At 50.4% G+C, this 60,068-nt stretch overlaps 1 protein-coding gene across 3 annotated transcripts; it reads right to left on the reverse strand.

Moving 5' to 3' along the window:
- Positions 1–14,108: 14,108 nt before the first annotated feature.
- Positions 14,109–44,158, reverse strand: EIF4E2 (eukaryotic translation initiation factor 4E family member 2). Of its 3 annotated transcripts, XM_029061868.1 has the most exons (8): positions 44,082–44,158; positions 36,846–36,960; positions 35,659–35,793; positions 30,062–30,166; positions 29,247–29,399; positions 29,009–29,145; positions 19,958–20,038; positions 14,109–14,154 (listed from the first exon to the last, which is right to left on the reverse strand). In XM_029061868.1, exons 1-7 carry the CDS (start codon positions 44,099–44,101, stop codon positions 19,993–19,995), a joined length of 711 nt encoding a protein of 236 aa, XP_028917701.1. In that variant the 5' UTR covers positions 44,102–44,158; the 3' UTR covers positions 14,109–14,154; positions 19,958–19,992. The 3 variants fall into 3 exon arrangements, with proteins under 3 accessions (XP_028917701.1, XP_028917702.1, XP_028917700.1); XM_029061869.1 differs by lacking the exon at positions 19,958–20,038; XM_029061867.2 differs by lacking the exons at positions 14,109–14,154; positions 19,958–20,038 and adding an exon at positions 26,747–27,015.
- Positions 44,159–60,068: the final 15,910 nt, after the last annotated feature.

Consider the following 60,068-nt stretch of genomic DNA (forward strand, 5'->3'; position numbering starts at 1 on the left):
CGAGCGTACGGTCTTGCGGGGGAGACGGACATCAGTAGAGATGAATAAGTCATTTCAGCCGGCGCAGGAGGGAATATAATAATGTTGGTCTGTGTTAAGCGCTTACTAGGTGCAGGGCACTGTTCTAAGTGCTGGGGTAGATACAGGGATCAGGTTGTCCCTCGTGTGGCTCACAGTTGATCCCCATTTTACAGATGAGGTAACTGAGGCCCAGAGAAGTGAAGTGACTCGCCCACAGTCACACAGCTGCCAAGTGGCAGAGCCGGGAGTCGAACTCATGACCTCTGACTCCGAAGCCCAGCCTCTTTCCACTGAGCCACGCCACTAGATGGTAGTGGCACAGTGGGGTCTCCCACCTGGGCAGAGCACTACTTTTTGGGTGCCTCTCTGAGGCGGCCCACTCTTCGTTCGGGGTTCTGTTGGCCACGGCTCAATCATTCATCGCCCCCTTTCGGGACCGTTGGCTCCGGAGCTCCCTGGGTCACCCCGCCGACGTGGTTTCGTCATTAGTCACTCAATCATATTTGTTGAGCGCTTACTACGTGCAAAGCACTGAACTAAGCATTTAGGAGGGTACAACGTAACCAACACATTGTCTCCCCACGACGGGCTTAGTGGACAGAGCTCGGGCCTGGGAGTCAGAAGGACCTGGGCTCTAATCTCAGCTCTGCCACGCGTCTGTTGCGTGACCCTGGGCAAGTCACTTCACTTCTCTGGGCCTCAGTTCCCTCATCTGGAAAATGGAGATTGAGACTGTGAGCCCCACGCGGGGACCACCTGATAACCTTGTATCTATCCCAGTGCTTACAACGGCGCTTGGCACGGAAGCAGCGTGGCTCAGTGGAAAGAGCCTGGGCTTGGGAGTCGGAGGTCATGGGTTCGAATCCCCACTCCGCCACTTGTCAGCTGTGTGACTTTGGGCAAGTCACTTCACTTCTCTGTGCCAGAGTTCCCTCATCTGTCAAATGGGGATGAAGACCGTGAGCCTCACGTGGGACAACCTGATGACCCTGTATCTCCCCCAGCGCTTAGAACGGTGCTCGGCACATAGTAAGCGCTTAACAAATACCAACATTATTATTATTATTACTACCTAGTAAGCGATTAACAAATACCATCATTATGATACCAATTAGACGGGCAACAAGACTGTGGCCCGGGCACTGAGCTAGGAGTTAAAATGGAAGGAGTCAGCTGGTGTATCTCTTCCCTAAGCCTTTTAATCCAAAGGAAGAGTTTATTTTTTTAATGGTACTTCAGTCCTTTATTCATTCAATCGTATTTAGTGAGCGCTTACTGTGGGCAGAGCACTGTGATAGTAATAATGTTGGTATTTGTTAAGCGCTTCCTATGTGCCAAGCACTGTCCTAAGCGCTGGGGTAGATACAGGGTCATCAGGTTATCCCACGTGAGGCTCACGGTTAATCCCCATTTTACAGAGGAGGTAACTGAGGCCCAGAGAAGTGAAGTGGCTTGCCCACAGTCACACAGCTGACAAGGGGCAGAGCCGGGAGTCGAACCCATGACCTCTTTCCACTGAGCCACGCTGCTTCCCCATGTGCAAAGCACCGTTCTAAGCGCTGGGGGGCATACAAGGTGATCAGGTTGTCCCACGTGGGGCTCACAGTCTTCATTTCACCCCCATTTTACAGAGGAGGGAACTGAGGCCCAGAAAAGTGAAGCCGCTTGCCCAAAGTCACCCGGCTGACAAGCGGCGGAGCGGGAATTAGAACCCATGACCTCTGACTCCCAAGCCCTGGCTCTTTCCACTGAGCCACGCTGCTTACTGAATACGTATACCGATTAGTTTGTACTGAGCCGCCGCCCAGGAAAACCGCGACTGGCAAGGCCAGGATCCACCTTATCGGCAACTGCCGCCCGGAAACGACGAGACCCGAATTATCAGCAACCTTAGCAACAACCGATCACCGGATGCAGCCCACAGTCTTGAAAACCAACACCGGCGCCGGCCGAAGGCTTCTTCAGCCCCTCGGGATGACCCGAAGCCGATAATGAAGGAGCTCGGTGTATAATGAGGGCGTAATTTGTACATTCCAAGCGCTCTGCATATAGTAAGCGCTCGATAAATACTATTGAATGAATGAATAATAGAGACAACGACAAACAGGGGCGAAGCGGCCCGTGATATGCCAGTCCCGCGCACCCACAAATGGGACTTGAGGGGAAGGATCGGACTAGAGGGAGGGATGTGGTGCTGCGGCCCCCAGGGAGGCGGGACCGGAGGGAAATAGAAGGATGAGCTCATCCTCACTTCTTCGTCTTTGGCCACCAAACGGCCACTGACCTTTTGGTGCAGGAAAATAAATGAAAGGCTAGCCTAACCCGACTCGCTTCTTGGGATATTTTCCAACAATATCGTTATATTGTATTCATTCATTCAATAGTATTTATTGAGCGCTTACTATGAGCAGAGCACTGTACGAAGCGCTTGGAATGGACAATTTGGCTAACAGATGGAGACGATCCCTGCCCAGTGACGGGCTCGCAGTCTAATCAGGGGAGACAGACAAAAACAAGACAACATAATCACGATAAATAGAATCAAGGAGAAGCATTGTATTCTCCAGGCGCTTAGGACTGTGCTCTGCACCCAGTAAGCGCTCAATAAATACTACTGACTGACTGACTGACAACACACAGTTTGTCAACTGGGGTGGCTGCAGACGGGAGCAGTTAGGTGAAGAGGGGTTGGCTGGTAGCCGGGCTCCGTACCCTCCCTCCATTCATTCATTCGGTTGTATTTATTGAGCGCTTACTCTGTGCAGAGCACTGTACTAAGCACTTGGAAAGTACAATTCGGCAACAGATAGAGACAATCCCTCCCCAACGACGGGCTCGCCGTCTAGAAGACGGGCTCACAGTCCACTTCCTCAGGTTTGTGGAAGTCAAAGAGCTTTCTGTTCTGCTTGTTTTATTCCCTTCCCCAATTTCCCAAGAGCTAGGGAAGCGCTTAGGGAAGCTGCATGGCCTAGTGGACGGCGAATGGGCCTAGGAGTCAGAAGGACCTGGGTTCTAATCCCGGCTCCTCCACTTGTCTGCAGCGTGCCCTCGGGGAAGTCACGTCGCTTCTCTGGGCCGCAGTTCCTTCACCCGTAAAATGGGGATCAAGACGGTGAGCCCCATGTGGGACAGAGACTCCGTCCAACCCGATTAGCTTGTATCTACCCCAGCGCTTAGAACAGAGAGGAAGCACTTCACAAACGCCATCACCATCGCTAAGTACAGCGCTCTGCGGTAAGCGCTCAAGAAATACCACTCGTTCATTCAATCGTATTTATTGAGCGCTTACTGTGTGCCGAGCACTGTACTAAGCGCTTGGAAAGCGCAATTCGGTGACAGATAGAGACAATCCCGACCCAACGATGGGCTCCCAGTCTAGAAGGGGGAGACAGACGACAAAACAAAAAGACGGGCATCAATAGCGTCAAAATCCGCTGATGGAATGATTGATCGATTACTCATTCATTCATTCAATAGTATTTATTGAACGCTTACTATGTGCAGAGCACTGTACTAAGAGCTTGGAATGGACAAATCGGCAACAGATAGAGACGGTCCCTGCCCCGTGACGGGCTTACGGTCTAATCGGGGGAGACGGGCAGACGAGACCAATGGCAATGAATAGAGTCAAGGGGAAGAACATCTCATAAAAATTGCCCATGGGTCATTATCCCAGGAAGCTCCGCCTGTACCGGCTGGGCGTTTAGCACCTTCGCTGCCAGTTAAGTCGAGGCCCAAAGCGCAGCTGTGGCCAGAGCTACAACTGACCAGGGCCTCTCTTCGGGCGGGCCTAAGATGGCTGGCACCGCCCCTGCCCCATCCTGCCAGAGCAGCCCTGTTCCGCCTTAGCTCCCGCAGCCTGGACTCCACCCCCACCCTCGAAGCCTCCCCAAAATGCCTCGTTGTTTCTAGATGATTAGACTGTGGGCCCGTCAGTGGGCGGGGATGGTCTCTATCTGTTGCCGAATTGTCCATTCCGAGCGCTTAGTCCAGTGCCCTGCACACAGTAAGCGCTCAATAAATACGACTGAATGAATGAATCTCTCATCCCATTTGGTAGTTACCCAGCCTTCCGTGGAAGGGGCACGGGCGAGCACGCTTCCAGAATTCACAGAGGGAGAGAGAAAGCAGAGAGAGAGAAGGCAGAAAGAGAGAGAGCAGAGAGATGGAGAGAGTTGTTTTTTATACTTGAACAACAGTCCACTAACACCATTGACTCTAATGCAGTTTTGGGTTGTTGTTTTTTAGTATTTGTGAAGCACTTGAAACACGCTAGGCATTGTACTAAGCGCTGAGGTAGGTAAAAGCTACTCGGATTAGACACGGTCCATGTCCCCACATAGGGCTCACAGTCTTCATCCCCATTTTACAGATGAGGGAACTGAGGCTCAGAGAAGTGAAGTGATGCTATTTATTGCTATTGTTCTCGTCTGTCCGTCTCCCCCGATTAGACCGTAAGCCCGTCAGAGGGCAGGGACTGGCTCTATCTGTTACCGATTTGTCCATTCCAAGCGCTTAGTACAGTGCTCTGCACATAGTAAGCGCTCAATGAATACTATTGAATGAATGAATGAAGTGACTCGCCCAGGATCTCATAGCAGACGAGAGGTGAAACCCAGATCCTCCGGACTCCCGGACCCACGTTCTATCCATTAGGCCGCGTTGCGGTTCTGATTTTAAAATACACAGGTTTTGGGCTCGTGAGTATGATGCCTTAGGGAATACTGTAGTTTTGAATGTTGTGCTCAAGAGACGCCTACAGTAAGAAGTTTAAGCAATCAAACAATAGTATTTACTGAGCACTTAGTCTGTGCAGAGCACTGTACTCAAGGCCACCTGGCAAGGGAGCGGCGCCATCTGCTTGAAAGAGCCCAGGCCTGGGAGTCAGAAGACTTGGGTTCTAATACTGAATCTGCCACGTGTCCGCCGTGTGACCTCGGGCAAGTCATTTCACTTCTCGGTGCCTCAATTCCCTCATCTGTAAAATGGGGATTAAGACTGGGAGTCCCACGTGGGACACAGACCGTGTCCAACCTGATTAGCTCGTATCTAACCCCAGCGCCTAGTACGGTGCCTGGCACATAGTAAGTGCTTAACAAGTGCCATAATAAAAAAAAAAAAGCTGGTTCTGGAATAACCCCTCCCCCTTCTCCACTGCAGCTCACCCAGAGTCACCGAAGGGACTTGAGAGCGTCGTCATCTAACAGTCCTGTGGTCCAGACCAGGCCTGATCCCGAGGGAATGGAGAACCGGGGAAAGTCACTGGGCAAATGAATTGGCGATTGAGAATCTGGACTTTTAGAACGGTGGGAAATTCACTTTCTAAAAAAAAAAGACGGTATTTGTTTAGCACTATGTGTCGAACACTGTTCGAAGCTGCTGTCGTGTCCGACCCATAGCCACCCCACGGACACATCTCTCAGCGCTTAGAACGGTGCTTGGCATTTAGTAAGAGCTTAACAAATACCATCATCATCATCATCTCTCCCAGAACGCCCCACCTCCATCTGCAGTCGCTCCAGTAGTGGATCCATAGAGTTTTCCTGGTCAAAATCCGGAAGCGGTTGACCACCGCCTCCTTCCGCGCGGTAAACTCGAGTCTCCGCCCTCGACTCTCTCCCGTGCCGCCGCTGCCCAGCACGGGGGAGTTTTGACTCGTAGCAGACGGCCTCCCGCTCGCCAGCCACTGCCCAAGGTAGGAACGGAACGGACGGGCCTCTGCCTGACTCTCCCTCCCGTAGCCGAGACTGGTAGAGGACTGGAGACTCTCCAGGGGCCACCCCGAGAGGTTTCTAAGCCCTGGGGTAGACATTAATTAGATGGGAGATGATCCCTTTCCCACATGGGACTCACAGTCAAAGTAGGATGAGAACAGGAGAACTGAGGCCCCGAGAAGTGAAGTGACTTCTCCAAGGTCACACAGTAAGTAATCGGCAGAGCCGGGATTAGATCCCAGGTCCTCTGACGCCCAGGCTCCTTCCACTAGGCCGCGGTGCTTCTCGAAGGCCACGCTGCTACGAACTTCACCTCTAATTTCACTTCTAAACGAAAGCTCCACGGTCCCGGAGGGCCGACGGTAGGGTTAGCCCGAACAGTTCTATCGGAATTCTGAACAGAGACGGAAAATTATCGAAATCTGAGTCATCAGAAAAGGTTCCAAATATCCCTCGGCTCGTAATCTTTTAACACCGTGGGATTTCCCCAAATCCAGGCTCAACAGAAAGTGGAATCAGCAAAACTGAAAAAGAATAGAGGAGACATGCGTGCCCCCCTTCTTTTCCTGTCTGATTTCCACTCCTGGGCACAAGCTGTGCAATTTTTTAATCTTGCGACAGGTTCCCCGCTCGCATGTCTGAAGCGGATCTGGTCTGGTCAAACCTGATACGGGTACTAGTCCCGAGAAGCAGCGCGGCTCAGTGGCAAGAGCCCGGGCTTGGGAGTCAGAGGTCGTGGGTTCTAATCCCGGCTCCGCCGCTTGTCAGCTGTGTGACCTTGGGCAGGTCACTTCACTTCTCTAGGCCTCGGTTACCTCATCTGTAAAATGAGGATGAAGACGGTGAGCCCCACGTGGGACAACCTGATCACCTTGTATCTACCCCGCCATTTAGAACAGTGCTTGGCACATAGTAAGTGCTTAACGAATAGCAACATTATTATTATAACTAGTTTAAACTGCTCTGGGCCAGGCCAGCTCCCTGGGGATCTTGCCTCATCCTGGAGAGCCCAACGGCCAGCAATCAATCTATCAATCAGTGGTATTTATTTATTCATGCAATTGTATTTATTGAGCACTTACCCTGAGGGTGGTACTAAGCACTTAGGAGAGGATGATACAACAGTAAACAGACACACTCCCTGCCCACAATGAATTTTCAGTCTAGAGGAGGCAGAGCACTGTACTAAGCGCTTGGGAGAGCACACAAAAACAGAATTAACAGACGCTCCCTCCCCATAATGAGCTTACGGTCCTGAGGGGGAGAAGGACGTACATGCAATTTATGATACATAATTTAAAGAAATGTACTTAAGGCCACCTGCAAGGAAGCTAAGTCTATCTCGCCTCTCCGCTTTTCCGTCCCCCCCCATCCCACTTCTTATTTTCACTTCCTCTCCCGAAACGATTTTCATTCCTCCGAATTTTCCTCCATCCTCTCTGCTCTGCTCCCTTCTGCCGTTCGGTCGGCCCTCCGTGCTCCAATTGCCCCAGGACGAAGCGGCAGAGGGTTGGTTGAGCTCCGGCGGGGGGGAGAAGGGAAGAGAGGGAGGGAGGCGGCGGCGGCGGGGGGTGGGATGATGGAGGCGTTAAGAACGGGGACCGACTCACCTTCTGCTCTCCCACCGGCAATGCCCATTGTTCCCCTCCAGCCTTCGGTCCAAATACCATCATTATTAGTATTAATATTATTATTATCTGTAATAACCCTAGGTCAGGTGTCCACCACGGAGATAGATGGCTCGATTTCATCCATCTGTATCTTGATCTCGTCTATCACGCCGCCGACCTCTCGCCCACGTCCCGCCTCTGGCCTGGAACGCCCTTCCTCTTCATATCCGACGGACGATGACTCTCCCCCGCTTGAGAGCCTTATCGAAGGCCCATCTCCTCCAAGAGGCCTTCCCTGACTAACCCCTCCTTTCCTCTTCTCCCGCTCCCTTCTGCGTCACCCTGATTTGCTCCTCAGCCTCATTATATTGTAATAATAACCATAGTAATGACGACGGTATTTGTTAAGCGCTTACTATGTGCCGAGCACTGTTCTAAGCGCTGGGGGTGATACGAGGTAATCAGGTTGTCCCACGTGGGGTTCAAAGTCTTAACCCCCATTTTACAGACGAGGTAATTGAGGCACAGAGAATAATGATAATAATATTGTTGGTATTTGTTAAGCGCTTACTATGTGCAAAGCACTGTTCTAAGCGCTGGGGGAGATACAGGGTCATCGGGTTGCCCCACGTGAGGCTCACAGATAATCCCCATTTTACAGATGAGGTCACTGAGGCACAGAGAAGTCAAGTGACTCGCCCCAAGTCACACGGCCGATCAGCGGACTAGCCGGGATTAGAACCCACGACCTCCGACGCCCAAGCCCGGGCTCTTTCCACTATGCCATGCCGCTTCACTCCCAGGCGCTTGTTACCGTGCCCGGCACACAGTAAGCACTCAAAAAGTAGGATTAATTGATTCAAACATATTAACCGAGTGCGTACGATGTGCAAAACTCTGTATTAAGCGCTTGGGAGGGTACAATGTAACCACAGACAGACTCATTCCTGCCCAGAACGAGTTCAGGGTCTAATAATAATAATAATAATGTTGGTATTTGTTAAGCGCTTACTATGTGCAGAGCACCGTTCTAAGCGCTGGGGTAGACACAGGGGAATCCGGTTGTCCCACGTGGGGCTCACAGTCTTAATCCCCCTTTTACAGATGAGGTGACTGAGGCCCAGAGAAGTGAAGTGACTCGCCCACAGTCACACGCACGGCTGACAAGTGGCAGAGCCGGGAGTTGAACTCATGACCTCTGACTCCAAAGCCCATGCTCTTTCCACTGAGCCACGCTGCTTCTCTTAAGCGGAGATTTAAACTTCTCTTAAGCAGGTCTAGAGATTGATGGGGGGCAGGATCCTCTGGGCCTAATTTGCCTCTTTCAGGTCTCAGCGGGCGCTGCCCACGGGGCTGGAGTCTGGCCGGGCGGGGAGGCAGCTAACCCCGCGGACAGGGTCTCCCGTCAAGGGGAGCAAGTCATAATAATAATAATAATGATAATGAAGGTATCTGTTAAGCGCTTACTATTTGCCGAGCGCTGTCCTAAGCGCCGGGGAGATACAAGGTAATCAGGTTATCCCACGTGGGGCTCACCGTCTTCGTCCCCATTTGACAGACGAGGTCACTGAAGCCCAGAGAAGTGACTTGCCCGCAGTCACCCAGCCGACAAGTGGCGGAGCCGGGATTAGAACCCACGACCTCTGACTCCCAAGCCCGGGCTCTCGCCACTGAGCCACGCTGCTTCTCATGTCATCGGGCAGTTTTCCTCTCCCCACCCCGGGGCATTGATAGAGCACTTCAGGAGCAGGAAGAGTTCCACACCGGTGAACGCGAGAGTCCCCGTGAACCGCACCTAGGAAAACCGCGGCTAAAAAAAAATACACACCGTAAATCGCCCCTCTCCTTCCCGTGCCCTTCGGGCGGCTCGCACTCAGAGTAAGATCATTCGATTTCTTAAGAAACCGACTCTCAGAAATCACTCCGCAAGGACCTGAGAGCTCTAAGCGTCCAGCTGAAAGTCGCATTCTCGATTGTTTTAAGAAATTAGCTTTCCAACCATGAGGAAAGAGGAGCGGCGTGGCTTAGTGCGGTGCTTTGCACACACTAAGCGCCTCGATAAATACAATTGAATGAATGACGGGAAAGAGCACAAGCCCGGGAGTCAGAGGACCTGAGTTCTAATCTCACTTGCCTGCTGCGCGTGTCTTTGGATAAGTCACTCCACTTCTCTGTGCCTCTGTTTCCTCAACTGTAAAATGGGGATGTAAGACCTATTCTCCTTCCTACTGAGACTGTGAGCCCTGTGCGGGGCAAGCACTGCGTCTGACCTGATTATCCTGCATCTTCCCCAGTGTTTAGACCAGTGCTCGACACCCAGTAAGTTCTAAAATAAGTGATTGTTAATAATAATTATGGTATTTCTTAAGCATTTACTATGCACCAGGCACTGTTCTAAGCACTGGGGTAGATACGAGCTAATCGGGTTGGACACAGTCCCTGCCCCAGGTAGGGCTCCCCGTCTTAATCCCCATTTCGCAGATGAGGGAACTGAGGCACAGAGGAGTGAAGGGACTCGCCCAAGGTCACACAGCAGACAAGCGGCGGAGCTGGAATTAGTCAGAGAAGCAGCGTGGCTCAGTGGAAACAGCATGGGCTTGGGAGTCGGAGGTCATGGGTTCTAATCCCGGCTCCGCCACTTATCGGCTGTGTGACTTAGGGCAAGTCACTTTACTTCTCCGGGCCTCAGTTCCCTCATCTGCAAAATGGGGATGAAGACTGGGAGCCCCACGTGGGACAACCTCATGACGTTGCGTCAACCCCAGCGAACAGTGCACGACACATAGTAAGAGCTTAACAAATACCGTCATTATTATTATTATTGTTATTATAAATAACCCATGACCTTCTGACTCCCAGACCGGGGCTCTAACCGCTACGCCATGCTGCTTTTCAACCACGGTTGGTCTTCCCCGCTCCTTTGGGAGAGCAGGTCGGCTGTGGCCTCAGCGGGGCACGGCGGGGCGCTTCCCCTCCCAGCCCAGACCCACCGCAGCTACCGTGAACCCCGCTCCTCTGACGTAAGGCCATACAGTGCAGCTCCCCTTCCTATAAAAATCCCCATCGCCAAGCCAACATCAAGTGAGGCCTTTTCGGCTCGGCGTGGTGGACGGAGCCCGGGCCTGGGAGTCAGAAGGTGGTCATGGGTTCTAATCCCGCTTCTGCCACTTCTCTGCTGCGTGACCTTGGCCAAAGTCACTTCACTTCCCCGGGCCTCAGTTCTGTCATCTGTAAAATGGGGATTGAGATTGTGAGCTCCATGTGGGACGGGCTCGGCGTCCCACCACTTTGCTTGTTCAAACCCCAGCACTTAGTGCAGTGCCTGGCCCATAGTAAGCCCTCAACAAATGCCACAGTTATTATTATTGCCCTCGTGGCCTCGTCAACAGCCGTCAGCCATTATCTTCTTGGGGTTAAACCAGTTGGGCTTCATTAGGTGGGGATGGGATTCTTTATTTTTATGGCATTTAAATGCTTACTATGTTCCCGGCACTGTAATAATAATAATTACGGTACTCGTTAAGCGCTTACTATGCGCCAGACACCGATCCAAGCACTGGGGTAGATACGAGCTAATCAGGTCGGGCACAGACCCTGTTCCACAGGGGGCTCACGGTCTTTATCTCCATTTTGCAGATGAGACCACTGAGGTCCAGAGAAGTTAAGTGACTTGCCCAGGGTCGCACAGAAGACAAGTGGCGGAGGCGGGATTAGAACCCACGTCCCCCGACTCCCACGCCCGTGCTCTTTCCGGCGCTGAGAACGGTGCTTGGCACATAGTGAGCGCTTAACAAATACCATCATCATCAGTCGTCATTAGGCCCCGCCGTGAATGCTGCTGGAGAGAAGAAACGCTGGAACGGGTCAGAAGAGAGACTTCGGCTAAAGCAACCCAGACGTGAGGGGGGTAAATTCTCTACCCGCCCCCCCGCCTTCTTTCCCCACATTAAAAGTCCACAACTTGGTTCTTGCCCATTTTTTTCCATTTATTATTGCAGCAGACCAATGCTCCGAAGGTGCAACACTCTGACAAATTCTTACCATGGTCTCTTACTTTCCTCACTAGCCCAAGCCAGATTAGGCCCCGCTTTGGAATCCCAGCGACCATGTGCTTTAATATGTGCGAGAAAACAGTGCCGCTTCCGGTGTCGTGGGAAAATTAAAAAAAAAAAAAAAAAAATCAACCCGAACAAACAGAAGGGTAAAAAGGATAAAACAAGAGGAGTGACACGAGTAGGGGGGCCTCTTCAAACGGAAACCGCAGCCCCGGGGGGGAAAGAGTGACAGCAGGTGAAAGGAGAGGCAAAAGGCTGTCCATTCCCGGCAGGACAAGAGGAAGGGAGAAGGCTGAGCTTTCCGCCTGCCGACTTATCTGGCCGGGCTCCTCCACGGAAGCGGTCTTCCTCTTCTCTGCGGACGACAGCCCGCCAGCCCCGGTCGCGTCAGGTCTCCGGACGCTTGCGGTGGATTCAGCCCGAACGAGTCAACGGGATACCTCGGAGTCCCCCCGTCGCCATCGAGCTTTCTAAGAGGTGGCTTGAGGGAGGTCGGAGCTCGGAGGGCCATTTTCTCAATATCGGCCGGCGGGCAAGCAGCGGAGCAGGAGGGTCCGAGGAGGTCCAAAAGGGACAGCCAAATATCTGAACCGAGAACCGGGACTGACGCTCACGGTACCACCGTCTGCTTTTGCTGGGGGAAGGGGAGAAATCTCAAATACTGTGGCGCGTTGGGGGGAGGGGGTGCGGCGGGGGGCGGCGGGGAGGGCGGCGTGCAACAAAAGGAAAGACACGAGCCGCTCTAAAAGGGTGGGCGGTTCTAGTCTGAACAGCGGGTGGGTGTGAAACGGAGAAATGTAGACAAGAGAAACACAACCAGGTTGCCCGGTGGAGAAACTTACATGCCGGAACACATACAGGCCCGCATATGCATACCCGTGCACACAGAGCACACGTGCCTACGCTTGCACATGCATACACGTGCCACATGTGCACATACACATTTTCAGGCAAATGCCCAAATGGCCATTCTTTAGGGCAGCTCTCAGATCTGGACACGTCCAAACTGAAGACCGCTGATCTTGCGCTCGCACTGCTCTTCAGGACGAACTGGGCTGAGAAAAGGCCCGGATTCCCACTTGGCAGCCCGCGTTTCGGGATCGTTGATTTGGCCTTTCACCAGGACGCATCCTTCCGTGTTCCTAAAGCTGCGGTCACTTGTAGATCTGCTTGGGCATTCCTACCTTTGGCAGCAATGGGGATGCATCTCTCCGACGAAAACATTTTAGGATGATATTATGAAAACGTTTCAGAACTTGAGTGGGACTGAAGAGACGGTGGAGGGAGAGCAACCCGGCCCAAAGGAGAAGTTCCTGTGACTTTCAAATGCTCTCTCTGATGGGGGTGGGGGGCTGTCTCGCCGAGAAGCCTCTGAGAACGGTTGAAGAGGGCCAAGAGGGTCAAGGGACTGCTATCTTTGCTCCCGAGTGCTAAGGGATCAGTGCCGACCAGAGGCTGTTACAGGCTCGGTTACATCCTTTCTCGTTCGTGACCCCGTCTCACCCGATTCAGTCCTTCTGGATCCGGTGGGGGCCTTTCACGCTCCTCGGACCAGAGAGTCCAAATCACGCAAACCGGCGAGCGGCGGCCCGGAGCCCGTGCTCTCGAGAAGACGCCGGTTGCGTCTCGGGTGACGCCTGGGCGTCCGACGGTCCCGGGCACCGAGGATGAGAGGGCGGGCGCTCGCTGGTCTGCGAAACGCCAACGGGCGCCCGAACTACCATCGGGGAGGGTCTTCCTCAAAGGTGACTTGGTCTTCCCAAAGCGGAGGGGCCCACCGAGGCCCCGGCCGACCACCTGGCCCCGACGCGACTTTCGGCCGTCTTTTTCCACCCCTTCCCTCCGGGGACTTTGGGGGGGGGGCGGTCTTCCCGGACGGGTCTCGGCCGGCCCGCCCTCCGGCCGGTCGCTGGTTTCAACGGCCCGCTGCTCACCCGGGGCGCTGTGTGGAGCTGGGAAGCGATGGAGTGGAATCTCGATCCTCACCGGAGAGAGCCCACGGGCCGCCCTGCCGCTCTGAATTCGTCAGGGCCCGCCGTCGCCAGCGACCTAAGCAAGGCGAGAGCGGACCGCCCGACCGGGGCTCCGGAGCCGCAGAACTTGAGTCCTTGGGAGCGAACTGCAGGGTAGAAGGCTGGCAGTCGGCGCGATTAAGTCCTGGCCATTGACCGTCACGCCATCGACGCTTTTTTTTTTTTTAAAGAACGGGGGCGAGGGGAGGGGTGGGGCAAAGAAATAGACAAAAAGAACCAATAATTTAACGGCAAAGCTATACGGGAGCACTTCCAAACAGGCGAAGCGGCTCGCCGACAGAAAAGCTTTTCCCAGGTGCCGACATTCATAATACCGCTCCCCCTCGGTTCAGCTCTGGCGTGTACACGTGTTCGCGATCGACCCTTTGTGCAGAATAACAGAGAGGGCAACAGAATGCTGAGGAGGCAGCCCGGAGGGCCCAAAGACAAACAGAAAGTTGACCCCACCCACCCACCCCCACACACGATCCCTTTAAAAAAAAGTGGTGTCTATTACAAAGTCATCTTTTCTGTCTTTCTGCTGCCGCAGGGCGTCTAGTGGAATCCTTCCTCCGGGGACGAGTGCAAAAGGGGAGCCCGTGGAGCGGGGGGCGGGGGCGTCTCCCGGCCGGAGACCTCCCATCCGTTTCAGACAGACAGACACACACACACAGAAAAGGATTATTGCCAGCCTGGTTACTTTCACAATGTGATTTTTGTATTTCGAAAGCTTGAATTGTCCCTGAAAGAAAAAGCAGGAGAGAACGGATGGTTTAATCACACGGGGTCATCTCCGAGGTACGTTCGCCGCCCAGTTGGGTTCCGGAGTCGGGGCCCTCAAAGACCCGCCACCCCCCGCCCTGGGACCCCGGGGCTGGGAGCGCTAAATCCCACTTACAAAAACACATTAAGTCAGCACCTCCTCCTCCACCCCAAGTGAAGTCCGCTCAACAAACTTCCTGCTACTCGGGACCCCAGAAAGGGCAGCCGGGTCCCCCGCAAATACGGTCGTCTCTGTCATTAGAACATTCAACGTAGGACAATCGTATTCAGCCGTGGCGGACCTGGGCTAATGTAATCGAGAACCTCTCGCTCTTCAAAGCCCTCCCCGCCCAGTGAACCATTTCATACTTTGTTTCTTCCGAGTCTTTTTTTCCCTGAGTAGGTAACTCTTCTTTCCTCCTAATTTCAAACCAATTGAGATTGGTGCTGTAAGCCTGGATTCCGGACTTGACCGCTTCTTTTTTAGCCACCAATCGATCAATGAATGGTATTCATTCACTCATTCAATGGTATTTACTTGAGCACTTACTATGTGCACGGCACTGTACTAAGCGCTTGGAACGTACAATTCGGCAGCAGTGCTTACTCTGTGCAGAGCATTCTACTGAGCGCTTGGAAGAGTGTGATGCAACAGAATTAGCGGACATGTCCCCCGCCCATAATTTTTCCATTTTCTTTTTTTTTTAAAGGGAAACGTTGAAAGGCTCGGGTTTAAATCAACTTCGTTTAACATTGTTATGAACTGCTAGTGGGGAGGGTGACGACGACTTGGGGGTGGGTCGAGGGTAGGTAGAGGTTGGGGACGGATTGAGATGGGGTCTTCCTCCCCAAGTAGAGGCTAAAAATCACTCCCCCCACCCCGCCACCCCCGATATACATGACGACCACAAGGTATACAAAGAGGGGACACAGACAATGACTTCCCCCACTTCAAAGCCTTATTGAAGGCCTATCTCCTCCAAGAGGCCTTCCCTGACTAAGCCCTCCTTTCCTCTTCTCCCACTCCCTTCTGCGTCGCCCTGACTTGCTCTCTTTAAACATTCCCCCCGTCCCAGCCCCACAGCACTTACGTCCATATCGTAATTTCTCTATTTATATCAACGTCCGTCTCCCCCTCTAGACCGTAAGCTCCGTTGAGGGCTGTGAATGTGTCTTTTTATTGTTGCACTGTACTCTCCCAAGCACCTAATACAGTGCTCTGCACCCACGAAGCGATTAATAAATACCACTGAGGAGGTTCCCTGCCAAACCGGCCAACTGAAAGCTCGCCCGTCGGCTCGACGCAGAGACGGCCCTTCGGTTTGCTCGGGGCGACGCTCCGGCTGGACGCCGCGATGTCCGAGAGTGCCAGGAGCGGCCGGGAAGAGATGGACAAGCCTGAGCCGAGGAGCAGTTACGCCGAAACTTGGGGACAGAGGGGACGACTATGCACGTCTTGTTTTGGGAGTCTCTACCGTTACGGAGTCGGGTAGTTTGTGCGGTTGAAGGGGTCGGGGGAGCGTTGAGGGATTAAAGGGGGGTATTCTGTGTCGTGTTCCCCAACAAACGACTGGGAAGACTAGGGGTGAGGGAAGTGGGAGGAGGTAACTTAAATCTGCTCCATCCTCCCTCTCTCCTCGTCACCTTGACTCACTCCGCTGTCCGACCGGCCAGCGGAGATTAGCGCCTAACCGGAAAGCCAATACAAGGGGGGAGGAGAGAGAAAAGAGAGACCTCTGCCTCACCTGTATGACAGGCGGCGGGTGAGGGGGAGGGAGGAGGATTTAATGTCGATTCTGGTCCTCTCAGTTCATGAGACCAACTCAATTTAGAGGCAGGAATATGAATTTCATGATCCATAAAATTCATAACAAGCAGATGATCTTCTCACTGGGGGGAATTCGGTAAACGTCCCGGGGATGGACTAATTCGAAGCCCTCCCTCTGTGACCTGCAAATTGAAAAAGCCTCCCTATTGCTTTGCCGTGGGAAATTTCGAAGAGCAACTCAATAGCCCCTAGCACATTGGCTTATCGAGCAGCAACCCAGCAAGCCGTGCCCAGGATGGCACCTCGGCAGAAAATCCCGGGGCACAAACAAGAAAGGAGGCGGCAAAGACCACGGTCACGTTAAGCCCCGTTTACAAATCGGAAAAGGAAGGAATTAAAGGGGGGGAGAAGGGACGGGGGAAGACGGGGCCACTGGGGCTTTTGCGAGACTTTCGAGAAGAGGGAAACAGAGAACGTGCCTGATCACGAAGGAGCGGGGCAGGGTGGACCCAAGATGCTTCTGGGCTGCCGTCCTTAGACGACAGCGGGCGGAAGGTGACTCTGAACCAACGGACGGCCTGCTTAGATCGGGCCCTTTCCCATTACGCCGACGTAGCATGGCGTAGCGGGGTGCCGGAGAGCAGTATGTCGTGGTAGACAGAGCGCTGGCTCGGGGGTCCGAAGGTCACGGGTTTGAATCCCGGCTCTATCACTTGTCTGCTGTGTGACCTGGAGCAAGTCACTTCACTTCTCTGGGTCTCAGCCACCTCGTCTGGCGATCGAGACTGTGAGCCCTACGTGAGGCAGGGACTGTGTCCAACCCGATCTGCTTGTAAGCACCCCAGGACTTAGTACAGTACCTGGCACACAGTAAGCGCTTAACAAAAACCACAATTATTATTATGTAACAGTCGCAAGGGCCGCTCCGAGCCCCTCAGTCAGGAGGCCAAGGACGGCTCACTCGTCCTCGTTACTACATGAACTCGGGTTCGACGGCTGCCATTAAAGAAGGGGGACCCTTGCGCGTAACCGGCAGGGTTGGCGGGACAGCGGGTGACTTCACCAAAATGAGAGGCTTCCTTATCGCAAGCAACGTTCTTTGACGAACTTCAAAGGATTAAAAGTGTTTCTACAGTCCCCAGGGGAGGTTACGGCAAAAGGCAGGGTGCTCGGCGGACCCCTAAGGCTGGTAAGGGAAATTTCAATCCGGGGAAGGATTGATGATGCTTGGAAGGGAGCAAGTCATGACATGGGACTTAGTTGAAGGGAGTTTTGGGCTCGAGAAGGCCAAGCCTTCGCTGCGACTCTGTTCGACTATTGGATTACGCCCGGGTCGGTGCCCCTGGCGAGCGGGCCCACTGGGATGGGCTCTGCCCCTCTGGGAGCTGCTCTCGAGCCTCCCATCACCTGAGCGGCACAGACTTTATCCCCCTCAGCCTGAAAAGCTGGCCTGTGGGCTAATGGGGGCCCAGAGGGAGAGGGCTGGCAGAGCGGTTTTAAGGGACTTGTGTCTTTTCAAAGAAACAATGGCCTCGTGGAAAGAGCACGGGACTGGGAGCCAGGAGGCTTGGGTTCTAATCTCGGCTCTGTCACCGGGCCTGCCGTGGGATCCTCAATGATAATAATAATAATGATGTTGGTATTTGTTAAGCGCTTACTCTGTGCAGAGCACTGTTCTAAGTGCTGGGGTAGACACAGGGGAATCAGGTTGTCCCGCGTGGGGCTCGCAGTCTTAATCCCCATTTTACAGCTGAGGTAACTGAGGCACAGAGAAGTTGCCCACAGTCACACAGCTGACAAGTGGCAGAGTCGGGATTCGAACCCATGACCTCGGACTCCAAAGCCCGTGCTCTTTCCACTGAGCCACGCTGCTTCTCCTTAACCTCACGGGGGCTCAGTTTCCTCACTCGCAAAATGGGGATAAGATACCTGCTCTCCTTACCGCTTGGACCGTGGGCTCCTACTGGGGTATGCAACCTGATCACCTTGTATCTACCCCACTGCTTGACACACAGTAGGTGCTTAATAAATGTCATAATTATTCAAAAACAACACCCCGCTAAGGGAGAAGAGGAAATACAGGTTTCAAAACGGAACCGTGTATCCCGAAAATAACCCTGCCCTGTCACTGACACGGCATCCTGGCAAGGCCCATGAGGTGGCGGTCCCGGGACCACCACAGACAACCTACAGGACGAGCCCGGGCAGTTAAGCTGAATCCCATCTGCTTTGGATGCCCCTGATGCCAAGTTGGCCGAGGCCCAGCATTCCCAGAGAAACAACCACCTGGTTGGCTCCTTTTAGTATCACTACTCTGCCAGGGAAAACAAAGGGCTTAGAGGCCCGCAGGAGCCCTGCCCCGGTCCGGGCCCGCGCCAACCAGTTGCGAGCCAAACCAGCCGGGGAGTGAGCCCGGGCCGAACTGCGTGTGACTGAGAGTTCGGCCCAAAAGAGGGGGCGGTCCAAACACAGTTAAATTAGATTTATACTAGCCACTGCCTCGGGATCTACAGGCCGGGCCCAGCCCGGGCTGGCCTCTAAAGGGGGGGGTCCCGGTACCTTAGGACAGCTTGCAGAAGGGCACCCTTCGGTTCCGAGCTACTAGCCAGCGAGACCCCGACGAGGCCACGATGGACACCCAACGGGCTCTTGACTGTATAACCGAAGATCTGTCCCAGCCAAAGAAGTCACCCTAAAAAGTGACTCTCCTGAGCTTCCCTATGCCTTGTTGGTCTGGGCTTCGGTGGGTAGTTCCTCAGATGCCGACGGAACGCTAGAACCGCCCTCGCTGGGATGTGGAACAAAGGGACATCGAACCACGCCCGGGAGTTTCTTCCCCCGATGCCCTTCCTGTCCAACGTGGGTGGCCCGTACTTTCTAATGGGAAGAGTCACGCGACCCAAGGTGAGCAGGGGGGATGCGTTCCGACGGGCCACGTTTCGTTTTCTTCCCGGGTGCTGATGCCGTAGCTCACTCGGGGAGCGGTAAGCCCATTTCGAGTTGCTATATCGACCTGCTCGGCAATTTCCCTCTTTAACTCCTGTTTCCCGATTCCGTTCCTAAGTGATACACAGTCACGAGCCCAAAGTCGATCGCATGAGTAACTGTGCCCTCATCTACGTGGTTTCTTGTTGAAAGCAGGATTAAAGAAGCCACACCACAGGTGATTGGGGCTAAAAAGTGAACACGGCTAAAATACTGGATATTCATTAATTCATTCATTCATTAGAGCACTGCACTAAGCGCTTGGAGAGTACAATTTGGCAACAAATAGAGACGATCCCTACCCGACGGGGTATATAACGGGGCTTTGGGCACTAAGGGATCTATACCACTAGAGTCCGAAGAGGTGGACTTTAACCAAGTTAAAAAATAACTGAAGGTTCCATTGCTACGAGAAGAGATCTTTTAGGATGGCACCACAGTTCTTAAGGCCTGCACACTTCATAAATGAATACTTTCGAGGAGGCCAAGTGCCGGCCCTCAATTTCCCAGGGTATATTTTACATCTTCCCCCAAGAAGAGAGCAGTTTTCCCAATGACGTCCCAACCCAGAGCTCTCTTTCCAGGCCGGGCCCGGCAACCCATTTCTTTTTCCACGAAGACTCGCTGCACGCGATTATTGCTTCCTGATACGATCCTGTTTCGGCCGACACACAGTATCCATGCAACACAAGCAAACGGGAGACGTACCTCTCACCCGCTCTACGGTAGGGCCGGGGGGGATGGGGGGAGGGGGGTGCCCCTTTAGAAACAGATCGCTGTCAAAGTGGCCGACGTAGGGCCGCTTCAGCGCCAGGGGAGCAATTATTCCTCTGGAGCGTTTCTTGGGGCCTTTTGTCTCGAAACTCGACTTTAATGAGCAAACGACAATCAACCGAGCACGTAGGCGGTAAAAGGGACGGGCGGGCAAGAGACACGGACGACAGAGGAAGGAGAGGGGCACCCCCGGGAGACGGGCCCGGCGGCTGAGAGGTATGTCACAAAGGTACGTAAAAGATAGATGAGGCCCTACCCTGTGTGTGAGAGACAGAGAGGGAGAGCGTCCGATCAGCGGCCGCTGCTGTTCACCAGGCCATGAAACTCCTCCCAGGCCCTGGCAAGCCAGAGACAAAAAACACAACAGCACTTTCAGATCAAAAGCTTTTTTTTGGCTTAAAAAAACAAAAACCACACACACACACACACACATTGAGCCAATGCTACAAAGTGTCCTACAGCCCCCAGTTCCTCTCTCCAGACACCCGACAGAAGACGAAGAGTCTTCATGGGCTAGCAGAACGCCCGATGGGCCAAAATTTCCTAATTCTCGATACCAATGCCCTCCCTTCTCTCAGCGGTAAGACATAAATCTGGCAGGGCCTTTCAGGGTGGGGGGAACGAGAACGTCGCTTTGCTGGTTCCACTTAACCAGCTTCTAGCCTGCCCCTTCTGTAGGCCCCTGGGAGCTACCCCACCTGATGCTCCTCGGGCCACGGCTACTTCGTCAAAAGCATTTCTCGGTGGAAACCTCCCCGCCAACCTTCTGATGGAAGGTACGACAACCACGAGAAGTCACCTCGTACCAGAAAAAAAGACCAGACAAGCGGCAGGCAGAGCGTTTACCCCGCTCTCCGGCAGCAGGGCTCACAGTGAGCGAGCCGAACAAGTGAGATTTTGGGGCCACAGCTGGACTAAAAGACTTCTGAGAGATCAGACGGATCCAGAGAGGAGTTAACTTACTCTCCATCCCTAGAGGACTCTGCTGTGCTTTAGTAGTTACTACTGAAAGCCCGGCGTAACCAACGTCCTGCGATTTCAGCTCCGAGGAGGGCTCCGAAGCACGGTGTTCTGAGATACCATGTGGCTCCCGATACTTTTACATCAAGCCAAACAAGCCAGGGTCAGGGGGGTGAAGTCAGGAGGCAGACGGAGTCCCCCACAAGTCCCCCGCCTGGCTCGGCTCCAGCCTCCTTCGGCACCTTTGTCTCCAGTGCTGATTTTCTGACTCTTCGCCACAGACTCTTCCCAGCCCATCACGGGCCGCAACGGACAAAAATATCCTGAAAACTCGGGTCCGGGCTTTAGACAGCGCTCCCTGGGAAGAGCTCAGTTCACGTCTAACTGAAATCCTCAGGAAATGTGCCCACGTAGGATACACTCTGTCGTACCCTAGACTCCACGGAGAACTAGGTCAGACGCCTCGCCGGGGTTGGCCGAACATCGCGGGTGACAGCAAACTTCACAGCGGTGTGGCCGCAGAGCCCGACGCTCTGCTCGTCCGTCCCGGAAGGGGTTTGATGCTGACAGGAGACAACCGACCAGGTTTCCGTGCCCTCGGGAAAAGGCAGCGGTGCCAGTTTCCCCCACACTCCCTCCTAACTAGCCTCATCTAGAATATGAAGGGAACCAGTTCTCGGAAGGCTCGGTCGACGTTCTCCCGTTGGTGATCTTGCCAACGCTCAATAGCGGACGCCGATAAGGGAGACAGTCTGCTGAGAGTAGACAGTTTCTTCTCCTTCGGGGAGAAGTCCCCAGGCCTGGCCAAGATGGATATCTCACGGGGACTACTTCAGGGATAATGCAATTCAACCAGCTGCCCCCCAGTGAAAATCTGTAAAGCCAAATCTGCTCTTCGGTTGAATCGGCCCCCAGACTCCAAAGGTGGAAGGGTTGCAGGTGTGCGTGTGGGGGGGGGGAACGAGAGACCCTCGCAATCCATCAATCGATAGTATTTATTGAGCTCCCGGGCGCAGAGCACCGTACCCAAAGCTCGAGTCGTTAGACCTATTGCTTCAGAGCAGCTGAGTTCAAGTCCCCCTCTTGGCTCTCTCGAGACTGGGGTTCTCGACTTAATTTAGAAAATGAACTCTAAAATCAAGAAAACCCAACTCTAAAATCTCAAAGCCGCAGGGAACCTTGAGAGGGAGAAGCCCAGTGATGTCTTCCACCTCTCGGCTTTCGTGCGAGATTAAAGAAGGGAGTCTAGCTTGTTTTTTAAAGGCACTCAGAAGACCCATTCTAGGGTTTTATAGCTCCTCGCTTTAGAGTCCTATCCAGGCTTGGGCCAGGCCAGGAAATAACGGGGCCAGGCTGGGGCTGGCGAGGCGATCCCCGTTTTCGACCCTCCTCCGGCCAAAGTGGGGACGGGTCCCGGCGAGGGCGGCACAGCAGTGGCACTGGGTACGTCTGAAAGAATCTTAGGCGGGTGGAAATCGGCAGTCCCTGGGCACGCCATCCGGAGAGGAGGGGATCTTGGTCCTCGCTGCCACTCGGAACCCGGCTCCAGATTTCGGCCCATAGAGACGTCTACCTCACTGTCTGACATTACTTCCTTTACATCTCGTCGGATCCCTTATCCTGTACTTTTAGCTAATTATCTGTCCGTTTTTATACATCCCTTAGCCAGTCGATGCTAGAATATTCAGGAGCAATAACACATCAGGAAGTCATCTTTGGGTGGCGACTGAGGGGCCGCCTGAGCTAAGAAAGGCTTACCTACTTTAGCTCCGTCTCTCCTTAAAAACTAAGGCACTTCAGAAACGCTTTTCTAACTCTGCAAACCCTTCCTTGTAATCCGCAGAATTAAAGGCACCGAGAAAAATGATTTTCAGATACACTCGTTCGTCGGAAAGTCAAATTTCAGCCAGGTGTGACTAATCCAGCTGCATTCTAGCTGGCATCTTTTTACTCCTGACCTGGGGGTTATTGCAGACACTTTTCCCCCAAGTGCAGACACAGTACAATTCCCATCCTAAAAGGGTTACTTACTGAAAACGCCACTCTGAAGCTAGCATCGACCGTAGAGGACCCTAACCAGATGCAAAATCTTTAGACCCCGCCGAGACCGCTGCCGAAGAACGGAAACGTCCCAGGTGATTTCACCCGCAGCAGCCCCTCGTTCCTTTGACGTGAGAGATTTCCTTAAAGTCCGGTTCTAGAGGCACACGGTTCACCTGTGCTCAGCCGGGGTGTTTGGTATATTGAATCAGAGACTTAAATAGCTCTAATCTCCCGGGGTGCCAGCTCTCGGTCTTTACAAGAAGCAGCGTGGCCTAGTGGATAGAGCACAGACCTGGGAGTCGGGAGGACCTGGGTTCTAATCCCGGCTCGGCCACCTGTCTGCTGTGCGACCTTGACCAAGTCACTCGACTTCTCTGCGTCTCAGTTATCTCATCTGTAAATGGGTGCTGAGCCCCAGGTGGGACACCCTGATTAGCTTGCATTTACCCCACTGTTTAGTACAGCGCCTGCATGCACAGAGTAAACGCTTAACAAATACCATTAACAAAAACAATCTCTCCCAGGAAGGTATGGGCTGTGGTAGGGTTTGTCGGGGCTTTATCGTGGGGTGGTCTCTGGAGGAGGAGGGCCTTTAAAGCCCTCGTTCTGGCCAGCTTGGACCACTGCTATTAGGTCTGTAGCAGAGGCTGGTTAAAATGGAGTTGAGTTTGATACCATGCAATGAAAAGGAAACCACAACCAGTCAAATTTCTTCCCCAATTAGAAAGAAAAAAAAAGCTATGGGCAGAGACGACAGCTAGGCTAATGAAATTTGTTCACTCCCACCCGCCCATTCCTGGCAGCTCTGGTCAAAGTGGCATCTGTTTGCCACAGTGGTCCTCTGGCTTCTCTTTTTCTAGGCCAGAGAAGCTGAACAAAACCAGTGGGCTATCTCGTATGGAAGTTGTGGCTGTCTGAATCGAGACAGGTCTCCCTTTCAGAAGACTTTGTTCCACGGGCTGCAAACGGCTCCCGGGCTAAACTTGCCTGCCTTTAGCCCTCACCCTTTGGAAGGAAATCGTGTTGCTATTTAACATGAGGTGTGATTTTCCCCTGTGATCCCAAGGGCCCATCACCTGTGAAAACCCAACCGAGGCCTACCCTTTCATTAAGGGGAGCACCATTTTCTTGAGGAGCCCACCCCAACTGGGTGATGAAAAGGGCTCATCCTCAGTTTAATAAGCTTCCCCGGGAGCGACTTCACAAACCTGCTCTGCCTGCACCGGAGAGGTCGCTGGAGAAAGGCCAAAGCAGTCGTTTGGGGAAGGCAGTTCGGCATTCAAACCCTCTCTGTGCTTAACTTGAGATGCCCCATCGTGGAAGGTTGGCCGCTGACTGAGCATTCGCTCCTGAGGCTGGAAATGGTCCCCTCTCCCTCGGGAGTGAGGGGAAGGAGGAGGGTGCCTCGTGACAACCGTCAGTGGATTCCCACCGGCTGACCCCAACACAGCTGAATACGGGGCTACAGGACAGAGGGGAGGGCAGGCAAGAGGTGGGGAAGTCACAGCAGCTGAAGAGAGGGAGAATGGCAATAATCAGAGAAAGATGAAGAGAAGGGCAATACCTGAAAAATCTCTCAGCCGTCCCCCACAAAGAGCCCTTTCCGCTACGAATCCAGAACCCCAGATGACTTCCCACGTGGAGGTTGCGCAGGCACTACCTCTTCCCTAACTGTTTCTACCTCAAGATGGCCACAGGAACTTGGGCAAGGCAGAAACAAGAAAATTGCCTACCCAGAGGACTTTATCCTGGCCCCGGCCTCTGCCACGGGGTCATAAGGAGCGCGTGATTCTCGCTGACGGCGTTATCCTTAACTCATCCCTTCAATTCATCCCACATATTCAATCTGTCACTAAATCCTGTCGGTTCAACATTCACAACGTCGCTAAAAACTGTCCTTCCCTCTCCATCCAAACTGCGACGTTAATCCAAGCTCTTATCCTATCCTGCCTTGAGTACTCTATCAGCCTCCTCGCTGACCTCCCTGCCTCCTGCCTCTCCCCACTCCAGTCCCTACTTCACTCCGCTGCCCGGATCGTTTTTCTACAGAAACATTCAGTCCGTATTTCCTCACTCCTCAAGAACCTCCAGCGGTCACCCATCCATCTCCTCGGACAGAAGCTCCTTTCCATCGGCTTTTAAAGCACTCCATCGCCTCGCTCCCTCCTCCCTCTCTGCACTGCTCTTATTTCAACCCAGTCCACATACTTCGCTCCTCCGGTGCCAATCTTTTCTCTGTACCTCGACCTCATCTGTCTCGCCACCGACCTCTCGACCACATCCTACCTCTGTCCTGGAACGCCTTCCTTCTTCATATACGACAATTACTCTCCCCACCTTCCAAACTTTATTGGAGGGCCATCTCCCCCAAGAGGCCTTCCCTGACTAAGCCCTCCTTTCCTCTTCTCCCACTCCCTTCTGCAGCGCCCTGATCCACTCCCTTTATTCACCCCGACTCAGCCTCGCAGCACTTATATACATATCCAGCGCTTTGAGCAGTGCTGGGCACATAGCATGCGCTTAACAAATACCATCATTATTATTATCCATAATTTATCTAAATGTCCGTCTCCCCTTCTGGACTGTAAGCTCACTGTGGGCAGGAAACGTGTCTATCAACTGTTATACTGTACTCTCCCAGGCTTAGCACAGTGCTCTGCACACGGTAAGCGTTCAACAAACACGATGGATTGACTGACTGAACCATCTCCCAACGGAAACACCATAATTCCAACGATGGCTCCAATGACAGCCGAACTTCGGCCAAGCCCTCAGAAGGGCAAACAAACGCTTTTCTGGATGTGTCTTGCTCTGGCAGTCTCTCTGTACACTGAGGATTCCAATTCTGGTGACTATCGGAGATGCCGTGACCGGGCCTATAACACATGCTGGGGTCTCCCGTTCCCCAGGAGTTCCAAAGCCCAAATCGGGGGCGACGTCAAAGGATTAAAAAGACAATCCCCCCAAAACGGGTTCCCTGCGTTAATGGAATCTTAATTCCTAGTTCCAACCTGTGCGCCCCAAAAACTCCGGTCGTGCAGACACCTTTGGGCAAGACTAGCAGACTGCCAGTAACAGAACTGCAAAAGCCTCTCAGAAAAAACAAACCGCAGGGCCACAGCTGCCCTCTCCCAGAGCTGTGAGAGTGTTCCAAAATGCCTGACTCAGCTATAAAATGACATTATTATTTAAGCAAGCCCAAAGCGATTTAAAAATGAGCTTTTCATAAAAAAAAAAAACCAAAAAAACCCCCGTAAACTCCGGAAGCGTCTGGGTCTCCGGGCCTAGCGGCAACAAACGCAAACAAAAATAACGGAGCCCACGGTTCTGAACGGGAGGCTGGCCCGACTTCAGGGGCGCAGGTTTCGTTGCAGCGTAGGGACCGGAGGGGGGGGGGGGTCGGGCTCGCCCACGTACTAGAGACCCCGCGGGATGACTGACATCAGAGGCTGGCCATTCTATTACTCGGGCCACCCCTCCCGTCTTTCCTGAGGACTAGATGAAGTGGAAGATGGCGTAGCAGAAAAGGAAGGCAAAGGGAGGAGGCGGCCAAGAGGATTTACGGCGGGGTCAAAGTCGGAGGGTCTCCGCGCCCCGGAGAAGACCCCGTGGCCCACCGAGCGAGGAAGCTACACAGACACACACATCCAGTCGGGACAGAAGCGGGGCTTCGGTCGTCTACCTCCGAGCAAGAGACTTCATGAGGGTGAACTGAAAAAAGGCAGGCGGGTAGAGAGCAAGGATTCCCCCCCTCGGCAGGCTGGCAGACTCTCACGTCGGAATCTAACCCGGAACGTGCAACCGGAATCCCTGCCCTGGCTTCCTGGGGGTTCTCTAACGAGCACCAGAGGGAGCGGTTTGGCCGAGGGAGCCCAGGTGCCACCCCGTTAGGTCAGGCTGGTTCCTGCGGGAGACAGCTCCTGGCTACTGCTCGATGAAATGAGACTGTTTACTCTGCAACTGCCCTCCTGGGGCCCAGCATGGTGATAGTCTGAAAGTCCACTTCTTTGCTGCACCAGAAAGAGCGAGAGCATGAGACAAGCCAGTTTAGCACCATTTATTAAATGATCTCAGCTGTCATTGCAGCTGCTGTACGTGTCAGCCTGTACTTCAACAGAATACGCTCTTCCAACTCCTGTTGTCCCGGGACAGAAGCGTCTTCCAGATGGCACGCCAACAGAACAAGAGACTCCGATGATGCCAGCTTCGACGATGGTGCCGTCCAGAAAGGGACAGGATCATGGCACGTTCAACCGCGTCTTCCAGAGGTTATGAAAAAGGAGCCTTTGGGGGCCCAGCCTGCCTGGCATTCTAATGGAAGTGCAAAAGGTTGGCATATTGGGAGGGAAAGGGAAGGGGGGTGGGGGAAGGAGGTGGGGGGAGGGGGCCCGCGAGGGAAAGCACTGCTCGGGTCTTAGATTGGGTTCTCGATTCCCCAGGGCTGCAGGCCTGAGTGCTGGTGGGGCTCAGACCTCTCAGTCCCCGCAGCCACGTGAGGGACAGGGCAGCCTTTCTGGCTGTCAGCTGCACCGCCAATGCGTCCCCCAAGGTGCCGTACACATCTCATCACACAGGGCGGAATTAACGGCCTAAGGACGCCGGGGTGGGGGTGGGGGGGTGAGGAGCGGGGGAGGAGGAACAACAAAGGAAGCAAAGCTGATAGAAGACCCCACCTTCCTTCCCTCCCTCCAGCCCACCCATTAAAATTAGCTTTATCGAACCTCTAGGCAACATAACTACCAGCTGTTCCAGATAGGTGTATGGGTCTGTACAGCCCGCAGGGAAATCTGGCCAGGGGAGGGGAAATCAAACACGTCCCGGAGCAAAAAGAAAAATAATCAGGAAAGCAATCTGGAGGACTTCACGCTAGCCCAGGAGGACTGGTTCGGGCAGGCAACCAGGGCAATGGCTGGCTGGCTGGCTGACCGGCTAGCAAGTGCTTGGCTGAGAGCGGTGGATACGGAGCCAAGTGGCCGGGCACCGATTCTTATAGTCAACCCTCCCTCGGTCTCAAATCGCAACGGGTCACTCGGGGAAATGCACAGGAGCTCTTATGACACGCAGTAGCAGAAACAGATTCTTTCTGAAGACAAGCACGGTTCCCAAACCTTTTTTTTTGGGGGGGGAGGGGTGGTGGGGGGTGCTCGGGTAGCATAACACTATCCACCTGAAGCTTTGACACTACGGTTTTATCCAGTGGAAATGGCGGTAAGCCCACCTGCTGAACTGGTCTAATCCACCGCCATCCATGCCTCTCTTTACTTGAAGGGACAAGGAGGTTTGCCGATGGCTAGACTGCTGTAAACGACTTTTGGGCTCATTTATTGGTCTTTAATAAGAGAGATAATCACGGTGATGATACGATTAATAATAATAATAATACTTGGCACTGCCAGAGCACCCTCCATCTGAGGAGCTCGGAGCACTTTACAGACATTAATGCAGCCTCACAACAACCCTGTGAGGTAGGTTAAGTATTATTATCCCCCATTTTACAGATGGGGAAACTGAGGCACCAGGTGACAAAGGGACTGGCCTAAGGTCACACAGCAGAGTCGGGGTCGGCGGTGGGAACTAAACTCGGGAGTCCTGACTCCCAGGCTCCCGCTCCCTTCCTCCCCCGCTGAGAGGATCTGACACGGCTCTAATCTTCGCCAATTTACCGCACTCGCCTGTTCTCGCTAATGAGACTCCGCCCCTGAAGGGGCGATCCGTCGACGGCTTTTGGACAGCTCAATTTCCTGCCGTTTTCTCCCTGCTGCCCTACTTTCCCTTCGACCCCGGCTAGACGCCACGGAAATTCCATCACCACCCTCAGCTGGGGAGTCAAACCCCCAGATCTACGGAAAACGGGACGGAGATAACAGGTCAGGATGACATACCGAGATGGGAGTGGGGATGGAAAGGGGCTTGTTTCGGGGGGCGGGGGAGGGACGGGGGGGGGATCCTATGCGATGATTTCCAGCAGCAGCAAGAAAAAGGAAGGCGAGACCAATGCCTTTCTAGCGAGGGCAGCGGTAAGAGACTAAAAGCCAGGATGGCCCATATGAAACAAGCCCAGGCTAATGCAGCACAGCTTTAAACGGTAAGGACGTGGGCCGCTCCGCAGGGGAGCGGGTTCACACGGAGAACTGTTCCAGAGAAGCGGCTTCCACCCCTAGATTCCTACGACACGCCCGTCCCGTCCTCGAGGCCCAGCCTCCTGCTCTACCCTGGTCACACGGGCACCCGGCTGGCAGCTCTCCGCCCGTGGGCCCGTCCCTGCAGAGCTCAGGGAAACCCCCGGCCCCCCCACAACACGTACTTGATGCTGTCGGTGTGCGTTTTGTATTCCATAATGGTGTTGGGAGGTAGGTTAAGCACTCGCCGCAGCGTGTCCCGGATTCGGGCTGTGGTTGCCTGGTCGCTGGCGGTCTTGTTCCAGATGGAGATGATGTCCTCCTGCAGGAGGGACAGGACCACACACGTGATCAAAGCCAACAGGAGGCAGTCTGGGAGTCAGAGCAGCCCGGGGCCCCGGTCCGCCCGCCAGGACGGCTTACCTGAAACCGGACGGAGACCACGGCGCCGCAGATCTCCTCCCCCACCATGAACTGTTCCCCCAACATGGCCAGGATGAGATTTTCCCAGCAGCGGGATGCCAAGCCCTTGCGCAGGCGGATGATCCACTTGCCGCCGTTTTTATTTGCATCGTCCTGCCAAGACACGGGGGGCGGGGGGGGGGGGGGGAGAAGGGGCTGAAGCGAGGCGAGGCTCTAAACCGCTTTACTTTCCCAACTACGACAGCGAAGAGCCCGGGACCACCTGAGAGGAAAGCCAACTTCTGGGGTGGCACCGCCATCTGCCCTGCCACGCCGATTTGCGGGAACACAGAAAGAGCAAAACAGGGGTCACATCCCAAGCACTGGAAAGAGCAATGGGGGGGGGGGGGGGGCACTCCTTGTCTTCCCCGGGAAGGTTTCGAGGATTTATGGTGAATCTAGATTTATAATCTGAGAGACAGCCAGTATTCCCAGCAACAGGTGGGGAGGACTTGAATGTCAGGGAGGGGATAACAAAGCACCAGCAGAAACGCATTCTTCAGAAGGAAAAGGAGGGAAGCAGTAAATGCCTCACCCAGCAGCCTTTGCTTTAAAGAACTAAAGCTTTTTTTTGGGGGGGGGAAAGGGGAAAGGGGAGGGGAGGCTTTGAAAAAAGACAAACTGCTCCCGCCCCCAAAACACACTCACTAAATATGAACTGAATGAACCGAAATGGCTCTCATTCCCAGAACACATCAACTCGCTCTGTCGCTCTGAGCCAGCTTTCCTGCCCATATTAATAATGAAAGAGCCCGGCATTTAGAACACCCACTCACCTCCCACATGGGCTTGATTCCCTCTTTGAAGAGATGGAAGTCGCTGTGCCCCGTCAGGTCCCCGGGACGTACCATGTGGCTATAAAATCTCCAGAACTGCTCCACCTGCAAAGATACGACACGGCAGGTAAGTGCTAGACATACACACTGCGCTCCCAGCTTCGGTCGGAGGCACTGAATAAGCCCGAGACCAACAGGCAAGGAAAAGCAAGCTATTCTCCCGCCATAATATATACGGACCTCTGCTACGATGAAATGAGCAAAGTAATATCCACTTAAGAATTTAGTCCTTAATAATAATTAGGGCATTTATTAAGCACTATGTGCGCAGGGCTAGGGTATTTAAAGCGCTATGAGACCGGACACGGCTCCTGTGGACAGGGGACTCGCGCTCCATCTAATTCCCGTTTTAAAGCTGAGGAAACTGAGGCCCAGAGAGGTCAGATGGCTTGCCCAAGGTCACACAACAGCCAAGTGGTGGAGCCAGGACATAGAATTTGAGCCTCCTGACTTCCGATCGTGTGCTCTTCCCATTAGGCCGTGTTGTCTATTCCTGGCCAGTTTAAACGGTTTGGAATTTAGACTAAAAGAACCTCAGGATGCTCCAGTGTGTGGGACACCTGCCGATCTGTAAACACTTTCATATTTTTAAGAATGATTTCAAAGCTAGAATCCCCTTCAAATAAAACCTCCACCTTCCCACATTCATAATGGGTGCCGGATTTGGACAGAGTAGACCCTGATCTTCAAGTGCCTAGGAATTCAGAGTTCAGTTGGGGAAATACCTAAAATTGTGGGAGGTTTTTTTCCTTTTTCTCTCAGCTGGGTTATTTTGGATTTCAAAATTCCCAAGTGGAGCAGCAGCACAAAGAATGCACAAGTAATTCAATGAGAGCCAGATGGCCAAAGGGAACAGCTGAGAGATCCCTAAAGGAACTTCAAAAGCCCGGTGAAGAGTAGTCAAAGGAGTCTGAAGGAATTTAAGGGTTGACAAGTAACGAGTTTTTTTAAAAAATTGGAAACGAATGTATTAGATTTGGTAAGAGATGATTACACTGAAATGTTTCTGTAGGGGGATGACGGTGGAGCTTTCCCACATATAATGACCTGGTTTTACTGTCCACCAGCATGGCAATATTCCCGGGGCCTTCTACCAGAGATCAGCTTCCACGGGAAACCTGATATGACTCTCAAATGCATAGCAGAGCACAAAGTGGAGCACTCAGCGATTATTCACTGATGATGAAAATGACGACGATGAACTTTTAGCCCAAAACGACACCTGACTGGGTCATAAATCACAAAGAATCGGAAATGCTACGGATAGCAGAGTGGCCTAGTGGAAAGAGCACGGGCCTGGAAGTCAGAAGGCCCTGGATTCTGATCCCGGCGCAGCCACTCTTCTGCTGGGTGACCCTGGGCAAATCACTTCACTTCTCTGTGCCTCGGTTACCTCATCAATAAACTGGGGGTGGAACAGCTGTTCTCCCTCTCCCATGGACTGATGTGGGACAAAGACCGTGTCCAACCTGATGAGCGTGTATCTACCCCACGGATATCTGGTGCAGCGCCTGGCACCTAGGAAGCACTTAAAAACCATTAAACGAAATGATTTTAAAAAGCCCTACTAATTCATACTACCTTACAATAGTAACACAGACTGCCTTCCCAACTTCTAGACTGTCCTCTGAAAGGCTCCCAGGCCTTTGTAGATATAACACCCAGTCCTCCTACGGGGCGGAACCCGGGCTGGGGAAAGGCAGGTAACTCACACTGATGGTACCCGACCCCGCAGAACACCTTCATCCCAATCCACACGTCGTTGGACAAACGTCGGCTTATCCCTTAACTTCTAATGCAAACACACGCTACGTAAGGCTGAGTGTATTTCACAATTTCTCACCACCCCGTTTAGTGGCAGATGCGAATGAGGAAAAGATGAATTAGATTTTCACTTCTGAATACACCCCACCCCTTAATTACCAGCCCTCTTTTCCCACTGCATCCCAGCTAGCAGTCTTTGTTCCGCTCAACTCAATCTACCTCCCACCTCCCAACTACCGAGAAAAACTTCCCCTGCGCGGAATTACTTTCCTCCCTCAAATCCGCCTTCTCACCTTTCAGGCCCTCCTAAAAAGCCACCTCCTCCAAAGAGCACTCCACGACTTATTCCTTACCTTCCTGGTCACGCCAACCCATTGGGCACTCATTCATTCAGTCGTATTTATTGAGCACTTACTGTGTGCGAAGTACTGTACTAAGCGCTTCATGAACATATTGATCTGTTCATTATTGATTCCTTTAGTTCGGTTCATTTGCATCTATGTTCCTACTCTTATAGCCAGGGCACACTTGACTTTTTACGTTCACTCGTATTTATTAAATGCTTAATGTAGGCAGACCACTGTGTTAAGCGCCAGGAAAGAATACGCAGATGTAATAAATCAGACACAGTCCCTGACTCTTGGGGCCAATCACGCTGGGAATACAAAGGGGAAGGGAGGACTGGCGAAGGATGCATAAGGAGGGATGAAACAAAACACTAAGACAACATAAAGCTATAAAGATCACTAGGACACTAGGAAGAGGGGAGAATTTCAGGCTCCTCACAGTTCAGAGTCCAGGCACAAGCGTGGCCACAGTGACTGCTACGGCAGCAGCTGCCAGTCTTCCCCAAGGCAGAGTTTGACTTTCCTTTCTGTGGCATGCTCCTAAATGCCTAGCACACAATGCTTGGCACATAATAGGCATTCAATAAATGTTGCTGATAATGAAAAGGAGCAGGAGGAGGAGAGGGATGAAGAAGCTGGCACGACCGATTTTGGAAAGGGAGAACTGACTGAAGGTAGACGTTCTGTCACTCAAAATGGCAGATGCCCGTGCTATTAACGGATGGTGTGTGCATCGTGCTTGGTGTGTGCGCCGGTGCTAATTTTAAAATCTCAAGAGTTTTTGCTTGTATTGTTTCTTAAAACCTTTGAGGTATATTTTTGTGAGTTTTGTGGGTTTTCCCTCTCCCAAATACTCTTCTCCCACGCTTTGGTATGGAAAAACTCAATTGCCCTTCAACGGCTGGCAGGCTCTCCCAACGGCGTGGCTCAGTGGAAAGAGCCCGGGCTTGGGAGTCAGAGGTCATGGGTTCGAATCCCAGCTCTGCCGCTTGCCAGCTGTGTGGCTTTGGGCAAGTCACTTAATTTCTCTGTGCCTCAGTTACCTCATCTGTAAAATGGGGATTAAAAGTGGGAGCCCCACGTGGGACAACCTGATCACCTTGTATCCCCCAGTGCTTAGAACAGTGTTTTGCACATAGTAAGTGCTTAACAAATACCAACATTATTATTATTATTAAAAGAGGCCTAGGCTACAGTGAGTCATTGGTACTTACTGAGTGCTTACTATGTGCACAGCACTCTACTAAGCACTAGGAGAGAATAATACAATGGAGTTGTAGACCCATTTCCTGCCCTCAGTTGGCTTACAGTCTAGAGGATGCAGTTCTAACAGTAGCAGATCACACCGATGCACTCATCTCCTTAAACTCTCTCAAGAATACTGCAGGAAGAAGTCCTCAGAGGTCTGGCTTAAGCCTGGGATCTCTACACCAAAATCCACCAGCTCAAAAACCGCTGCCTCCTCTCACAAGTGGAGTAACTTCCTTTGTGAACGAGTGGAGTCAGAAAAGGAGATGCAGCCCTATGGAAAACAGTCATGGGTTCTAATCCTGGCGCCACCACTTGTCTGCTGTGTGGCCTGGGGCAATTAACTAATGATGGCATTTGTTAGGCGCTTACTATGTGCAAAGCACCGCTCTAAGCGCTGGGGAGGGTAGAAGGTGATCAGGATGTCCCCTTGGGGTTCACAGTCTTAACGCCCATTTTACAGATGAGGTAACTGAGGCACGGAGAAGTTAAGTGACTTGCCCAAGGTCACACAGCTGACAAGCGGCGGAGTCGGGATCAGAACCCATGATTCACTTCACTACTCTGGCCTCAATTACCTCATCTGGAAAATGGGGATTGAGACTGTGAGTCCCCCATGGGACGGGGACTGATGTGCTTGTGTCCTCCCCAGCGCTTAGTTCAGAGCCTGGCACATAGTAAGTGCTTAACAAATACTATAATTATTATTATTATTAAGCCATCAAATACAGAAGGATCAAATTCCTCTTCTACTCACTCACTCAACTAAAACACTAAAGCAGCCCCAGGAGAGCAAGGTCTAAAGGAAGCTTTCCTGGGGGAGGCCCCGATCGTGATACTTTGTTCCCGCAGAGGTTTGGAAAGGCTCTTGGCAGAAAAAACACCTCATCGCTTGGCCTGAACCATTCCTCAAATCATCACCGCCACCACAAAACACCGGTCAGGCTTCAGTCAACCCGTCTTTACCTCAGAGGAAACAACTAGGGAGAAACTCTGCCACTCGCTCCTAGCCAGTCGTTACCCAAGAAGACGAGTGGAAGGGGACGGAAAGGAGACACGCTGTCACTTCAACCAGTTCTGCTGTAAGGTCAGGAGCGGTCCGGATTGTTACCCGGTTTTCACAGATCCAGGACCGTCAAAAAAGTCCAAGACCACAAAGATCCCGCCGGTACAAGGGCCACTTGTTTTTTCAGGCATCTCCACTCATCCCACAATTACCTTGGCTCTAAAAAGGCAACCAAAATGGGCCACGTGGGAGGACTTTATATCTTCTTTTCTAACTGCAGGTTAGCTTTACAGGCACAAAAAGCTTGAGAGAGAGCACGTCTTGGCACCTGAATTTCTTTATTCACCTGCTAAATCCTGCAATCCACTGCATGGGCCACGTGGGAGGCCTTTGTATTTTCCTTTCTAACTACAGGTCAGCTTTACAGGCACAAAAAGCTTGAGAGACAGCACATCTTGGCACCTGAATTTCTCTATTCACCCACTGCGTGTACTTACTGGAAGGTCCACCAAAATCTTTTCACTTGTGCCTGCTGGATTCAGAAATCCAGGGTAGAAGAGAGGGAAAAAAAACCCCGAACCCCAGGGAAAATGTTTGCTGCTAAAATTCAGAGTATTTATGTTTACCAACATGCACATGCCCCACGATCGACATACACTGAATTAGTCTAGTGGAAGTAGTTTTAGTTATTATTAAGCTTTGAGTGCAGAGCACTGTCCTAAGTGCTGGGAAAGTGTACATAGACAGGTGACTGACAGACAGATAATTACTCTCCCCGGCTTCAAAGCCTTATTGAAGGCCCATCTCCTCCAGGAGGCCTTCCCAGACTAAGCCCCGCTTTTCCTCATCTCCCTCTCCCTTCTGCATCACCCTGACTTGTTCCCTTTGCTCTTCCCCCATCCCAGCCTCACAGCACTTATATACATATCTGTCATTTCATGTACATATCTGTTATGTACATTACTATAATTTCTGTATTCACGTCTGTTTCCCCTCCTCTGAACCGTAAATTCGTTGTGGGCAGGAAATGTGTTTCTTTATTGCTGTACCGTCCTCTCCCACGGTGATGTGCACACAGTAAGCGCTCAATAAATACGACTGAATGAATGAATGAAGGTGGGAATAACACACGGGCCCTGTGCGCTAAGGTAAGATGACGGCAGGGTACTCACAGAAGCAAATGTGCCAATCTGTTTGATGTTCTGTTCGTAACTCTGCGAGCTGGTGGGCCGTCCGGGTGTTCGTCTGGAGTACCAGAAGGTATAGTTGTACTGCAAGGGATGTTCCGCGGGTCCGGGGACAACAGCCTACGGAATAAAGCCGTTCACTTACCCGCAGCACGATCCCAGAACCAGGCGCGCGGATTCCCGTCCCCTTGGACTATAGTCATTCTAACCTTTTCCGTTAAAAACGTTTACTACCAACACCCAGTAAGAATAAACTGCATTTCCCCGACATGGTTAAATCCAAACCAGATACCACCCTTCAAAATTGAGACTTCCCTCTGCCTTGCTACATTTCTCTCTCCCGAGCGGCAACTGAAACGATACCTTTAGTCAGTTAATCAATCATATTTATTGAGCGCTTGCTGTGTGAGCAAGCAAGTGCTCCCTTAGTCTCTGGGAGCAGAATAATTGGGGTTATTTGTTAAGGGCTTACTGTGTGCCAAGCACCATCCGAAGCATGGGGTAGATACAAGGTAGTCAGGCTGGACACAGGACAGAGGACGTGCTGTATTTTGCAGTAACCCACAGGGTGAGGAAGTAGGGACCATTACCCTGATGAGCTCCAAAGGGATTTGGTCGGTCCTTAGCTATGATTCATGGTCTCCACAGTCTGGAATGTAGCCTACCCTAGGGAAAACGGGTGAGGTTGCCGGAGAAAATTGGGTCTCCACCCCTTTTCTGGGGCAAAAGTGTTCCCCCCACCCCCCAATCCAGTGAACAGAGGGGAAAATGCCCTACAACCACCCCTTTCGAGGGGGCTTACTGTCCCTTTGCAGGCATCCCCGTGTGGCAAGGTGCTATAAAGCAAAGCATCATACACCAAGATCAAACCTCATGATTCATTCCCCAGAAAACCTGGCAAGGAGCAGTGTGGCCTAGTGAAAAGATCACAGGTCTGGGAGTCAGACGACCACTCGTCTGCTGCGTGACCTCGGGCACGTCGCTTCAATTCCCCAAGCCTCAGTTTCCTCAACTGTAAAATGGGGGTTAAATCCTAATCCCTCTTTCTTTAGACTGTGAGCCCTGTGTGGAACAGGGAATGTGTCCAACCTTATCTTTTCTCTACCCCACTGCTTAGAACGATACACAGCTGGGGTTTAACAGGTACCCCTACTTTTTTTCTTAAAGCTCACCTTCCTCTTGCTGCTGGTCTGGCTTTTATCTCGCTCAGTTTTTTCCTTCTCACCGTCTTTCTGTGTGCTGTTTTCTTCGTTCTGGTCATGGTCCCCACTGTCGTCATCTTTCAAGCTGAAACAAGACAGACCAAACAATGTTCCTCTAGGCTCAGATGCCTTTTTCTTTTTCACCCTCCACCCCCCGCAGTCATATCGTATGACCCACTATCTAAAGGGGGAACCAACCCAGAGGAGCCCAAGTGTACAGCGCCGAGCTTGAGAAGAGGGGGCGGGTGTCAAGCACTCCAGAAGGGCGGCCTCAGGGTGGAGGAAGAATGGGTGGCAAAATCCCCAGTGACCTGTAAACCCTTAAAGGGACAACTGCAAATAATGCCGGCATTTCTTAAGCGCTCACTATGCGCAGAGCACGGTTCTAAGCGCTGGGGTAGATACAGGGTCATCAGGTTGTCCCTTGTGAGGCTCACAGTCTTCATCCCCATTTGACAGGTGGGGTAACTGAGGCACAGAGAAGTGAAGTGACTGGCCCACAGCCACACAGCGGACAAGTGGCAGAGCCAGGATTCGAACCCATGAGCTCTGACCCCCAAGCCTGTGCTCTAGATTCCAGAGACCTAAGAGAAGACGGGCAGAGAAAATCGGAACCAATGAGCGTTTTGAAGCAAGTGACCGCTTCGTACGCTTAAATGGAAAGAAACTAACAGAAATAAGATTGGGGTCTACTCTGGACAGCTGGACTGTAAGCCCGGCCATGGGCAGGAATTGTCTCTGTTGAGAAAATGAACATTCCAAGCGTCTAGTACAGTGCTCTGCACGTAGTAAGCACTCAATACTACTGAATTATCAAGGCTTATACTGTACATCCCTTGATTCTATTTATCGTGATTATGTTGTCTTGTTTTTTTCTGTCTAACCCCCCCACGTTTAGACTGTGAGCCCATCAACGGGCAGGGATGGTCTCTATCTGTTGCCGAATTGTCCATTCCAAGCGCTTAGTCCAGTGCTCTGTACGTAGTAAGCGCTCAATAAATATTACTGAATGAATGAATGAATAACGCCACTGAGCTGTTTATAGAGAGGACGTGCAGTTATGAGAAAGGTATGAAAACCATCAGAGAGCAACGCTGGGTTTTTACCTGGGTGGGAGGATTGGGATCAACAGTAAAATCATTTCCCAAAAGATACAGATCTCCCAGAAAACGACACGAGGCGCACCCCGGGAGCGACCACTTCTAATAGGGGAAATTAGGAGTGGGAAAATTCCAATCTGTCATTCTGAAACGACCCAGTTCCTCTTTGGTGTTTTTCGCTCTTACTGTACAGCTTCACCAACCACTCCAAACATCTACGCTTTTCGAGTCTGAAATCAGCGTGGCTTAGTGGAAAGAGCCCGGGCTTGGGAGTCAGAGGACACGGGTTCCAATCCCGACTCTGCTACGTGTCTGCTGTGTGACCTTGGGCCAGTCGCTTAACTTCTCTGTGCCTCAGGTACCTCATCTGTAAAATGGGGATTAAAACTGTGAGCCCCACGTGGGACAACCTGATTACCTTCTATCCACCCCAGTGCTTAGAATAGTAAGCGCTTAATAAATACCGTCATTATTATTATTTTCCAGAGAGATGGATGGAATAGATGGATGCTTAGAAGGCACGGGACACCGTTCCCACGAAGGCCTATCGAGATCCACCGAGTTACCAACTCATTCAATTCAATCGTATTTACTGTGCGCTTACTGTGTGCAGAGCACTGTACTAAGCGCTTGGAATGTACAATTTGGCAACAGATAGAGACCATCCCTGCCCAACGACTGGCTCACAGTCTAAAAGGGGGAGACGGACAGCAAAACCAAACAAACCGGCATCGATATCCTATAGAATATAGATATATAGATCTATATATCTATGGTTCTGTTTATCTATTTTGAGGATACAGATCTATATATCTATGAATATATAGATATATCTATATTCATATATATCCATGAATACATATGAGTATATAGATATATAGATCTATCCATAGATCTGTATATGATGTGCATGATGACTGAAGATGATGAAATGTGAATGGATGCTGGCAGTGGCAACTTCTGCCTTTTCATCATCATCAGTGGTATTTATTGAGCGCTCACTAGGTGCAAGGCCCTGAACTAAACGCTTGGGAGAGTCCAATAGAAGAGAGTTGGTTAGACACGCTCCTGCCTCCCTCATATGCTTGTGGGTGTGTTGAATACTGCTCCCAAAGCAGAAGCAGCGTGACCCGGTGGAAAGAGCCCGGGGCCTGGGAGTCGGACGGACTTGGGTTCTAATCCCGCCTCCACCACTTGTCCACTGTGACCTGGGGCAAATGACTTCACTGCTCTGCACTCCCCTTCCCTGTAAAAAGGGGATTAAGACTGTGAGCTCCCTGTGGGATAGGGACTGTGTCCGTGTGGAAGCAGCGTGGCTTAGTGGAAAGCGCCCGGGCTTGGGAGTCAGAGGATGTGGGTTCTAATCCCGCCTCCGCCCCTTGTCTGCTGTGTGACCTTGGGCAAGCCGCTTCACTTTTCTGTGCCTCAGTTACCTCATCTGTAAAATGGGGATGAAGACTGGGAGCCCCATGTGGGCCAAGCTGATGATCCTGTATCTTCCCCAGTGCTTAGAACAGTGCTTGGCACACAGTAAGCACTTAACAAATACCCTCACTATTATTATTACAGCAAGCACTTAACAAATACCATAATTATTATCGACCTCAGAGCTTAGTACAGTGCCTGGCACAGAGCAAGCGCTTAACAAGTACCATAATTATTATTATTATCTACCCCAGCGCCTGGCACATCGAAAGCAGTTAACAAGTGCCATAATAATTATTACTATCTACCCCAGCGCTTAATACAGTGCCTGGCACAAAGTAAGTGCTTAACAAGTACCATAATGATAATAAATAAAAAATTATTATCTAGCCCAGAGCTTAGTAAAGGGCCTGGCACATCGTAAGCACTTAACAAGTATCATAATAATAATTATTATTACCTATCCCAGCACTTAGTACAGTGTTGGGAACATGGTAAGCACTTAACAGGTACCATAATTATTACTATTGCTAACCCAGAGCTCAGTTTCATGGCACAAAGCAAGCGCTTAACAAGTACCCTAAGTGCCATACTACGTCACTTTACTTCTCTGTGCCTCAGTTCCCTCATCTGTAAAATGGGGATTAACTGTGAGCCTCACGTGGGACGACCTGATGACCCTGCATCTACCCCAGGGCTTAGAACAGCGCTCTGCACATAGTAAGTGCTTAACAAATACCAACAATATTACTAATAACGTGTATATTCGTATATATTATTTATTACTCTATTTTACTAATGATGTGCCTCTATCTATGATTCTATTTATCTATTTTGATGCTATGGATGCCTGTTTACTTGTTTTGTTGTCTTTCTCCCCCAACCAGACTGTGAGCTCGTTACTCCGCAGGGATTATCTCTGTCGCTGATGTGTATTACTACTAATACAACATTATTATTTGTATCAACATTATTACTATTATTATCATCACAATGATTCATTCATTCATTCAATGGTATTGATTGAGGGCTTACTATGTGCCAAGCACGGTTCTAAGCGCTGGGGGAGATACAAGGTAATCAGGTTGTCCCACGGGGGGCTCACAGTCTTCACCCCCATTTTCCAGATGAGGTCACTGAGGCCCACAGAAGTGAAGTGACTTGCCCAGAGTCACACAGCTGACATGTGAGGGAGTCGGAATTAGAACCCACAACCTCTGACTCCCAAGTCCGGCCTCTTTCCACTACGCCACGCTGCTCCTGATACATAGTAAGCGCTTAACGACAAAATAAAAGGAAAAAAAAAGCAACACGGGGAGGAGGAGGAGGAGGAGGAGGAGGAAGAGGAGGAGGAGGAGGAGGAGGAGGAGGAGGAGGAGCGGCACGGTGTGGGGGAAAGAGAAGCGGAGTGGCTCAGTGGAAAGAGCCCGGGCTTGGGAGTCAGAGGTCGTGGGTTTGAATCCCGGCTCTGCCGCTTGTCAGCTGTGGGACTTTGGGCAAGTCACTTACCTTCTCTGGGCCTCAGTTCCCTCCTCTGGAAAATGGGGATTAAAAACTGTGAACCTCATGTGGGACAACCTCATCACCTCGTATCCTCCCCAGCGCTTAGAACAGTGCTCTGCACATAGTAAGCGCTTAACAAATACCCTCACTATTATTATTAACTTCTCTGGGCCTCACTTCCCTCACCTGTAAAATGGGGGTGAAGCCTGTGAGCCCCGTGAGGGACAACCTCATCACCTCGTATCCTCCCCCAGTGCTTAGAACAGTGCTTGGCACATAGAAAGCACTTAACAAATGCCAACATTATTATAAAGTACAAATACCAGTATTATTATCAAGTACAAATACCAGTAGTATTATTATTATTAACTTCTCTGTGCCTCAGTTCCTTCATCTGTAAAATGGGAATGAAGACTGTGAGGCCCACATGGGACAACCTGAGCACCTTGTATCCCCCCAGCGCTTAGAAGAGCATTTTGCACATAGTAGGCGCTTAACAAATGCCAACATTATTAACTTCTCTGTGCCTCAGTTCCTTCATCTATAAAATGGGGATTAAAAACGGTGAGCCCCACCGTGGGACCACCTCGTATCCTCCCCAGCGCTTAGAACAATGCTTGGCACATAATAAGCGCTTAACAAATACTGTCATTATCATTATTATTTCTCTTGGCCTCAGTCCCCTCATCTGTAAAATGGGGATGAAGGCTGTGAGCCCCATGAGGGACCACCTCATCACCTTGTATCTTCCCCCAGCGCTTAGAACAGTGCTTGGCACAAAGTAAGGGCTGAACAAATACCCCCGTTATTATTAACTAATCTGGGCCTCAGTTCCCTCATCTGTAAAATGGGGATCAAGCCTGTGAGCCCCACATGGGACAACCTGATGAGCCTGTATCTACCCCGGAGCTTAGAACAGTGCTTGGCACATACTAAGCGCTTAACAAATACCAACATTATTATCATCAACTAATCTGGGCCTCAGTTCCCTCACCTGTAAAATGGGGATGAAGCCTGTGAGCCCCCTGAGGGACCACCTCATCCCCTCCTATCCTCCCCCAGTGCTTAGAACAGGGCTTGCCACATAGTAAGCGCTTAATAAATACCAACATTATTATTATTAACTACTCTGGACCTCAATTCCCTCATCTGCAAAATGGGGATGAAGCCTGTGAGCCCCCTGAGGGACCACCTCATCACCTCCTATCCTCCCCAGCGCTTAGAACAGGGCTTGGCACATACTAAGCACTTAACAAATACCGACATTATTAACTAATCTGGGCCTCAGTGACCTCATCTGTAAAATGGGGATGAAGCCTGCGAGCCCCACGTGGGACAACCTGATGACCCTGTATCTCCCCCAGCGCTTAGAAGAGTGCTCGGCACATAGTAAGCGCTTAACAAATACCCCTATTATTATTATCAACTAATCTGGGCCTCAGTTCCCTCACCTGTAAAATGGGGATGAAGCCTGTCAGCCCCACATGGGACCACCTCATCACCTCCTACCCTTCCCAGCGCTTAGAACAGTGCCTGCCACAGAGTAAGCGCTTAACAAATACCCCCATTATTATTCTTCACTAATCTGAGCCTCAGTTCCCTCACCTGTAAAATGGGGATGAAGCCTGTCAGCCCCACTATGGGACCACCTCATCACCTCCTACCCTCCCCAGCGCTTAGAACAGTGCTTGGCACATAGTAAGCACTTAACAAATACCCCTATTATTATTATCAACTAATCTGGGCCTCAGTTCCCTCATCTGTAAAATGGGGATGAAGCCTGCGAGCCCCATGAGAGACCCCCTCATCCCCTCCTACCCTCCCCAGCGCTTAGAACAGTGCCCTGCACATAGTAAGCACTTAACAAATACCCCTATTATTATTATCAACTAATCTGGGCCTCAGTTCCCTCATCTGTAAAATGGGGATGAAGCCTGCGAGCCCCATGAGAGACCCCCTCATCCCCTCCTACCCTCCCCAGCGCTTAGAACAGTGCCCTGCACATAGTAAGCGCTTAACAAATACCCCTATTATTATTACCCACTAATCTGAGCCTCAGTTCCCTCATCTGTAAAATGGGGATGAAGCCTGTCAGCCCCACACGGGACCCCCTCATCCCCTCCTACGCTCCCCAGCGCTTAGAACAGTGCCCTGCACATAGTAAGCGCTTAACAAATACCAACATTATTATTATCCACTAATCTTGGGCCTCAGTTCCCTCACCTGTAAAATGGGGATGAAGCCTGTGAGCCCCATGAGGGACAACCTCATCATCTTGTATCCTCCCCAGCGCTTAGAACAGTGCTTGGCACATAGTAAGCACTTAACAAATACCCCTATTATTATTATCAACTAATCTGGGCCTCAGTTCCCTCATCTGTAAAATGGGGATGAAGCCTGCGAGCCCCATGAGAGACCCCCTCATCCCCTCCTACCCTCCCCAGCGCTTAGAACAGTGCCCTGCACATAGTAAGCGCTTAACAAATACCCCTATTATTATTACCCACTAATCTGAGCCTCAGTTCCCTCATCTGTAAAATGGGGATGAAGCCTGCGAGCCCCACACGGGACCCCCTCATCCCCTCCTACGCTCCCCAGCGCTTAGAACAGTGCCCTGCACATAGTAAGCGCTTAACAAATACCCCTATTATTATTATCCACTAATCTGGGCCTCAGTTCCCTCACCTGTAAAATGGGGATGAAGCCTGTGAGCCCCACTATGGGCCCACCTCCTATCCTCCCCAGCGCTTAGAACAGGGCTTGGCCCCTAGTAAGCGCTTAACAAATGCCAGCATGCTTATTATCGACTAATCTGGGCCTCAGTCCCCTCATCTGTAAAATGGGGATGAAGCCGGCGAGCCCCATGAGGGACAAACTTTTATCCCCTCCTATCCTGCCCCAGCGCTTAGCGCAGTGCTTGGCACAGAGTAAGCGCTGAAGAAATCTTCGTCCTCCTCCTCAGCATCATTATTCGAGTGACTCTTGTAGTGATTGTGGATGCCGATGACGGTGCGGGCCCCCGGCGGCCTCCCGCCATTCCTCCCCCGGGCGGGGCCCGGCCGGGCCGGAGTCGCCTCTCCCCGGCTCGGAGGCCCCCGCGGAGGCCCCGGGCGCGGCCCCCGGCGTCGGGGTGTGTGTGCGGGGCCGGCGGAGCCCCAGGGCAGAGGCGCCCACTCACGCGTCGAACTTGTTGTTCATCCTCTCGCCGCCGCCGCCGTCGCCGCCGCCGCCGCCGCCTCCTCCTCAGCCGCCGACTTCCGGTCCGCCGCCCCCACGCGTCCGGGCACTTCCGGCCACCGCGCGGAACCACCGAGCCCGCCCTCGCCGTCCGGGCGGAGCGCTGAGGAGGCGGCACGAGCGCGGGCCGGAAGTGGGCGCGGGGGAGCGGGAGGGGGGCAGCCCTCCGTCTGTCAGTCATTCAGTCAGTCCCTCGGGGAGTCTCATTCATTCATTCATCACTCAGTCATTCATTCAGTCAGTCAGGCCGTCATTCAGTCAGTCCCTCAGGGAGTCTCATTCATTCAGTCATTCATCACTCAGTCATTCATTCAGTCAGTCAGGCCGTCATTCAGTCAGTCCCTCAGGGAGTCTCATTCAGTCATTCATCACTCAGTCATTCATTCAGTCAGTCAGGCCGTCATTCAGTCAGTCCCTCGGGGAGTCTCATTCAGTCATCCATCACTCAGTCATTCATTCAGTCAGTCAGGCCGTCATTCAGTCAGTCCCTCGGGGAGTCTCATTCATTCATTCATTCATCACTCAGTCATTCATTCAGTCAGTCAGGCCGTCATTCAGTCAGTCCCTCAGGGAGTCTCATTCATTCATCCATCACTCAGTCATTCATTCAGTCAGTCAGGCCGTCATTCAGTCAGTCCCTCGGGGAGTCTCATTCAGTCATCCATCACTCAGTCATTCATTCAGTCAGTCAGGCCGTCATTCAGTCAGTCCCTCGGGGAGTCTCATTCATTCATTCATTCATCACTCAGTCATTCATTCAGTCAGTCAGGCCGTCATTCAGTCAGTCCCTCAGGGAGTCTCATTCATTCATTCATCACTCAGTCATTCATTCAGTCAGTCAGGCCGTCATTCAGTCAGTCCCTCAGGGAGTCTCATTCAGTCATCCATCACTCAGTCATTCATTCAGTCAGTCAGGCCGTCATTCAGTCAGTCCCTCGGGGAGTCTCATTCATTCATTCATTCATCACTCAGTCATTCATTCAGTCAGTCAGGCCGTCATTCAGTCAGTCCCTCAGGGAGTCTCATTCAGTCATTCATCACTCAGTCATTCAGTCAGTCAGTCAGGCCGTCATTCAGTCAGTCCCTCAGGGAGTCTCATTCAGTCAGTCATTCATTCATTCGCTCAGCCATTCATTCAGTCAGTCAGGCCGTCATTCAGTCAGTCATTCATTCAATCGCTCAATCATTCAGTCAGTCAGTCAGGCCGTCATTCAGTCAGTCCCTCAGGGAGTCTCATTCAGTCAGTCATTCATTCACTCGCTCAGTCAGTCAGGCCGTCATTCAGTCAGTCCCTCAGGTAGTCTCATTCAGTCATTCATTCATTCAATCGCTCATTCATTCAGTCAGTCAGTCATTCGTTCGTTCAGTCGGGCAGTTACTCAGTCTCATTCAGTCATTCAATCAGCCAGTCACTCAGTCTCATTCATTCATTCATTCATTCAGTCAGTCAGTCAGTCAGTCAGTCAGTCCCTCAGTTACTCTCATTCATTCATTCAGCCAGTCACTCATTCATTCATTCAGTCATTCATTCAGTCAGGCAGTCACTCAGTCTCATTCATTCAGTCAGTCACTCAGTCTCATTCATTCATTCAGTCAGTCAGTCATTCAGTCAGTCACTCGTTCATTCAGTCAGTCACTCAGTTAGTCTCATTCATTCATTCAGTCAGTCAGTCACTCGTTCATTCATTCAGTCAGGCAGTCAGTTAGTCTCATTCAGTCATTCATTCGTTCAGTCATTCATTCACAGTCATTCATTCAGTCACCCAATCTCATTCAGTCATTCATTCAATCAGTCAGTCACTTAGTTAGTCTCATTCATTCATTCAGTCACTCAGTCACTCAGTCATTCATTCATTCATCCAGTCAGTCATTCGTTCATTCATTCAGTCACTCAGTCCCATTCAGTCAGTCATTCATTCAGTCAGTCACTCAGTCATTCGTTCAGTCAGTCAGTCAGTCATTCAGTCACTCAATCATTCAGTCAGTCTCAGTCAGCCTCATTCATTCAGTCACTCATTCATTCATTCATTCAGTCAGACAGTCATTCAGTCACTCAGTCATTCAGCAGCATGGCTCAGTGAAAAGAGCCCTGGCATTGGAGTGAGAGGTCATGGGTTCTAATCCTGACTCCTCTGCTTGCCAGCTGTGTGGCTTTGGCAAGTCACTTCACTTCTCTGGGCCTCAGTGACCTCATCTGTAAAATGGGGGATTAAAACTGTGAGCCTCACGTGGGACAACCTGATCACCTTGTATTCCCCGCAGTGCTTAGAACAGTGCTTGGCACATAGTAAGTGCTTATCAAGTGTCATCATTGTTATTATTATTATTTAGTCAGTCTAATTCAGTCAGTCATTCAGTAACTCAATCAATCAGTCTCATTTATTCAGTCATTCATTCAGTCAGTATAGTGCTCTGCACACAGTAAGTGTTCAACAAATAGGTCTGAATGAATGAATAATAATAATAATTGTGGCATTAAGCATTAGAAAAACAGCGTGGCTTAGTGGCAAGTCAGAGGACCTGGGTTCTAATCCTGGCTTGTCTGCTGGATGACGTTGGGCAAGCCACTTCACTCCTCTGGGCCTCAGTTCCCTCATCTGTAAAATGAGGGATTGATAATAAAAATAATAGCATCTGTTAAGCGCTTACTATTTGCCAAGCACTGTTCTAAGGGTTGGGGGAGATAACAAGGTAGTCAGGTTGTCCCACGTGGGGCTCACGGTCTTTATCCCCGTTTTACAGATGAGATAACTGAGGCACAGAGAAATTAAGTGACTTGAATTAATTTGACTGTTGGTGGAGCCAGGATTAGAACCCTGCTCCTCTGACTCCCAGGCCTGGGTTCTAGCCACTACACTGTACTAAACACTTGAGAGAGTACACTAGAGCAGAGTCGGTGCTTGTTGTGGGGCAGGGAATGTGTCTGTTTACTGTTATATTGTAATAATAATAACTGTGGTAGTTAGAGTCACTATGAATTGGAAATGACTCGACAGCATTTGGTAACGATAATGTTTAACGCTTACTTCGTGCCAAGCACTGTTCTGCGCATCAGGGTAGATACAAGTTATTCACTCAATTATATTTATTGAGCACTTACTCTGTGCAGAGCACTGTACTAAGCGCTTGGAAAGTACAATTCAACAACAAATAGAGACAATCCCTTCCCGCAACGGGCTCACAGTCTAGAAGGGGGGAGACAGACATTAAAACAAGTAAACAGGCATCAGTAGCGTCAATAGAAATGAAAAGAATTAATTACACATTAAGAATACATTAATAAAAATAAATGGAATTACAATTATAAATATGTACATATATACACAAGCGCTGTTGGGTGGGGAGGGGGTAGAGCAGAGGGAGGGAGTCGGGGTGATGGGGAGGCGGAGCAAAGGAAAAGGGAGGCTAAGGAAAAGGCCCTGCCCTCAGTGGGCTCACACGCTTAATCCCCATTTTTTACCAATGAGGTAACAGGTACAGAGAAGTAAGAATAATAATTAATAATTATGGTACTTGTTAAGCGCTTACTATGTGCAGAGCACTGTTCTAAGCACTGGGATGGATACAGGGTAATCAGATCGTCCCACGTGGGGCTCACATTTTTTAATCCCCATTTTTACAGATGAGGTCACTGAGGCCCAGAGAAGTTAAGTGACTTGCCTAAGGTCACACAGCAGACGAGATGTAGAGTCAGGATTAGAACCCATGACCTCTGACTCCCAAGCCCATGTTCTTTCCACTAAGCCACGCTGCTTCTCTAAGAAGTGAAATGACTTGCCCAAGGTCACTCAGTAGACATGCGGCGGAGCTGGGATTAGAACGAAGGGCCTTCTGATTCCCAGACGTTGTGATTTTTCCAATATCCACTAAGCCACGCTGCTTCTTTGTACTCTCCCAAGCATTTCGTACAGTGTTCTGCACACAATAAGGGCTCAATAAATACGATCAAATGAATAAACGAGCTTACAGTCTTCTTAAATGTGTCTGCCTCCCTCTTTTTTTTTTGGAAATGGCATTTGTTAAATTCAGATTAGATACAAGCTAATTAGAGTGGACACACCCCATGTCCCACCTGGGGTTTACAGTCTTAATCCCCATTTTATAGATGAGGTAACTGAGGTCCAGAGAAGTGAAGTGACTTGTCCAGGGTCACACAGCAGACAAGTGGAAGAGCTGGGATGAGAATACGGGTCTTCATGGCTCCCAGGATCAGGTTCCAGCCACTAAGCCAGGCTGCAGATTGTTCCTCAAGTCAGAGGCTCGGGGGGCCCTGTAAAATGGGGATTAAATAATAATAATAATGTCGGTATTCGTTAAGCGCTTACTATGTCCAGAGCACTGTTCTAAGTGCTGGGGTAGATGCAGGGCAATCAGGTTGTCCCACTTGAGGCTCACAGTTAATCCCCATTTTCCAGATGAGGAAACTGAGGCCCAGAGAAGTGAAGTGACTTGCCCACAGTCACACAGCTGACAAGTGGCAGAGCTGGGATTCGAACCCATGACCTCTGACTCCCAAGCCCGGGCTCTTTCCACCGAACCACGCTGCTTCTCTGCCACCCTGTTTTCCCTCCTTTTTAGACTGGGAGTCCCATGCGGGACAGGGACCGCATCCAACCTAATTCACCTACATCTACTCTAGCTCTTAGAACAGCGTTTGACATAAAGTAAGTGCTTAAATACCATCAAAAAATAAAAAACCTGGTTAATAATAATAATGTTGGTATTTATTAAGCGCTTACTATGTGCCGAGCAGTGTTCTAAGCGTTGGGGTAGATACAGGGTCATCAGGTTGTCCCACGTGAGGCTCACAGTTAATCCCCATTTTACAGATGAGGTAACTGAGGCCCAGAGAAGTGAAGTGGCTTGCCCACAGTCACACAGCTGACAAGTGGCAGAGCGGGGATTCGAACTCATGACCTCTGACTCCCAAACCCGGGCTCTTTCCACTGAGCCACGCTGCTAGGCTCGTGCTCCCTGGGCTCCGGGGTCTCTCTGAAAGGATCGGACTGGAGACTCTTTCATTTGGCTGAAATTATTTATTTATATTAATGTCTCTTTCTCCCCTTAGCCTACAAGTTCGTGGTCAGGGAATGTGTCTCCGAATTCCGTTTTATTGTACTTTCCCAAGCGTTTAGTACAGTGCTCTGCTCATAGTGAGCACTTGATATACACCATTGATGTTGATGATGTTTTCTGCAGGACCAGAGCCATCCATTTGCCTCAGCTTAAATTTAGTTAATATCTTTCTTTTTTCACTCTTCTTTCCCGGCATGTCTCTGGACTGATTAAGGTGTTTATCGATCGGGGTATTTATTGAGCGCCTACTGTGTGCACAGCGCTGTCTCAGTGCTTGGGAAAGTAAAGGGTTCTAGACTTTCTAGATGCGATCCCTGCCCACAAAGAGCTTAAAGTCTACAGGAGAAGACACATGAAAATAAATGACAGATAGGGGAAATAATACTAATACTAATAATAATAATGATGGGGTTTGTTAAGCGCTTACTATATGCTGGGGACTGTACTAAGCGCTGGGATGGATGCAAGCAAATCGGGTGGGACAAAGCCCCAGTCCCACCCTGTCCCTTAATCCCCATTTAACGGATGAGGTAACTGAGGCACAGAGAAGTGAAGTGACCTGCCCGAGGCTACGCAGCAGACAAGAGGCCGAGTCAGGATTAGAACCTGTTACCTTCTGACTCCCAGGCCCGGACTCTATCCTCTATGCCATGAGATCTTTAAGGAAAGGTAGGACCGTGAACTCCTTATGGACGGGGAACATGTCTACAACTCTCACAAACCCTAAGCACAGTGCTCTGTACAGAGTTAAGCGCTCAATAAATACCATGGATTGATTGAGTGCCTTAAACCCAACGGTAAGGAGTTTCTGTCCCATGTGAAGGTGGGGAAGGAACCATGGGGTTTCTTAAGAAGTGGGTTTTCTGACTGAGTGGTTTTTCAGAAGAATGATCCCGGCAGCGGAGTGAAATATGGACTGGAGCGGGGAGAGACGGGAGGCGCGGAGGCCAGTGAGGAGGCTGATGCAGACATCAAACTGGGAAATGACGATTGTTTGGCTCAGTGTGGCAGCATTTTGGATGGACTTGAAAGGGCAGACTCTGAAGGTGTGAAGATGGAACCGATAGGATTTCATGACACACGGAATGTGTGGGTCGAATGAGAGAGATGTGATGGGTTTAGAGAAGCAGCGTGGCTCAGTGGAAAGAGCACGGGCTTGGGAGTCAGAGGTCATGGGTTCGAATCCCGGCTCTGCCACTTGTCAGCTGTGTGACTGTGGGCAAGTCACTTCACTTCTCTGTGCCTCAGTTCCCTCATCTGTAAAATGGGGATTAAGACTGTGAGCCCCACGTGGGACAACCTGATTCCCCTGTGTCTACCCCAGCGCTTAGAACAGTGCTCGGCACATAGTAAGCGCTTAACAAATACCAACATTATTATTAAAGCAGCCAATCACCTCACCCGCCCTCCTCCCTCACGTCGCTACTCTCCTCCTATTATTATTACGGTATTTAAGCACTTACTATGTGCCAAGCACTGTTCTAAGCACTGGGGTAGATACCCAGTAATCACATTGTCCCACATGGGGCTCACAATCTCAATCCCCATTTTCCAGATGAGGTAACTGAGGCACAAGGAAGTGAAGTGACTGGCCCAAGGTCACACAGCTGACAAGTGGCGGAACCGGGATTAGAACCCACGACCTCTGACTCCCAAGCCTGGGCTCTTTTCCACTAAGCCACGCTGCTTCCAATATTACTACTATTATTACTACTATCCTATAATGATTTCATTTACTTATTATTTATTTTATTAATGATGTACATATAGCTATAATTTTATTTGTCTATTTTGATGCTAACGATGCCTGTCTACTTGTTTTGTTTTGTTGTCTGTCTCCCCCTTCTAGACTGTGAGCCCACTGTTGAGTAGGGATTGTCTCTATCTGTTGTCGAACTGTACTTTCCAAGCGCTTAGTACAGTGCTCCGCACACAGTAAGAGCTCAATAAACACGATTGAATGAATGAATGAATGAATGGATACTACAACCCAGACCACACGCTTTGCTCCTCTAACGCTAAGCTTCTCACTATAACTCGATCTCATCTAGCTAGCTGCCAACCTCTCACCCACATCCTGCCTCGGGCCTGGAACGCCCTTCCTCCTTATAACCGACAGAGAATGACTCTCCCCAAATCTTCCTCTCCAACCCTGACCTCTCTCCTCTATAGTTTCACATTTCCACCTCCCTTCAGGACATCACTAATTGGACCACTGACCACTGACACCTTAAACAAAACAGAATTTCTATTTTCCCACCCAAACCCTGTCCATCCCCGTCTCTCCTATCACTGTAGACGACACCACTGGAGAAGCAGCGTGGCTCAGTGGAAAGAGCACGGGCTTCGGAGTCAGAGGGCATGAGTTCGAATCCCAGCTCTGCCACTTGTCAGCTGGGTGACTGTGGGCAAGTCACTTAACTTCTCTGGGCCTCAGTTCCCTCATCTGCAAAATGAGGATTAAGACTGTGAGCCCCACGTGGGACAACCTGATTCCCCTGTGTCTACCCCAGCGCTTAGAACAGTGCTCGGCACATAGTAAGCGCTTAACAAATACCAACATTATTATTATTATTACCACTAGCCTACCTGTCTCACAAGCCCATAACCTTGGCATTATCCTTGGCTCGTCTCTCTCGTTCAACCCATACATCCAATCTGTCATGAAATCTTGACAGTTCTACCTTCAGAACATCGCTAAAATCTGCTCTTTCTGCTCCATCTAAACTGCTACTAAGCTGATTCAAGCTCTTATAATAATAATGATGGTATTTGTTAAGCACTTACTATGTGCCCAGCACTGTTCTAAGCACGGGGGTAGATATAAGGTCATCATTCATTCATTCATTCAATAGTATTTATTGAGCGCTTACTATGTGCAGAGCACTGTACTAAGCGCTTGGAATGTACAAATCGGCGACAGATAGAGACAGTCCCTGCCCTTTGACGGGCTTACGGTCTAATCGGGGGAGACGGGCAGACAAGAACGATGGCAATAAATAGAGTCATCAGGTTGTCCCCACATGGGGCTCACGGTCTTAATCTAGTCACTTCACTTCTCTATGCCTCAGTTACCTCATCTGTAAAAATGGGGATTAACTGTGAGCCTCACGTGGAACAACCTGATTCCCCTGTATCTACCCCAGCGCTTAGAACAGTGCTCTGCACATAGTAAGCGCTTAACAAATACCAACATTATTATTAATCCCCATTTTACAGCTAAGGTAACTGAGGCGCGGAGAAGTGAAGTGACTTGCCCAAGGTCACAGAGCAGATGTGACGGAGCCGGGATTAAAACCTATGACCTCTGACTCCCAAGCCCAGATTCTTTCCACCTTGTATCCCACCTTGACTATTGCATCAGTCTCGACACTGACCTTCCTGCCTCCTGTTTCTCCCCACTCTAGTTCTTACTTCATTCTTCTTCCTGGGTCAGTTTTCTAAAAAAAAATTCAGTTCATTCATTAATTCAGTCATACTTACTAAGCACTTACTGTGTGCCGAGCACTGTACTAAGCACTTGGGAAAGTATAATACAGCAATAAAGAGTGACAATCCCTGCCCCAAATGAGCTCACAGTCTAGAGGAGGGAAGACAGACATCGATACAAATAAACAGACATCAATATAAATAAATAAAATGACAGAAATATTAAAAATATGTAAGTGCTGTGGGGCAGGGAGAAGGGGAAAGAGAAAGGTAGTAAGTCAGGGTGATGCAGAAGGGAGTGGGAAATGAGGAAAAGTGGGGCTCAGTGTGGGAAGCCCTCTTGGAGGAGATGTGCCTTCAGTAAGGCTTTGCAACGGGGGAGAGTATTTGTCTGGCCGATTTGAGGAGGAAGGGTGTTCTAGGCCAGAGGTAATAATAATAATAATAGTAATAAAAATGTTGATATTTGTTAAGCGCTTACTACGTGCAGAGCACTGTTCTAAGAGCTGGGGTAGATACAGGGTAATCAGGTTGTCCCACGTGGGGCTCATAGTCTTCATCCCCATTTTACAGATGAGGTAACTGAGGCCCAGAGAAGTGAAGTGACTTGCCCACAGTCACACAGCTAACAAGTGGCAGAGCTGGGATTCGAACCCATGACCTCTGACTCCCAAGCCCGAACTCTTTCCACTGAGCCACACTTCTTCTCTGAGATCAGATCAGATCAGGTGAGATCAAGGCACAATGGGAAGGTTAGCACAAGAGGAGCGGAGTGTGCGAGCTGGGTTGTAGAAGGAGAGAAGCGAGGTGAGGTAGGAGGGGGCAAGATGATGGAGTTCTTTAAAGCCAATGGTGAGGAGTTTTTGTTTGATATGGAGGTGAAGAGGGAACCAGTGGAGATTTTTTGGGGGGTGGGCGTGACATGACCTGAACGTTTATGTAGAAAGATGATCCGGGCAGCGGAGTGAAGTATGGACTGGAGCGGGGAGAGGCAGGAGGCCGGGAGGTCAGCAAGGAGGCTGATGCGGTAATCTAGGCGGGATAGGATGATTGATTGTACTAATGTGGTAGTGGTTTGGATGGAGAGGAAAGGGCAGATTTTGGTAATGTGAAGGTGGGAGTGACTGGATTTGGTGACGGATTGAATATGTGGGTTGAAAGAGACAGAGTAGTTAAGGATAACACCAAGATTACGGGCTTGTGAGAAGGGAAGGATGATGACTGCCATCTGCGGCGATGGGAAAGTTCGGGAGATGACAGGGTTTGCGGGGACAGATAAGGAGCTCTGTTTTGGACATGTTAAGTTTGAGGGGATGGGAGACCAGCCAGGTAGAGATGTTTTGAAGGCAGGAGGAGATGCGAGCCTGGAGAGAGGGAGAGAGATCGGGGAAGAGATGCAGATTTGGGGATCATCTGCAGTTCATGTCTCCCCACTCGTCAAAAATCTCCAGTGGTTGCCCATCCACCTCTGCATCAAATCCTTTAAAGCACTCAATCAGTTTACCCCCTCCTGTCTTACCTTGCTGATTTCCTACTACAACTCAGTCCACATGCTTCAGTCCTCCAGTGCCCACCTACTCTCCTCCAAAACCCACCTACTCACTATATCACATTCTCTTCTTTCTCACCACGGACTCCTTATCCTGTCCTCCCTCTGGCCTGGACCTCCCTCCCCCTCCGTACACAATGGTCCCCCACTTTCCCCATCTTCAAATCCTTATTAAAACCACATCTCCTCCAAGAAACCTTCCCCTACTAAGCCCTCATTACCCCGACTCCCTCTCCCTTCCGTATTACTTACGCACTTGGATCTGTACCCTTTAAGCACTCGATCTTCATCCCACCCTCAACCCCACATCACCAATGTCCAAATCCATAAATTATCTTACTGTCTTCCCCTCTAGACTCTAAACTCCTTGTGGGCAGGGAATGTGTCTCCCAACCCTGTTTGTATTTTTCCAAGCGCTTAGTAAAGTGCTTAGGAAGCCCTCAATAAATACCACAGATTGATGGAATTGGGAGGGAATCAGAGGCAAGAAGGAGAATGAGAGCATGGAAACAGAAGGGAGAGATGAGAATGAGGTGCACTAAGTAGTTTAGCGTGAGAGGAATGAAGAGTGAGAGTTGGGATGTAACGGGAGATGAGAGACGATAAGCAAGACGGATCGAGTGAGAGAGTTGATTGAATGCTTTAAATACACAGTCAGGATCATCTTTAATGTGGAGAGGAATATACTATCACTGGAGATTTTTGTCGTGGAAGACGTGCAGAATGACATTTTAGGAAAATGATCAAGGCAGTGAAGTGAATTATGGACTGGAGAGAGGAGCGACTGGAGGCAGAAAGAGCAGTGAGGAGGCTGATGAGATGGTCAAGCCAGAATACGGCAGCGCCTGGGCCAGCGCGGGGCTGTTTGGTCGGAGGGAGGGAGCGGCAGATCCCTGAAATGTTGTGGAGGAAGAACAGACCAAATCTGGGGCTTGAGAGAGAAGAGTCAAGGAGAATCAGTGTGGCTTAATGGAAAAAGCACAGGCCTGGGAGTCAGAGGACCTGAGTTTGCATCCCAACGCCCCCACTTACCAGCTTAGTCACATAGAGAAATCACTTCACTTCTCTGAGCCTCAATTTCCTCATCTGTAAAATGGGGATTCAATACAGAGAAGCAGCATGGCTTAGTGAAAAGAGCCTAGGCTTGGGAGTCATGGGTCATGAGTTCAAATCCCGGCTTTGCCACTTGTCAGCTGTGTGACTGTGGGAAAGCCACTTAACTTCTCTGTGCCTCAGTTACCTCATCTGTAAAATGGGGATTAATTGTGAGCCTCACGTGGGACAACCTGATTACCCTGTATCTACCCCAGCGCTTAGAACAGTGCTCTGCACATAGTAAGCGCTTAACAAATACCAACATTATTATTATTACCTATTCCCCTTTTACTTAGACTGTGAGCCCCATGTGGGACAGATCTATGTCTGCCCTCATTATTTTTGTATCTACCCCAGCCTGGTACACTGCTTCACTCTCATAGAATACACTTAATCAATGTCATTATTAGGATTAATAATGAAATTCAGTATATTTTATATGTTAAGTGCTTACTATGTGCCAGGCACGGTAGGATAGCTACAAGATAATCAGGTTGGACACAGTCCATTTTCCTCATGGGTCTCACAGACTTATTATTAATATTACTACTACTAATGATAATAGTAATAATGTTGAGGTTGTGGTTTGCAGAGACAGAGTGGATGGTGATTTTATCAGTTGTGTTAAGAAAGTTGAGTGAAGGAAATGATTTGGGAAGAATAATAGTTTAGGTTTGGACATGTTGAGCTTGAGGTTGCCGAAGGCCACCTGAAGGTGGGGAGAATGAGAGATTACAGAGCTCGGGAGGTAGATTTGAGAAGCTTTTGATTATTGGTGTTACTGGAAACCACCGGAATGAATGAACTCCCCAAGGAGTGACTGTAGACTGAGAAGAGAAGTCAATTTGTCTCTCTTTATTGCTGTATTGTACTTTCCAAAAGCTTAGTACAGTGGTCTGCACTCAGTAAATGCTCAGAAAATACAAATGAACGAATGAATAAAAACAGCATTTTTAAAAAAAATTAAAATTCTTATGGTATTTGTTAAAGCACTTGCTTTGTGCCAGATGCTATACTAAGCACTGGCGTAGGTTCGAGCTAATCAGGTTGGATACAGTCCATGGCTCACACAGGGCTCCCGATCTTAATCCCTCTTTTACAGGTGAGGTAACTGAGGCACAGATAAGTGAAACGATAGCTTTGGGGACACCCACAGATAAGGAGTGGAAGACAGTGGAACTACTGGCCAAAGAGGCTGAAAAGGATTCGCCAGCAAAGTATGAGGAAACCTTTGTAGGAAAAACCAACGAATAGGGAGTGGTCCACAGTGTCTATAGCAGCTGAGAGGTCCAGGAAGAATAGGCAAGAGTAGAGGCCGTTACTTTCATTCATTCAATCAAATTTATTGAGGGCTTACTGTGTGCACTGTACTGAGCACTTGGAAAGTACAATTTGGCAACAGAGACAATCCCTACCCAAGGCAGGGGTGGGGAGGGACCAGACCAGAGGTTCCAGGTCGCGTTGGTTCTGAGACAAGAGAAGCGACTGGCCGCCACCTTCTGACCCACATCTCCATTTGAGCATCCTTCCAGTACAGAGGCCTCTGGGAAGGGCTCCGCTCACCACCGGCATCTTGTCTGTGAGCGGGGAATGTGTCCATTCATTCAATAGTATTTATTGAGCGCTTACTATGTGCAGAGCACTATACTAAGCGCTTGGAATGTACAAATCGGTAACAGATAGAGACAGTCCCTGCCCTTTGATGGGCTTACGGTCTAATCGGGGGGAGACGGACAGACAAGAACAATGGCAATAAACAGAATCAAGGAGAAGAACATCTCATTAAAACAATAGCAAATAAATAGAATCAGGGTGATGTACATCTCATTAACAAAATAAATAGGGTAATGAAGATATCTACAGTTGAGCGGACGAGTACAGTGCTGAGGGGATGGGACGGGAGAGGGGGAGGAGCAGAGGGAAAGGGGGGAGAAGAGGGTTTAGCTGCAGAGAGGTGAAGGAGGGGGTAGAGGGAGCAGAGGGAAAAGGGGAGCTCAGTCTGGGAAGGCCTCTTGGAGGAGGTGTCTATCTGTTCTGTGGTATTGTACTCTCCCAGGTTCTGAGTTCCCCTCTCAGGATGGCACCTGGAGAGTTCCCAGTCCTCTACCAGTGTCAGCTATGGGAGGGAGAGTCAAGCAGAGGCCTGTCTATTCCATTCCTAGCTTGGGCCATGGCTAGCGAGTGGCAGGCCATCTTCTACAAATCAAAATTCACCGGGCCGGGCAGCAGCGTAGTGTGAGAGAGTAGAGGGTGGAGACTGAAGTTGATTATGTGGAAGAGGACAATGGTAAACCTTTTCCATATTTTTACCAAGAAAACTCTATGGAAACATTACCAGAGCAATTGCAGAGGGAGGTGGGGCGTTCTGGAAGAGCTATGTCCATGGAGTTGCTATGGGCAGGAGACGACTCAGGAGCATAAGACAAGACAGATGAGCTCTTAGTACAGAGCCCTGAACACAGTAAGTGCTCAATAAATACCACTGATTTATTGTTTGAATTGTGGCAGGGAAAAAAGTGCCTCATTTTAACGGTGGTCTTCTGGTTAAAATAACCCAGTAATAGTATTTCTTATATTATCCTATAGATTATTTTTTGAAGTAAGAGACTTGATGGGATTGCCACCTCCATACTGTCGGGAGGGAAGAATTAAAGCAGTTTTGTGGATCTGTCAGTGTCCAATGTACCGCAACCACAGGGTTATGGTAAAATTTTCTGTCTAGCTAAGCATGCTGGAGGTAGAGAGAGCTTTAAAATCACTTTATGACAGCACAATAGGATATCCAGAGATACGAAAGTTTTTCAAAGACCCAAATCCTGAAATCTGCCTTATCCTTGCTCACGGTCAAGCAGCAACATTCAATTAATAAAGCAATTATATTTATTGAGCGCTTACCGCAGAACGCTGTACTAAGCACCTGGGAAAATACAATACAACGGAGTTGGAAGACACGTTCCCTGCCCACAACAAGCCTACAGTCGGGGGCGGGGAGACAGACATAAATAAAAATAAATAAATTGCAGGTATATACATAAGTGCTGCGGGGCTGAGGGAGGGGCGAATGGAGGGTATGAATCCAAGTGCAGGAAATGCAAATCCAACATTCGAAGGAAGCCATTTAAAAGCTGCAGTTGGCAACATCTCCCTGTGGAAGTGTATGGAATGCTCAAAGATTTAGAAGAAGGTGTAGTTAACAGACCATCAGTTTTGTGAAGTTGCTTTTCAAGAGGATGGATTAGTCGATGAGGCTGCAGTAATGAGCAGTGTTAAAAACTGTTACGACTTAGTTCTATTTTCAGCCCTGGACTGGATGCTTCGGAAACTTTGTGGCACTTGGGAATTTCTCCAAAGATTTAAGTTCGGTGGGGTTTATCGTGCTTTTGGATAAAACCGGACCACGGTGTTCCTAGGTCTTTTGAATTCTGTCACGGCCACGTTTTACTGTATTTCATTGTTCATAATATTTGCCTAAAACTAAGGTTTTTCCACTGTTTGTCCATAGAGGACTTTTGGCGAGTGTTCTATTTGAGAATGATGTTTTTGCATTTATTTCAAGTAAGCTACGTCTCATTTTGTCTAATTAAATTTGAGGGGGATGGAGAGAATTATTACGCTGGAATTAAATTCATTTTGACTTAAATTTAGGGTTCTTTTTAATCATCCATGCAGAGCACTTGTAATTATTTGTATTCCACATCCATCTTTTATTAATATAGAATTTAATTTGTCTTCATTAATCCCCACTCCTATGAATCGATATCTTATCGTGGCAGGAGAGTTTGCGTACACTGATGAATAATAATAATAATAATAATAATTATGGCATTTGATAAGCGCTTAACTATGTGGCCAGGCACTGTACTGAGCACTGGGGTGGATTCAAGCAAACCGGGTTGGAAGTAGTCCCTGTTCCGTGTGGGGCTTACAGTCTTAATCCTCATTTCACAGATGAGGTAACTGAGGCACAGAGAAGTGAAGTGATTTGCCCACAGTCATACAGCTGACAAGTGGCAGAGCCGGGATTAGAACCCATGACCCCTTGACTCCCAGGCCCGTGCTCTATCCACTACACCATGCTGCTTCCCATGAAGTTTAGAGCTATGCCATATAGGGCTACCCATTATGGAAAGGTTTAAGCTGAAGCATCAAGGTGGAGTCACCTGTGCTGGTCAGCAACAGCTTGGGAAAGGGTAGAGCTTTAGTTTCACGTGGGTGGCCCGCAGGGCACAGGTTATGCCGGGAGCAGAGTCATTCAATAGTATTTATTGAGCGCTTACTATGTGCAAAGCACTGTACTAAAGCGCTTGGAATGAACAAGTCGGCAACAGATAGAGACAGTCCCTGCCGTTTGATGGACTTACGGTCTAATCAGGGGAGACAGACAGACGAGAACGATGGCAATAAATAGAGTCGAGGGGAAGAACATCTCGTAAAAACAATGGCAACTAAATAGAATCAAGGCGATGTACAATTCATTAACAAAATAAATAGGGTAATGGAAATATATACAGTTGAGCGGACGAGTACAGTGCTGTGGGGATGGGAAGGGAGAGGTGGAGGAGCAGAGGGAAAGGGAGTCCCAAGGTGGCAGGCATCGAGAGCATGCTGGTGGAGAGATTCAGTCCCTGCCCTTGAGCAGTTTACAATCTCACGTTTCCACCCACCCTCAGCAGGATAGGCCATGAAGCAGCCTGGCCTAATGGATAGAACATGGGTTCTAATCCTAGCTCCCCAACCTGTCTGCTGGGTGACCCTGGGCAAGTCTCTTCACTTCTCTGT

Source organism: Ornithorhynchus anatinus, chromosome 1 (assembly GCF_004115215.2).
Source record: "Ornithorhynchus anatinus isolate Pmale09 chromosome 1, mOrnAna1.pri.v4, whole genome shotgun sequence".
In the NCBI taxonomy this organism is placed as follows: domain Eukaryota; kingdom Metazoa; phylum Chordata; class Mammalia; order Monotremata; family Ornithorhynchidae; genus Ornithorhynchus; species Ornithorhynchus anatinus.

Bases quoted from the DNA above. Each gene is read 5' to 3' on its own strand.
- EIF4E2 (XM_029061867.2), bottom strand. From the start codon at position 44,101: ATGAACAACAAGTTCGACGC. The intron at 29,146-29,246 runs GTAAGCCGTCCT...TCCCTCCTGCAG, and splicing joins TGGTCTCCGTCCGGTTTCAG to GAGGACATCATCTCCATCTG. The intron at 27,016-29,008 runs GTACGTGTTGTG...CACTTCCATTAG, and splicing joins ACGCACACCGACAGCATCAA to AATGCCAGGCAGGCTGGGCC.